Source organism: Aethalodelphis obliquidens, unplaced genomic scaffold (genome assembly GCF_003676395.1).
Source record: "Aethalodelphis obliquidens isolate GAN/ISIS:26980383/991018 unplaced genomic scaffold, ASM367639v1 scaffold19, whole genome shotgun sequence".
NCBI classification, from domain to species: Eukaryota; Metazoa; Chordata; class Mammalia; order Artiodactyla; family Delphinidae; genus Aethalodelphis; species Aethalodelphis obliquidens.
The window spans coordinates 341,641-413,729 of NW_020837963.1; the positions used below are offsets into that span (position 1 = coordinate 341,641).

Here is a 72,089-nt window from a genome sequence, read left to right on the forward strand (position 1 = left end):
TCCCACCTGGAGCCCTGGAGATTGTCTCCAAACTTGTAGCATAATCAGGTCTGTGGAAATACCATAAAAATGTTTTCTTTCAATCACTTGTAATTGGTATTCTTAAAGTGAAGAGAAGAAAGTAAAAGGGATGTGATCTTTTGATTTGCTGCTTTTGTTTGGAAGTGCTCCAAATCACAAGTTAACTACAGGGCAAATTGACATCTTCTTGGTTGAGTTGTAACCTTTCCCTTCTCCATTTCTTTCCAAGGTTTGTAAACACCTCGGAGTCCAGACATTCACATATTTGTCTCAAACCAAACTTCTCATCCTGGAAGCTCTATATAACCTGGCCTCACTTTTACATTTTCCAGCAGTATTCCTCTTTCTTTCCCATTGTAAACCTTTAACTATTTTCTCTAGGATTATTTCTCATTATTCTCTGAATGAGCCATGCTAATGACCACGTTTGCAAAATGAGCTCCTTCTCATTTCCGGGCACTTTTCGTTATGCCCAGTTCTCTCTACCTATCGGAGGCATACTCATCCATCAAGATCCTTCACTAAGGCAGTTTAAAAAATCTCACATGTTGATTCATCCCTTCCTGATAGCACTTGTTTTATCCGAACTGCTCCATATCATATTATTAATGTGCCTGATATTCATTCAATCAGCAAATGTTTAGTAAGTACTATGTGCCACACACTGTTTCTAGGTTTCAGGATTAAACTAGGGAACAAAACAGACAAAAATTCCTACCAGCCAAGGATTTATGAGCTTAGTGGAAAGAAATGAACAATAAAAATATAATAGGTAAAATAGTATATATGAAAAAAACTAAAATATAATATTTTAACTAAGAGGTCAGCAAACTGTAAAGGGCCAGAGAGTACAACTATTCAATTTTGCCCTTGTATTACAAAACAGCTAAGACAATATATAAATGAAAATGAGTGTGTTCCAACAAAACTTGACTTATGAATGGTAAAATTTGAATTTAATAAAAATTTCTCATATTATAAAATAGTCTTGTTTTGATTTAAAAAAAACATTTAATATGTAAAAACTCTTCTCAGCTCATGGATCGTACAAAAACAGAAGGCGGTCAGAATTTGACCTATGGGCATGATTGCTGAACATGGGTTTAGATAATGGTGAGTGCTAAAGAGAAAACAAAATCAGAGAAGTGGGCTAGGGAGTGTTGGCGGTATAAAGTCAGAATGCATTTTTAGAAAGAGTGGCCCAGATAAGGACCCACAGAAAGGTGACATATGAATAAAGAATCAAAGGAAGAGATATAAATTTCACTCAACAATAAGAGACTTAAGAAATAAGATATTTCTTTTATCTTTCTCAGTCTCCGTCTCATTCATTATTCCCACAGGTTCTTCACCTGGGATACATAGACACAACACCTCACCCCGCAGAGAAGCCTGTGTTTAGAAGAGTATTTCACAAAACTATGGTTTTAGTTTTAATCCTGTGTACTTTATTCATGGTTTTAAAAATATTACTCTGAGAAGGGCTCTATAGCTTTACCACACTGACAAAGGAATCTATGGAACAAAACTATTTGAACATCATTAAGGATCGGGTCCTAAGCGACTAGATGGAAGGTTGGAATTGGATTTTGACCTTGGTATTAACTAACTGCCTCTTATTTTCAGGTGACCCTTAGATATCTCCTGCATAAAAGTCCCTTTATATGTTCCTAGATAAATAAATATACTCTAAGGATACTCAGCTCCTCACCTCCAGAATTAGTTCAGAACATTTCCCTTTTGCAGTCTCTAAACCAGCATGCCACCTCCCCAAGAGGTGGCTCTTACCTTCTCTCACTAGCTCTTAGCAATGTCTCCAGCTGGCTCAATAAATCCCTGTCATAATTATTCCAAAATCATTTTCCTTCATCTTCTCTCACCACTGTCAACCTTCCACACATTACTGGTCTGGACTTAACCACAGGCACTCAAAATACATTATTATCTGACCATGTCTGGCAGGTGTTATATACCAGGCATTGCATTACACTCCCAATTGCATTACCTTATTTTGTCCTATCAACAGGCTGTGAGACAGCTAGGTTTTTACTCTTATTGATATTTTACAGTAAGTAAACTGAGGCACAAAATCTTAAGGAGCTTAACCAAGACTGGGATTTTTTTTTTGGAGTATAATTTTTTTACAATGTTGTGTTAGTTTTCTCTGTACAACAAATTCAATACGTATACATATATCCCCTCCATTTTGGACCTCCCTCCCACCCCCACCCATCTAGGTCATCACAGAGCACTGAGCTGAGCTCCCTGGGCTATAAAGCAAGTTCCCACTAGCTATATATTTTACACATGTAATACATATGTACGTATGTATTAATGTATATATGTCAATCCTAATCTCCCTATTCATCCCCCCTTCCCCTTTCCCTTCTGGGTCCACGCATCCATTCTGTATGTCTGTGTCTCTATTCCTGCCCTGCAAAAAGTTTTACCTGTAGCATTTTTCTAGATTCCATATATATGCATTAATATACGATACTGTTTTTTTTTCTTTCTGACTTACTTCACTCTGTATGACGGACTATACCTCCATCCACATCTCTACAAATGATCCAGTTTCATTCCTTTGTATGGCTGAGCAATAATCCATCATATATATGTACCACATCTTCTTTATCTGTTCATCTCTCAATGGACATTTAGGTAGTTTCTATGTCCTGGCTATAGTAAATAGTGTTGCAATGAACATTGGGTACATATATATTTTTGAATTATGGCTTTCTCAGGGCATATGCCAAGAAGTGGGATTGCTGGGTCTTATGGTAGTTCTATTTTCAGTTTTTTAAGGAACCTCCATACTGTTCTCCATAGTGGCTGTATCAATTTACATTCCCATCAACACTGCGGGAGGGTTCCCTTTTCTCTACACCCTCTCCAGCATTAATTGTTTGTAGAATTTTTGATGATGGCCATTCTGACCGGTGTGAGGTGATACCTCATTGTAGTTTTGATTTGCATTTCTATAATAATTAGTGATGTTGAGCATCTTTTCATGTGTTTGTTGGCCCTCTGCATGTCTTCTTTGGAGAAATGTCTATTTAGGTCTTTTGCCCATTTTAGGATTGGGTTTTTTGTTTTTTTGATATTGAGCTGCATGAGCTGTTTGTATATTTTGGAGATTAATCCTTTGTCAGTTGCTTCACTGGCAAATATTTTCTCCCATTCTGAGGATTGTCTTTTTGTCTTGTTTGCAGTTTCCTTTGCTGTGCAAAAGATTTTACATTTAATTGGGTCCCATTTGTTTATTTTTATTTTCCTTATTCCAGGAGGTGAGTCAAAAAAATATCCTGCTGTGATTTATGTCAAAGAGTGTTTTTCCTGTTATCCTCTAAGAGTTTTACAGGCTCTGGCCTTACATTTAGGTCTTCAATTCATTTTGAGAATATTTTTGTATATGGTGTTAGGTAGTGTTCTAATTTCATTTTATTACATGTAGTTGTCCAGTTTTCACACCTGCACTTATTGAAGACGGTCTTTTCTCCATTGTATATTCTTGCCTCCTTTGTTATAGATTAAGTGACCATAGGTGCATGTGTTTATCTCTGGACTTTCTATCCTGTACCACTGATCTATATTTCTGTTTTTGTGCCAGTACTACACTGCCTTGATTACTGTAGCTTTGTAGTGTAATCTGAAGTCAAGGAGCCTGATTCTTCCAGCTCCGTTTTTCTTTCTCAGAATTGCTTTGGCTATTTGGGGTCTTTTTTGTTTCCATACAAATTGCAAATTTTTTTGTTTTAACCTGTGAAAACTGTCATTGGTAATTTGATATGGATTGCATTGAATCTGTAGATTGCTTTGGATAGTATAGTCATTTTCACAATATTGTTTCTTCCAATTCACGAACACAGTACATCTCTCTATCTGTTTGTGTACTCTTTGATTTCTTTCATCAGTGTTTTATGGTTTTCTGCATACAGGTCTTTTGCCTGCTTAGGTAGGTTTATTCTTAGGTATTTTATTCTTTTTGTTACAGTGGTAAATGGGATTGTTTTCTTAATTTCTCTTTCTGACCTTTATTTGTTAGTGTATAGGAATGCAAGAGATTTCTGTGCATTAATTTTGTATCCTACAACTTTACTAAATTCATTAATTAGCTCTAGTTGTTTTCTGGTAGCATCTTTAGGATTTTCTATGTATAGTATCACATCATCTGCAAACAGTGATGGTTTTACTTCTTTTCTAATTTGGATTTCTTTTATTTCTTTTCCTTCTCTGATTGCCATGGCTGGGACTTCCTATTCAAACTATGTTGAATAGTATTGGTGAGAGTGGGCATACTTGTTTTGTTTCTGATCTTAGAGGAAATGCTTAAAGTTTTTAACCATTGAGAAGGATGTTTGCTGTGGGTTTGTCATATTCAGCCTTTATTATATTGAGGTAGGTTCCCTCTATGTCCACTTTCTGGAGAGTTTTTATCATAAATGTATGTTGAATTTTGGCAAAAGATTTCTCTGCATCTATTGAGATGATCATATGTTTTTTTTCTTTAATTTGTTAATATGGTGTATCACATTGATTTATTTGCATATATTGAAGAATCCTTGCCTCCCTGGGATAAATCCCACTTGATCATGGTGTATTATCCTTTTAATGTATTGTTGGATTCTGTTTGCTAGTATTTTGTTGGGGATTTTTGCATCTATATTCATCAGTGATATTGGTCTGTAATTTTCTCTTTTTTAATATATTTTTCTGGTTTTGGTATCAGAGTGCTGTTGGTCTCGTAGAATGATAGAATGAGTTTGGTGGTGTTCCTCCCTCTTTAATTTTTTTGAAGAGTTTGAGAAGGATAGGTGTTAGCTCTTCTCTAAATGTTTGATAGAATTCATCTGTGAAGCAATCTGGTCCTGGACTTTTATTTGTTGGAAGCTTTTAAATCACAGTTTCAATTTCAGTACTTGTGATTATTCTATTCATATTTTCTATTTCTTCCTGGTTCAGTCTTGGAAGGTTTTACCTTCCTAAGAATTTGTCCATTTCTTCCAGGTTGTCAACTTTATTGGCATATAGTTTCTTGTAGTAGTTACTCATGATCCTTTGTATTTCTGTTGTGTCAGATGTTACTTCTCCTTTTTCTGTTTCTGCTTCTGGTGATTTGAGTCTTCTCCCTTTTTATCTTAATTAGTCTTGCTAAAGCTTTATCAATTTTGTTTATCTTCCCAAAAGACCAAAATTATTTTTATTGATCTTTGCTATTGTTTTCTTCATTTTTATTTCATTTATTTCTGCTCTGATCTTTATGATTTCTTTCTTCTACTAACTTTGGGTTTTGTTTCTTCTTCTTTCTCTAGTTGTTTTAGGTATAAGTTTAGGTTGTTTACTTGAGGTTTTTCTTGTTTCGTGAGGTGAGACTGAATTGCTATACACTTCCCTCTTAGAACTGCTTTTTCTGTGTCTCATAGGTTTTGGGTTGTCCTGTTTTCATTGTCATTTTTTTCTATGTATATTTTTTATCTCATCTTTGATTTCTTCAGAGATCTCTTTATTTAGTGTCGAATTGTTTATCCTCTGTGTGTTTGTATTTTTTATAGTTTTTTTCTTGTAACTGATTACTAATCTTATAACATTGTGGTCAGAAAAGATGATTGATACTATTTCATGTTTCTTAAATTTACCGAGGCTTGATTTGTGTTGCAAGATGTGATATATCCTGGAGAATGTTTTGTGTGCACTTGAGAAGAAAGTGTATTTGTCGCTTTGGGGTGGGATGTCCTATAAATGTCAACTAAGTCTATCTGGTCTACTGTGTCATTTAAACTTGCATGTCCTTATTTATTTTCTGTCTGGATTATCTGTCCATTGGTGTAAGTGGGGTGTTAAATCCCCCACTATTATCCTATTACTGTCAATTTCCCCTTTTTTGGCTGTTTGAATTGTCCTATGTATTGAGTTGCTCCTATGTTGGGTGCAGAAATATTTATAATTTTTACATCTTCTTCTGGATTGATCCCTTAATCATGATGTAGTATCCTTCCTTGTCTCTTGTAACAGTCTTTATTTTAAAGTCTATTTTATCTGATATGAGTCTTGCTACTCCAGCTTTCATTTGATTTCCAATTGCATGGAATATCTTTTCCATACCATCACTTTCATTCTATATGTGTCCCTAAATCTGAAGTGGGTCTCTTGTAGACAGCATATACACAGATCTTGGTTTTGTTGAGTGTGAGCCAGAGTGTGTCTTTTGGTTAGAGCATTTAATCTGTTTACATTCAAGGTAATTATCAATATGTATGTTCCTACGACCATTTTCTTAATTTTTTGGGTTTGATTTTGTGTGTCATTTTCTTCTCTTGTGTTTCACCTAAAGAAGTTCCTTTAGCATTTGTTTTAAAACTGGATTCATGGTGGTGTATTCTCTTAGATTTTGTTTGCCTGTAAAGCTTTTGATTTCTCAGTTGAATCTGAATGGGATCCTTGCTGGGTAGAATAAGCTTTCTTGCAGATTTTTCCCATTCATCACTTTAAATATATCCTGTCAATCCCTTCTAGCCTGCAGGGTTTCTGCTGAAAAATCAACTGATAGCCTAATTGGGATTCCTTTGGGTTTTTTTTTTGGCAGTACGTGGGCCTCTCACTGTTGTGACCTCTCCCGTTGCGGAGCACAGGTTCTGGACGCACAGGCTCAGCAGCCATGGCTCATGGGCCCAGCCACTCTGCAGCATGTGGGATTTTCCCAGAATGGAGCACGAACCCGTGTCCCCTGCATCAGCAGGTGGACTCTCAACCACTGTGCCACCAGGGAAGCCCTCCCTTGTATATTATTTATTGCTTTTCCCTTGCTGCTTTTAGTATTTTCTCTTAAAATTTACTTTTTGTTAGTTTGATTAATATGTTTCTCAGTGTTTTTCTCCTTTTTTTTTTTTTTTTTTGTGGTACGCGGACCTCTCACTGTTGTGGCCTCTCCCATTGTGGAGCACAGGCTTCGGACACACAGGCTCTGCGGCCATGGCTCACGGGCTCAGCCACTCCACGGCATGTGGGATCTTCCCGGACCGGGGCACGAACCCGTGTCCCCTGCATCGGCAGGCAGACTCTCAACCCCTGCACCACCAGGGAAGCCCTTTCCTTTTATTTATCCTGTATGGGACTCTCTGCACTTCCTGGACTTGCGTAGATATTTCCTTTTCCATGTTAGAGAGGTTCCAACTCTAATATCTTCATATATTTTCTCAGACCATTTCTCTTTCTCTTCTTTTTCTAGGACCCCTAGAATTCAAATGTAGGTGTTTTCAATGTTATCCCAGAAGTCTCTGAGACTGTCTTCATTTTTTTAAAAATTTTTTTTTCTTTATTCTGCTCCTTGGCTGTTATTTTGACCATTCTATCTTCCAGCTAACTTATCCATTCTTGTTTCATTTATTCTTCTATTGATTTTTTCTAGTGTATTTTTCATTTCAGTTATTATGTTGTTCATCTCAGTTTGTTCTGTAGTTCTTCTAGGTCCTTGTTATGCATTTCTTGTATTTTCTTGATCCTTTCCATTCTATTTCTGAGATTTTGGATCATCTTTATGAACATTACTCTAAATTATTTTTCAGGTAGGTTGCCTATTTCCTCTTCATTTATTTCATCTTGTAAGTTTTTACCTTGCTCGTTTATCTGTGACAATTATTTTTTGTCATCTTATTTTTTTGATGAGTGAGGTTGTGTTCCTGTCTTACTTGTTGTTTGGCCTGAGGCATCCATCACTGGAGTTTGCAGGCAGTTGGATGCAGCTGGGCCTTAGTGCCAAGATGAGGACCTCTGGGAGAGTTCACACCAATTAATATTCTCTGGAGTCTGAGGTTTTCTGCTAGTCCAGTGGTTTGGACTCAATGCTCACACAATTGGAGCTCATGCCTGACCCCTGCTCTGGGAGCCAATACCCCACAAGCCAAGTGGCATGGTAAAAAAAAAAAAAAAAAGCAACAAACAAAAAGGAGCAGAACAATAACAAAGAATAAAAAATAAAATAAAAGAGAAATAAAATATATATTAGAAAAATAAAAATGAAACAACAACAAAGCAAAAGAGAACCACAATAGAAAAAAAAAGAAAAAAGAAGAAGGTGGAAAAAGCCCTGGTGGTGGGCTTGGGTTGTGGTTGGGGAACTTAGGCTCAGGATCTGCATGGCTGGAAGGGGCCCTGGAGGGCAGAGTTTCAAGCCCAGGACCCCAGCAGGTTCACCAGGGCTCAGGCAGGCTGGAGAGATGCTGGCCACATTCCCCTCTAATCCCTGAACCCCTGAAAGCCTCTCCCCTTTCCTGCTGATCCTCTCACCATGAGTGGGGTCCTCTGTACGTGTGAACCCCTCCCCTTCCCCAGCTGCCCTTCCGGGACACTGGTCCCATCCCATCTTCACTTTTTCTGCCCCCTCCCCTCTCCACCGATATCCTATCTGGTCATGCAGGTATTCCTCCCATCCCCTTAGGTGTTGAAGGTCCCCCACTGGTGCCTGGTAAGTGCCCTAGTTGTGAGAAGATGCAAACTCGACATCCTCCTACTCCACCATCTTGACCCCATCCCCAAGACTGGGATTTTAACCAAGATAATTTGGTTAAAGAGTTTATGTGCTTAATAAATTCTCATCATTATATCCAAACCATATAGTTATTCAATAGTTGTATGAAATAATTGTATTTTGCAAAATCAAAGCAACAAAATATTAAAAAGATAATATATAAATGACCAAGTGGGGTTTATTCCAGAAACGTAGAGTGGGTTTATGTTTGAAAATCAACAAGGTAGTTCACAACACTAGCAATCTAAAGAAAAAGAAGGTCACAATCATCTCAATTTATGCAGATAAATCATTTGAAAAAGTTCAGTATCCACTTCTTATAAAAATCTCAGCAAATTAGTAACACAAGGGAACTCCTTCAACCTGATAAAAGATATCTGTGAAAACCTACAGCTAGCATCATACTTAATGGTAAAATTCTGATTGCTTTACCCCATGATCAGAAACAAGACAGGAATGTGTGCTCTCACAGTTCTGTTCAACACTGTATTGGAGGCTCTAGTCAGTGCAATCAGGCAATGAAAAGAAGTAGAATTCCAACTTTTAAAGGAAGAATTAAAATTGTCTTTATTCTAAGATGATGTAAACTTCTATATAGAAAATTGATTGGAATTTCCTCCACCAAAAATCTACTAGTACTGATAACTGATAACACTCATTGTTATTTACTCTGTTCAACTCTTATACACAAATATGAGCTCTATTTGCAATAACCAAAAACCAGAAACAACCCAAATACTTATAAACAGAGGAATGAGAAACAATTTGCAAAATATTCATATAATGGAAAATTACTCAACAATGAATAGGAAGGAACTATTAAAATGCACAACATGGGTGAATCTCAAAATAAATATGTTGAGTGAAAAAGTCAAACAAAAAAAAAGGCATATACTATAACATTTAATTTATATGAGTTTAGAAAATGCATAATAACCTATAGTGACAAACAGCAAGTCGGAGTTTTTTTTTTTGGACAGGAGGATTGGGATGGGCAAGTGGGAGCAATCGCAAAGGGGCATAAGGAAAATTGAGAAGAAATGTGGATTCATTATCTTGATTATGGTGATGGTTTCAAAGATGTATGGATATGTCAAAACTGAATTGTATACTTTAAATATATAGAGTTTACTGTATGCTTACTATAACTTAATAAAGCTGTTTAAAGTTATATCTATATCCATATATATTGTTCTTAGTATTAGTTGAAATTAAATACATTTTATTCATAAAAGCTTGTGACTTGCCATATTCTATGCAATGTCTAGCCCTGTGGTATATCTACATATGTTGGAGTCATTGTCATTACTTAAAAATTGCCTTAATGAAATGCATAAACTCAAAGAAAATTCACCGTCATACCTATAAACACTTGTATCACATAAACTGCCCTTTCTTTCTGAAGTCAACCATGTAATTCCTCAAATAACCAAAAGTGAAATCAAGTGTCCATTCTGTAAAAAAGTAGACTTTAGCTTAAATGTGCAAGGACAATTAACCAAGTCATTAGACTAATATTCAGAATTAGCTTAATTTTTTAAAAAAATTAGTGGAGTATAGCTGCTTTACAATTTTGTATTAGTTTCTAATGTATAGCAAAGTGAATCACCTATATGTATACATATATCCCCTCTTTTTTGGATTTCCTTCTCATTTAGGTCACCACAGAACACTGAGTAAATTTCTCTGTGCTATATAGTAGGTTCTCATTAGTTATCTATTTTATACATAGTATCAGTAGAGTATATATGTCAATCCCAATCTCCCAATTCATCCCACCCACACCTGCCCCCCTTGGTATCCATACATTTGTTCTCTAAGTTTTTGTCTCTATTTCTGCTATGCAAATAATGTTATCTATATCATTTTTCTAGATTCCACATATATGCACTAATATACGACATTTGTTTTCCTCTTTCTGACTTACTTCACTCTGTATGACAGTCTGTCAGTCCATCCACTTATCCACAAATGACCCAGTTTTATTCCTTTTTATGCCCGGATAATACCCCATTCTATATATGTACCATATCTTCTTTATCTATTCCTCTGTTGATGGACATTTAGGTTTCTTCCATGTCCTGGCTATTGTAAATAGTGCTGCAATGAACATTAGGGTGCATGTGTCTTTTTGAATTATGGTTTTCTCTGTGTAAATGTCCAGTAGTGGGATTGCTGGGTCATATGGTAGCACCTATGGATGATCAATCTATGACAAATGAGGTAAGAATATATAATGGAGAAAAGGCAGCCTCTTCAATAAGTGGTGCTGGGAAAACTGGACAGCTACATGTAAAAGAATGAAATTAGAACACTCCCTAGTACCATACACAAAAATAACCTCAAAATGGAATAAAGACCTAAATGTAAGACCAGACACTATAAAACTCTTAGAGGAAAACATAGGCAGAACACGTTTTGACATAAATCACAGCAAGAATGCTTTTTGACCCACCTCCTGGAGTAAGAAAAATAAAAACAAAAATAAACAAATGGGATCTAATTAAACTTAAAAGCTTTTGCACAGCAAAGGAAACCATAAATAAGATGAAAAGGAAACCCTCAGAATGGGAGAAAATGTTGCAAATGAAACAACTGACAAAGGATTAATCTCCAAAGTATACAAACAGCTCATGCAACTCAACATCAAAAATAAATAAATAAATAAATAAGCAACCATGGGGAGAGAGAGCTTCAAGATGATGGAAAAGTAAGACATGGAGATCAACTTCCTCCCCACAAATACATCAGAAATACATCTACACGTGGAGCAACTCCTACAGAACACCTACTGAATGCTGGCAAAAGACCTCAGACATCCCAAAAGGCAAGAAACTCCCCACATACCTGAGTAGGGCAAAAGAAAAAAACAGAGACAAAAGAATAGGGACGGGACCTGCATCAGTGGGAGGGAGCTGTGAAAGAGGAAAGGTTTCCACATGCTAGGAAGCCCCTTTGCAGGAGGAGACTGCAGGTGGCTGAGGGGGGAAGATTCGAAGCCACGGAGAAGAGCACAGCAACAGGGTTGTGGAGGGCAAAGTGGAGAGATTCCCTCACAGAGGATCGATGCCGACCTGCACTCACCAGCCCGAGTGGCTTGTCTGCTCACCTGCCGGGTTGGGTGGGGGATGGAAGCTGAGGCTTGGGCTTCAGTCGGATCCCAGGGAGAGGACTGGGGTTGGCTGAATGAACACAACTTGAACGGGGCTAGTGTGCCACAGCTAGCAGGAAGGGAGTCTGCAAAAATGTTTGGAGCTGCCAAAGAGGCAAGACTCCTTTTCTTGCCTCTTTGTTTTGGGTACATGAGGAGAGGGGATTAAGAGTGCCACTTAAAGGAGGTCCAGAGACGGGAGTGAGCAGCAGCTATTAGCACAGACCACAGAGAGGGGCATGAGATGCTAAGGCTGCTGCTGCAGCCAACAAGAAGCCTGTGTGGAAGCACAGGTCACTATCCACACCTCCCCTCCTGGGAGCCTGTGCAGCATGCCACAGCCAGCGTCCTGTGATCCACAGACAATATCCCCGGCAGAATGCATGGTGCGCCTCAGGCTGGTGCAACATCACGCCAGCCTCTGACACTGCAGGTCGCCCCACATCTGTACCCCTCCCTCCCCACGGCTTGAGAGAGCCGGAGCCCTTGAACCAGCTGCTCCTTTCACCCCGTCCTGTCTGAGCAAAGAACAGATGTCCTCAGGTAACCAAAATGCAGAGGTCAGTTCAAATCCAAAGCTGTATCCCAGGAGCTGTGCCAACAAAGAAGAGAAAGGGAAATCTCTCCCAGCAGCCTAAGGAGCAGTGGATTAAAACTGCACAATCAACTTGATGTACCCTGCATCTGTGGAATACCTGAATAGACAACGAATCATCCCAAATTGAGGAGGTGGACATTGGGAGCAATGATATATTTTTTTTTTCCTTTCTCTCTTTTTGTGAGTGTGTATGTGTATGCTTTTGTGTGTGATTTGGTCTGTATAGATTTGCTTTTACTATTTGTTCTAGGGTTCTCTCTGTCCGTTATTTTATTTATTTTTTTTTACTTAAAAATTTTTTTTCTTAATAATTTTTCTGTAGTTTTTACTTTAATAACTTTATTTTATCTTCTTTCTTTTTTTCCTCCCTTTGATTCTGAGCCTTGGGGAGCCAGGCTCTTGGTGCTCCAGGTAGGCATCAGGGCTGTGCCACTGAGGTGGGAGAGCCAAGTTCAGAACACTGGTCCACAAGAGACCTCCAGCTCCATGTAATATCAAATGGTGAAAATCTCCCAGAGATCTCCACCTCAATGCCAGCTCCACTCAACGACCAGCAAGATACAGTACTGGACACCCTATGCCAAACAACTAGCAAGACAGGAACACAAACCCATCCATTAGCACAGAGGCTGCCTAAAACCATAAAAAGGCCAGACAGCCCAAAATATACCACAAGATGTGTACTTGCCCACCAGAAAGACAAAAGCCAGGCTTATCCACCAGAACACAGGCACTAGTTCCCTCCACAAGTAAGCCTACACAACCCACTGAAACAACATTAGCCACTGTGGATGGACACCAAAATCAATGGGAACTATGAACCTGCAGCCTGTGAAAAGGAGACCCCAAACACAGGAAGTTAAGCAAAATGAGAAGATAGAGAAACACAGAAGATGAAGGAGCAAGGCAAAAACCCACCAGACCTAAAAAATGAAGACGAAATAGGCAGTCTACATGAAAAAGAATTCAGAATAATGATAGCAAAGATGATCGAAAATCTTAGAAACAGAATGGAGAAAATACAAGAAATATCTAACAAGGAACTAGAAGAACTAAAGAGCAAACAAACAGTGATGAACAACACAATAAATGAAATTAAATATTGTCTAGAAGGGATCATTAGAAGAATAACTGAGGAAGAAGAACAGATAAGTGACTTGGAAGATAAAATAGTGAAAATATCTCCTGCAAAGCAGAATAAAGAAAAAGAATGAAAAAATTGAGGACAGTCTCAGAGACCTCTGAGACAATATTAAGTGCAACAACATTTGAATTACAGGGGTCTCAGAAGAAGAAGAGGAAAACAAAGGGACTGAGAAAACATTTGAAGAGATTATAGTCAAAAACTTCCTTAATATGGGAAAGGAAATATTTAATAAAGTCCAGGAAGCACAGAGAGTCCCATACAGCAAAAATCCAAGGAGAAACATGCCAAAATGCATATTAATCAAACTATCAAAAATTAAATACAAAGAAAAAATATTAAAAGCAGCAAGGGAAAAACAACAAATAACACATAAGGGAATCCCCATAAAGTTAACAGCTGATCTTGCAGCAGAAACACTGCAAGCCAGAAGGGAGTGACAGTACATATTTAAAGTGATGAAGGAAAAAAACCTACAACCAAGATTACTCTACCCAGCAAGGATCTCTTTCAGATTTGACAGAGAAATTTAAAAGTTTACAAACAAGCAAAAGCTAAGAGAATTCAGCACCACCAAACCAGCTTTACAACAAATGCTAAAGGAACTTCTCTAGGCAGGAAACACAAAAGAAGGAAAAGACCTACAATAATAAGCGAAAAACAATTAATAAAATGGTAATAGGAACATACATAACAATAATTACTTTAAATATAAACGGATTAAAGGATCCAACCAAAAGACATAGACTGGCTGAATGGATACAAAAACAAGACCCATATGTATGCTGTCTACAAGAGACCCACTTCAGACTTAGGGACACATACAGACTGAAAGTGAGGAGATGGAAAAAGTTATTCCATGCAAATGGAAATCAAAAGAAAGGTGGAGTAGCCATTCTCATACCAGACAAAATAGACTTTAAAACAAAGGCTATTAGAACAGAAAAAGACGGACACTACATAATGATCAAGGGATCAATCCAAGAAGAAGACATAACGATTGTAAATATTTATGCACACAACAAAGCAGCACCTCAATACATAAGGCAAATACTAACAGCCATCAAAGGGGAAGTCAACAGTAACACAATCATAGTAGAGGACTTTAACACCTCACTTTCACCAATAGACCGATCATCCTAAATGAAAATAAGAAAGGAAACAGAAGCTTTAAATGATACATTAAACAAGATGGACTTAACTGATATTTATAAGACATTCCATCCAAAAAAAATAGAATACACATTCTTCTCAAGTGCTCATGGAACATTCTCCAGGATAGATCATATCTTGGGGCATAAGTCAAGCCTTGGTAAATATAAGAAAATTGAAATCATATCAAGTATCTTTTCTGACCACAATGCTATGAGACTAGATATCAATTACAGGAAAAAACCTATAAGAAATACAAACACATGGAGACTAAACAACACACTACTTAATAACAAAGAGATCACTGAAGAAATCAAAGAGGAAATAAAAAAATATCTAGAAACAAATGACAATGAAAACACAACAACCCAAAATCTATGGGATGCAGCAAAAGCATTTCTACGAGGGCAGTTTATAGCAATACAATCCTACCTTAAGAAACAAGAAACATCTCAAGTAAACAACCTAACATTACACCTAAAGCAATTAGAGAAAGAAGAACAAAAAAACCCCAAAAGTTAGCAGGAGGAAAGAAATAATAAAGAACAGAAAAGAAATAAATGAAAAAGCAATGAAGGAAACAGTAACAAAGATCAATAAAACTAAAAGCTGGTTCTTTGAGAAGATAAACAAAATTGATAAACCATTAGCCAGATTCATCAAGAAAGAAAGGGAGAAGAATCAAATCAATAGAATTAGAAATGAAGAAGTAACAACTGACGCCGCAGAAATACAAAGGATCATGAGAGATTACTACAAGCAACTATATGTCAATAAAATGGACAACCTGGAAGAAATGGACAAATTCTTAGAAATGCATAACCTGCTGAAACTGAACCAGCAAGAAATATAAAATATAAACAGACCAAACACAAGCACTGAAGTTGAGACTGTGATTAAAAATCTCCCAACAAATAAAAGCCCCAGACCAGAAGGCTTCACAAGAGAATTCTACCAAACATTTATTGAAGAGCTAACACCTATCCTTCTCAAGCTCTTCCAAAGTATAGCAGAGGGAGGAACACTCCCAAACTCATTCTCCAAGACCATCATCACTCTGATAACAAAACCAGACAAAGATTTCACAAGGAAAGAAAACTACAGGCCAATACCACTGATGAACAGAGATGCAAAAATCCTCAGCAAAATACTAGCAAACAGAATCCAACAGCACACTAAAAGGATCATACATTATGATCAAGTGGGGTTTAACCCAGGAAGGCAAGGATTCTTCAATAAACACAAATAAATCAATGTGATACACCATATTAACAAATTGAAGGAGAAAAAAATATGATCATCTCAATAAATGCAGAGAAAGCTTTTGACAAAATTCAACACTCATTTATGACAAAATCCCTCCAGAATGTAGGCATAGAGGGAACTTTCCTCAACATAATAAAGGCTATATATGACAAACCCACAGAAAACATCATTCTCAATGGTGAAAAATTGAAATCATTTTCACTAAGATCCGGAAAAAGACAAGGTTGTCCAGTCTCACCACTGTTATTCACCATAGTTTTGGAAGTTTTAGCCACCACAATCAGAGAAGAACAAGAAATAAAAGGAATCAAAACTGGAAAAGAAGAAGTAAAGCTGTCACTGTTTGCAGATCATATGATACTATACATAGAGAATCCTAAAGGTGCTACCAGAAATCAACTAGAGGTAATTGATGAATTTGTTAAAGTAGCAGGATACAAAATTAATGCACAGAAATCTCTTGCATTCCTATATACCAATGATGAAAAATCTGAAAATGAAATTAAGAAAACACTCCTATTTACCATTGCAGGAAAAAGAATAAAATATCTAGGAATAAACCTACCTAAGGAAACAAAAGGCCTGTATGCAGAAAATTATGACAGTGATGAAAGAAATTAAAGATGATACAAATGGATGGAGAGATATACCGTGTTCTTGGATTGGAAGAATCAACATTATGAAAATGAATATACTACCCAAAGAAATCTACAGATTCAATGCAATCCCTATCAAACTACCACTGGCATTTTTCACAGAACTAGAACAAAAAACTTCACAGCTTGCATGGAAACAAAAAAGACCCCGAATAGCCAAAGCAATCTTGAGAAAACAAAATGGAGCTGGAGGAATCAGGCTCTGTGACTTCAGAAGTTACCATAATCAAGACAGTATGGTACTGGCACAGAAACGGAAATATAGATCAATGGAACAGAATAGAAAACCCGGAGATAAACCCATGCACATATGGTCACCTTACGTTTGATAAAGGAGGCAAGAATATACAGTGGAGTAAAGAGAACCTCTTCAATAAGTGGTGCTGGGCAAACTGGACAGCTACATGTAAAAGAATGAAATTAGAACACTCCCTAACACCATACACAAAAATAAACTCAAAATGGATTAAAACCTAAATGTAAGTCCAGACACCATCAAACTCTTAGAGGAAAACATAGGCGGAACACTCTAAGACATAAATCACAGCATGATTCTTTTTGACCCACCTCCTAGAGAAATGGAAATAAAACCAAAAATAAACAAATGGGACCTAATGAAACTTCAAAGCTTTTGCACCACAGAGGAAACCATACACAAGACAAAAAGACAACCCTCATAATGGGAGTAAATATTTGCAAATGAAGCAACTGACAAAGGATTAGTCTCCAAAATTTACAAGCAGCTCATGCAGCTCAACATTAAAATAACAAATAACCCAATCTAAAAATGGGCAGAAGACCTAAATAGACATTTCTACAAAGAAGATATACAGATTGCCAACAGACACATGAAAGAATGCTCAACATCATTAATCATTAGAGAAATGTGAATCAAAACTACAATGAGATATCATCTCACACCGGTCAGAATGGCCATCATCAAAAAATCTACAAGCAATAAATGCTGGAGAGGGTGTGGAGGAAAGGGAACCCTCTTGCACTGTTGGTGAGAATGTGAATTGATACAGCCATAATGGAGAACAGTATGGAGATTATTTAAAAATCTAAATATAGAACTACCATACGACCCAGCAATACCACTACTGAGCATATACCTTGATAAAACCATAATTCAAAAAGAGTCATGTACAAAAATATTCATTATCCCTCTATTTACAATGGTCAGGACATAGAAATAACCAATGTGTCCATCAACAGATGAATGGATAAAGAAGATGTGGCACATATATACAATGGAATATTACTCAGCAATAAAAAGGAATGAAATTGAGTTATTTGTAGTGAGGTGGACGGACCTAGAGACTGTCATACAGAGTGAAGTAAGTTAGAAAGAGGAAAACAAATACCATATGCTAAGTTAGAAAGAGAAAAACAAATGCCACATATATATGGAATATAAAAAAAATAAAATGGTCAGAAGAACCTAGGGGCAAGATGGGAATAAAGATGCAGACCTACTAGAGGATGGACTTCAGGGTACAGGGAGGGGGAAGGGTAAGCTGGGACAAAGTGAGAGAGTGGCATGACATGTATACACTACCACATGTAAAATATGTTTCTAGTGAGAAGCAGCCACGTAGCACAGGGAGATCAGCTCGGTGCCTTTTGACCACCTAGACGGGTGGGTTGGGGAGAGTGGGAGGGAGAGAGATGCAAGAGGGAAAAGATATGGGAACATATGTACATGTATAACTGATTCACTTTGTTATAAAGCAGAAACTGACACACCATTGTAAAGCAATTATACCCTTATAAAGATGTTAAAAAAAAAAACAACCTATGGGCAAGATGGGAATAAACGTGCAGACCTACTAGAGAATGGACTTGAGGATATGGGGAGTGGGGAGGGTAAGCTGGGACAATGTGAGAGAGTGACATGGACATGTATACACTAGGAAACGTAAAATAGATAGCTAGTGGGAAACAGCCACATAGCACAGGGAGATCAGCTGGTTGCCTTGTGACCACCTAGAGGGGTGCGATAAGGAGGGTGGGAGAGAGGGAGATGCAAGAGGGAAGATATATGGGGACATATGTATATGTATAACTGGTTCACTTTGTTATAAAGCAGAAACTAACACACCATTGTAAAGCAATTTTACTCCAATAAAGATGTTAAAAAAAAATGAAAAATATGTGGAAAACCTACATAGCCATTTCTCCAAAGAAGCCATAGAGAGGGACAACAAACACATGAAAAGATGCTCAACATCACTAATTATTAGAGAAATTCAAATCAATACTACAATTAATTATAACCTCACACCAATCAGAATGGCCATCATGAAAAAATCTACAAACCTTAAATGCTGGAGAGGGTATGGAGAAAAGGGAAACCTCTTGCACTTTTGGTGGCAATGTAAATTGATACAGCCACTATGAAGAACAGTATAGAGATTCCTCAAAAAACCTAAAAGTACAATTTGCTTAAAAATTGACTCTAACATATTTTTAAAGAGATATATTCTCCAGAGGCAAAGAAAAGGTACGTAGTTTGGTACTATGGGAAGTTGTAATAACCAGCATACCAAATAAATGCTTGATTTACAGCACCAAAATGCCACCTGAAGGCTGGAAAAATCTACTATAAGTTTCAGAACTGTGTAACTTACTTACAGGAATTCATTTCAAAATGACTTTATGTATTCCATGTCACTGGCATAGCCAAAAAAAAATTTTTTTTTCAAGGATGAAAATGATATAATTTAAAAAGTTATAGAATTTCATCTACATACATATTTATATTATAATAAAACAAAATATTAAATTTCCCTCAGCAATCTACTTTTAAGAAAAATGAGTCCAAATTTAATGAAAATTTCCATAATAACCATCATCATAGCTTAGACTTCTAAAACTAGAGGAAACATAGTTCAGCCAGTTTGATTTTCCATTTTAAAGATGAAAAAAATTGAAAAATGCAGTGATGTGCAAAATTGATGTACTGAGATAACAGATAATAAGGACAGAACTAAAACCCAGAGTGCTCACTTCTTTTTCTCTCTCCTAATGATCACAAGCAAAGAGAGAAAACAGTTCTTGAGATTTAAGAACAAAATTCCTGTGTCCCTGAGTTCTTCAAATTATTATTCAATGAACTAAGCTATCTCTTCCATAAATGCACTGGCTCCTACAACCTCCAGTACTGCAGTCTTCTTGCACACTTCATTTGTTAAAAAATATCACGAATATTAAAAATTGACAGTTGCATACTTTGACCTATGTCTGAAGCAAGGTATGTTAGGAACAGTATAGTTCTATGAAGAATAGGAATATAGAGATAATTAAATCCTGGAGAACTTGTCTGCAGAGATTGAGATGCCCTCAGGCATTTGTTAACATCAGGCAAAATCACTAATTGTAGCTATACTATTTTTTGCATGGAAGGGCTTAGGACTAGTCTGGTGTGCTTTTCTATGCCTGAAATTTTATCAGAAAATGTGAAATCTTCAAAGAACTCTACAGGTATCATTTTACTTAAATGGAGTTACTTTCAACAAATCTAAAAAAGGAATGTATTTTCCCTATTAAATCAAATTAATCTCAGAGAGGGAGCAGTGAGAGGTGGCATGAAGCAAGATCTTAATTCCCTGCCTAGGAATTGAACCTTGGTAGCCTGGAAGAAAACCAGGAATCCTAGCCACCAGACCAGCAAGGGCTAGAGGCTAGAAGCTATTTTTCCCTGGCTCTTACCCCAGTGAAAAATGCATTTCTCACAGAGACAAAACTGTAAAAACAGGTAAAAAGTTTATTATTAGAGTCACAGAACAACAAATGGGAGAGCACACAGAGAAACAGTTTGTTTAGTTAAGATAGAAGCAAGGCAGAGATGCACACCTGGAGAGAAAGGGTGTCGGTGTCCTCCCTAATGAGGAGGAGCACAGTAAAGAAGCAGTTAAGTCATTTATATAGGGCAGTTCTTTCAGGTCTTTGTCTTCCTTCTGGCCAATCATCTTGTTTTGTCTCCGTGACTAATTTGTTTCAGTACCTGACCCCTAGGTGCACACACACCTCCTAGCCAAGATGGATCTCAATGAAAAGGCGTCTGGGAGAACCAAGACTCATTATGGCCTGGCATTGTCCCCTGATTTTTGACCCGCAAGGAGCTTCTCTGCGCATGCATAGTATCTCCCTTGCCTCAAGGAAGGGCGGGGGCGGGCGGAAGCGGTGTTCTCTTGATCCTTTACTCAAACAAGGTTTTGCTCCTTTTTGTTCTTGCTATGACTGTTGTCTTAAAGCGTCCACAAGAGACAAAGCTTGGCTATTTACCTTGTCTCTGTCATTGCTTCATTTCAGAGAGCAAACAGAAGGCTGATTTTAAATGTCTAACCTGAAGCCCACCTATCTTCTGTTTCAGGAAATGCAAACAGGAGGCTAGTTGTAAGTGTCTGGCCTGAAGCCCACTTTTTCCTGCCCCATGAAATATAAACAGAAGGCCAGTTGTAAATGTCCTACCTGGAGCCCATCTACCTCCTGCCTCAAAGTTGAATAGTGAGAGTGTTTTTTTCATTACCCTGCTTTATTTTTATTATTTTTATTCATTTCTTTTAACACACACACATTTAAAAAAAATAGAACAATAGGTGAATGTCTGAATTATTACATTCTGTAACAAAATTGGTTTTATTCTTTAATTTGATTCAAAAATCTGAAAGTTAGATAACTGCATATGAACAGTAATCTATTTAATTTGTATGTAACAAGTTTGGGAGAAATGCAGATAAGTTATCTTAAAATAAAAGATGAGGGCTTTGCTGGTGGCGTAGTGGTTAACAACCCACTTATCAATGCAGGGGACATGGGTTCAAGCCCTGGTCTGGCAAGATCCCATATGCCACGGAGCAACTAAGACCAAGCACTACAACTACTGAGCCTGTGCTCTAGAGCCCATGAGCCACAACTACTGAGCCCACATGCCTAGAGCCCATGCTCCATAACAAGAGAAGCCACCACAATAAGAAGCCCCTGCTGCACAATGAAGAGTGGCCCCCACTCGCTGCAACTAGAGAAAGCCCATGCACAGCAACAAAAGACCCAACACAGCCAAAAATAAAAATAAGATAAAATAAATAAAAATAAAAAAATAAAAGATGAAAGAGATTCCGTATTTGAAACATTTGTCACATTAGCTGACACACAGTGTATACTCCTTAAATATTAAAAAACAAATAGAAAGCAAAAACTTTATTTATATACATTAAGGCAGAGTCTTCAGATGCCAATATTTGTGTAGAACTCAATTTTATCCTAAATAAAAATCAAATAAACTCTATAATGTAAGCAGTGCCATGGCAAATTCTTACCATCAATTTTATTGAATTGTATTGCCAAAATTGGGTTGAGACAATAGATATTTTTTGATAGAAAATGTCACATATTATAGACTGATGCTTACATCTTACTTAATGCTAACATCTTAGCTTAAATGCTTAAGGGAAAGCAAACTAAATAGTACATCACAATGGAAAATAGAAAATATTTGAAATAAGTATAATATAAATATAGCACATCAAAACTTGTAGAGTCTAAATAGCATCATTTAGAAATGTTTTACACTTACATTTATAAGGGAGCAAAATTTGATACCCAAAAGTGTATCCTTTTGGCATGAGGATTAGTTTAGGCTGATTAATTTTAAGAAACAGGAGACCTAGGAAGTCTTTTTTTTAATCTCCTCCTTAACTACTTAAAATAATTTTGGTAAAGGGCTTGGTCCAGCAAGAGCACTATCACCACAGATATCTATAAAAAATATGGACTTGGTGTGGTAGGATAATTCAGTGGGGTCTAGAGATCAGACTCTGTTGCTTTGTGTCTTATTGTCTTTGCCTGGCACAGCAAACAATTTGCTTACCAAACATTTGTTATTTCATCTCCATATGAATCGCCTTCCTCTTCTGTGAAGTCCCAAGCCCCTACCCCTTTCTCCTTCTCTCAGATCGTATATAAACTTCAATTTTCTAACTTGTTCTTGAGTCTCATTTTTCTAATGGTACCCCCATGTGCATGTAACAAATTTAATTTATTCCTGTTAATTTGTCTCTTGTCAATTTAATTATTAAGCTAGCCATAACCTAGAAAGGGTAGAGGAAAATTATTTCCTTCTCCAACATACTAAATGGTTTATATTTGAAAAAAAGAAACCAACATTTAATAAGCTAAATATCCAATTTGAGATATTTAAAAGAACAACTGTAAATAAAAGGGATTAAAACAGAGAAAGTAATAAATAAACTGCTATTGAAATTAAAATGGAGAGTCAACAACATCAAAAGCAAACTTTTTTTGAAAAATCTACTGAAATAGATATAATTGACCGACAAAATTTACCAAAAATTTAGAAAAAATGATAATATGAAATAGTGAAACAGAGTTCTTTAAAAATATACAAAAATATAAATTTGAAAATGTAAATTAAGTAGAAAATTTCCTTTTAAATATAACCTATGAAATTTTGGAAAAGTAGAAGTGTAAAACGCATCACAGTCTTATAACCATTAAAGATTTGAATCACTTGTGAAAAGTTAATCAGCATCAATATATAAAAGACTCAAAGTAATTTGCAGATGGTTCTACCTCATAATTATGAAGTAATCCCAATATTATATAAACTCTTCCAGAAAATACAGAGACTGTCTTGTATCTCATGTTCTCAAGAATTAGATGCTTGACTAAATAAAATCAGCAGAACAAACTGTGTAACTAAATTTGTAATATTATTATCCTCCCAGGTAGTCTACAGTGAGAGAATTCCAGGCTGGAACAGGCATCTCATAAAAGAAGGTTGTGCTTCCATGTGCTCCTCAGATTATAACCTGGGCACTAAATCTTCCACCTCTGACTAATACAATCTGGTGTCATTGTCATCCTAAAAACATTTCAGAAATTGATTAGCTTTTGCTAACAGAAAAGATGCCAATACGTAGTGGCTAAAAACAAGTAAAATGTACATCTAAAGGAACTAGAAAAAGAGGAACAAGTAAGCCCAAATGTAGAAGAAGAAAGGAAATAATAAAGATCAGAGCAGAAATAAATAAGAGACTAAAACACAATAGAAAATATTAATAAAACTTAGAGAATTTATTTAGAAATATAAACAAATCAACAAAGCTTTAACCAGATTCATCAAGATAAAAAGAGAGAGGACCAAATAATTACAATCAAAAATGAAAAAGAAGTTATAGCTGATACCAAAAAGGATCATAAGAGACTACTACAAACAATTATGCAACACACTGGACAACCTAGAAGAAATAGGTAAAGTCTTAGAAACATACAATTTTCAAAGACTGAATCATGAAGAAATAGAAAATCTGAATTGACCAATTACTAGTAAGAAAATTAAAACGGTAATAAAAAATCTCCCAACAAACAAAAGCTTAGGACCATACAGCTTCACTGGCAAATTCAAAAAAAAAAAAAAAAGAATCTAAAAATGATTTAATACCTATCCTTCTCAAACTCTTCTTAAAAATTGAAGAGGAGGGAAGCCTAAACATATTTTATGAAGTCAGCATTACTCTGATACCAAAACCAAACAAGAATATCACTAAAAAAGAATATTACAGGACAATATAACTGATGAACATAGATGCAAAAACCCTCAACAAAATATTAGGAAACAGAATCCAAATACAAATTAAAATAATCATATAACACGATCAAGTCAGATTTACTCCTGGGATGTAAGGATGATTCAAAAATATCAAATCAATCAATGTTATACACTATACTAATAAAAATGATGGATACAATTTATATAATCATCTCAATAGATGCAGGAGAAGCATTTGACAAAATTCAACATTCATTTATGATAAAACTCTCAACAAAGTATAGAGGAAATATACATCAACATAATAAAGGCCATATGTAACAAACTCACAGCTAACATCATGCTTAGTGGTATAAAGCTGAAAGCTTTTCCTCCAAGGTGAGGAACAAGACAAAGATGCCTATTCTTGCCACTTTTATTCAACATACTGTTGGAAGTTTTAATCACAGCAAATAGACAAGGAGAAGAGGTAAAAGGCATCCAAATCAAAAATGAAGAAGCAAAACTGTCACTATCTGCAGATGGCATGATACTATATACAGAAAACCCTAAAGACTCTACCGACAAACTGTTAGGACTAATAAATGAACTCAGTAAAGTCTCAGGATACAAAATCAATATACAGAAATCTGTGGTATTTCTATACACTAATAAGAAACTATCAGACAGAAGAACAAGCCAAGTGTCCATTGGTGGATGAATTGGTAAAGAAGAGGTGATGTACCCACACAAAGGAATATTACTCAGCTATAAAAAAGAATGAAATTCTGCCATCTGTCACAAGATGAATGGACCTTGAAGGTTTTATTCTAAGTGAAATAAGTCAGACAGAGAAAGAAAAATACTATATAATATCTCTAATATGTGGAATCTAAAAAAAAAAACTACAAAAACTAACAAACTAAATAAAACAAAAAACAAACTCATAGATACAGAGAGAAGATTAGTGGTTATCAGAGGGAAAGGGAGTTGGGGGTTGAGCAAGATGGGTAAAGTTGGTCAACGAGGTGATGGTGATGGATGGTAACGAGGCTTGTGGCTGTGATCAACTTGTAGGATATACAAATGTCACATTATAATAATGTACACTTGAAACTAATATAATTTTTAAAATGCTTATTACAGGATTCTTGCCTTTGATAATTTTACAATATAATGGGAAAATCAACCTTAACAAACTTAAATATTAAACTCTCATATGTTTGACATATAACTCAGACCTGCTGTATTACTGATTCCTGCTTTCTTAAAAACATGTCATGAAAAAATTTTAAGTTTCTTGTATAGGCCCATTTATCATGTTTGTTTCTAGAAACAAAGAAAATTTTAATATAGTTTACTTCTCATTAAAGAAGAAATATTTAAAGTCTTATTTTTGAATTGATAATAAAGGCTAAAATTTAAAAATGGTTAGGCTTACTGTTTGGCTTGTTGTAGGCAAAAGCAAACACATTTAAAAAAAGGCAAGAAAACAAAGGAAAGTTTCAATAATCTTTAAAATTTCAAATAAGTTTGGAGAGATGTATATACTTCCATTTCCATCAGCCATGACATTATTTCACTGTAGGTTGATGTATGTTTTAATTGATTTGTGATATGAACAACTTCTGCATCTTTGTAAACAACATCTATGTCTTAAATTTACAAAAATGAGTCACATAAATAAATATTTTGTGTCCAAACAAGCAGTATTATCTTTCATGATACTGTGTGTAGACTGCGTGCCTTTTTTGGTTTGAGTCAGCTCAGCTAAAGGGAATGGTCCAGATAGCCTCCCTCTCATGTCAGCTGGCAGGCTGGTTGAGCTGCAGAACCTCAGCTGGGTTTTCTTCTCTCGGCTCTACATAATCTCTTCTCTTGCAGGAAGCTTGCTCTGCTTTGACACATGGTAGTCTCTTGGTTCCAAAAAACAGAAAAAGACTGATAAAGACTTCTTGTGAAAAAATTTTCAACTCTTATTGGCCAAAACAACTTGCAAATCCACTCCAGATTCAGTGTGGGAGGGCACTACCAAAGGGCACTGGTAGGGGGAGAAGAATTTATGTAAAATATTTATACCAGTAGCAAAACAGATAATATTATTGATTTAAGATTTTTAGTAGGGCTGGTGTACTGAATAAAAATCCAATCTCCAGCCAAGAGTGTTCTGTACATAGTCAAAGTTGGGCATGTTGATATTATACCATCTATTTCAATTTAATTCAATCAGTTCACTAACGTTCTCTATGTGCTCTGATACATACAAGAAAAGGTTAAATATGTTTATGGTACTCACTGCACCTGAAATTCAGTTGGGAGAAGACACCACCATTTGAAAAATTAAAAAATCTCATAAGTCATTAATTGTGCAGCCAGCTTAAAGGAAGAGACCACAGATTCAACAAAAACTCACAGGAAGGGAAGCGGTCTTAGGCATTAAGGTGAATGGACAGAAAATACTTGTTTAAAGAGGTGGCACTTGAGCCTGGAAGAATAAGTAGAATTTTTCTAGAGAAGTGAGAAATCAAAGGCTTGCCTGGTGAAAAGATCAAAAAAGTAAAAGTTGTGAAAGTGGGAATGATCTTGTCATGAGCTGGGGATTTTTAGTAAACTGCTCTGACATACAATGAAGAGGTGAGTGGGAGCACAACTGGTTTGTGTTGGGTTATAGAAGACCAGGCTCTCTAGTGTCTGGGAATATCAGCTACACTAGAATTGATGCTATAGGTCAGAACCTAACCACTGCTCCTCTTCCCTAGGTTTTTGTTTAACTATTTTAACCAAGGCATCAAGGAACTAAGAAGCTTGAAGATGTAGGTAGTAACAGAGTTGTGTAAAAGAGTTTACTTCTAATTAGGTGATACTTAGCAGAATCTAAGCTACATGAATTCTTTGCCACATCTCACAGAGTGCTAGATTGTGAGATGATGTATGCAAAACAGATGTTTTACACAAATCATGTTCTATATTGCTATAATACTTCTGCTCCCACATTCTGTGCAGGGATACCCCTCTGTGAAACTTCTCCTGTTTACTGGCTGCTGTTTGGAGAGATGTCCATCTTAGGGCCAATGAGGTATACCTAGAAGGTCATATCAAGGAGAAAAAAAATGTGATGCTTACTCTACAGGGCCCCTTAATTAGGACTATGGTTTGTGAAGTTGACACTCAAAATGGACTCAGGTGTGACAGCAGACAAAACCGTAGGACATGCTCACAACAAAAGTCATTATGGAAGATAATGTCAAAGTTGAGGAGATGATAACCACCTTAAAATGTAGTAAATAGCACAAAGAAGATGAGTAATGAAAATATGCCTTTAGACTTGATAATTAGGAAAGCAGCATGAATTTGTGATAACACAGCTTATGATAGTCATGGAGGACTGTATGTAATAGTGAGGATTTGAATAAAGTATATAAAGTGATTAGTGTTTCCTCAGAAAGAGGTGAGAACATTTTTGATTGGGGAATAGTGTAAGCAAAAATCCTGAGAAATGGATTAGAAAGACTGAAGAGATGGAGAAGATAAAAGAGGTGGTAGAGGAGGAAATAAATTCAAATCTTATAATCAAGTTAGTTAATATTAATAAGTCTTTAGTGAAGAATGAAAATATCTGAATATCAAGAAAGATCATAATTAAGAAATCATGATATTTTTTCTTAAAAATGTATGAAGTTAGTCAAAATGTCCAACTAAGCAGGATAAATATCTATAAAATGTTACTTTCTGTTATAAGCATTTTGTTTCACATCACTGCCCTCTTATGTTCTGATTTTAGTTGAATGAATATTTAGAGATAAATGTCATTTACAATTATTCTAGCCTGCTCTTTTGGCTGCACTCAGAAGCAGACCGCCGTGATGGGCCGCGTGATCCCTGGGCAGAGAAAGGGTGCCGGCTCCGTGTTTCACGTGTGTGTGAACCACCAAAAGGGCATCACGTGTCTGCAAGCTGTGGACTTCGCCGAGTGACACAGCTACATCAAGGACATCGTGAAGGACATCATCCGTTACCCGGGTTGCTGTGTGCCCCTTGCCAAGGTGGTCTTCCAGGATCCGTACAGTTTTAAGAAGCGGATGGAGCTGTTCATTGCTGCCAAGGGCATCCACACTGGCCAGTTCTTGTACTATGGCAAGAACGCCCAGCTCAACATTGGCAATATGCTGCTGGTGGGCACCATGCCCGAAGGCACCATCGTATATTGTCTGGAGGAGAAGCCTGGTGACCGGGGCATGCTGGCCAGAGCCTCTGGGAACTATGCAATTGTCATCTCCCACAACCCTGAGACAAAGAAGACCAGAGTGAAACTGCCCTTGGGCTCCAAGAAGGTCATCTCCTCCATCAACAGAGCTGTTGTCAGTGTGGTGGCTGGAGGTGGCCACGTTGACAAGCCCATTCTGAAGGCGAGCTCTGCCTACCACAAGTATAAGGCAAAGAAGAATTGTTGGCCATGCATATGGGGTGTGGCCATGAACCCTGTTGAGCATCCCTTCAGAGGTGGCAACAACCAGCACATTGGCAAACCCTCTACCATCTGCAGAGATGCCCCTGCTGGCCGGAAAGTGGGTCTCATTTTTGCCTGCTGGACTGGGTGTCTCTGGGGAACCCAGACGGTGCAGGAGAAAGAGAATTAGGGCTGGGGGCTCAATAAAGCTTGTCTTTTTCACACACACGCAAAAATTATTCTAGCCTGTTTTTACTTGTTCTTATGCAGCTTTTGTAAGGAACACCTTTATTCCATTTGAAACTGTCAAACTTTCAGTCATGGAAGCAATTTGAAATCCTAGAATTTGATGATATCATCCCATCAAACCCTCTGTCTTCTCAGAAGAACAAAATCTAACCTTCCCAGAGTAACAAGGCTCAAAACAGTATTCTGAGATATTCTTATTTTCCCATCTCTAAAGCTAACAAACAACACCTTATTGTTCACATAATCAGGAATTGCAGTTTTTTCTTGCTTTATTAAAGCAATTCAACCATCTCAGTTTATTCTTAGTCTCCTCTATAGAAGAAAAAAGTTATTTGGACAAAAATTTAGTGGCCTTTCTCCTCCTTTTCTAGTCCACAGGCATTCAAAATACCTGAATATTTAAAAGTTTGCAACCAAGATGAAGAGGAAACTTGGTATTTTTTTAGCTTCTTTTGTATTTTGCCATTTATTTACAGAATGAATTATTGGACTTAAATTGTCTTCCCCTTTTCCAGCTTTTTTTTTTTTCTTTGTGGTACGTGGGCCTCTCACTGCTGTGGCCTCTCCCATTGCAGAGCACATGCTCCAGATGCACAGGCTCAGCGGCCACGGCTCACGGGCCCAGCCCCTCCGTGGCACGTGGGATCTTCCCGGACCGGGGCACGAACCCGTGTCCCCTGCATCGGCAAGCGGACTCTCAACCACTGCTCCACCAGGGAAGCCCCAGCTTTTTTTTAAACATCTTTATTGGAATATAATTTACTTAAAATGGTGTGTTAGCTTCTGCTGTATAACAAAGTGAAATAGACATACAGATACATATATCCCCCTATCTCCTCCCTCTTGCTTCTCCCTCCCACCCTCCCTATCCCACCCCTCTAGGTGGACACAAAGCACGGAGCTGTTCTCCCTGTGCTATGTGGCTGCTTCCTATCAGCTATTTATTTTACATTTGGTAATGTATATATGTCCATGCCACTCTCTCACTTTGTCCCAGTTTACACTTACCCTTCCCCGTGTCCTCAAGTCCATTCTCTACATCTCCATCTTTATTCCTATCCTGCCCCTAGGTTCTTCAGAAGCATTTTTTTTAATATTCCATATGTATGTGTTAGCATACATATTTGTTTTTCTCTTTCTGACTTAATTCACTCTGTATGACAGTCTCTAGGTCCATCCACCTCACTACAAATAACTCAATTTCATTTCTTTTTATGGCTGAGTAATGTTCCATTGTATATATGTGCCACATCCTCTTTATCCATTCATCTGTTGATGGACACTTACGTTGCTTCCATGTCATGTCTATTGTAATTAGTGCTGCAATGAACATTGTGGTACAGGACTCTTTTTGAATTATGGTTTTCTCAGGGTATATGCCCAGTAGTGGGATTTCTGGGTTGTATGATAGTTCTATTTTTAGTTTTTTAAGGAACCTCCATACTGTTCTCTATAGTGGCTGTACCAATTTACATTCCCACCCACAGTGCAAGAGGGTTCCCTTTTCTCCACACCCTCTCAAGCATTTTTTGTTTGTAGATTTTTTGATGATGGCCATTCTGACCAGTTTGTGGTGATACCTCATTGTAGTTTTGATTTGCATTTCTCTAATGATTAGTGATGTTGAGCATCTTTTCATGTGTTAGTTGGCAATCTGTATATCTTTGGAGAAATGTCTATTTAGGTCTTCTACCCATTTTTGGATTGGGTTTTTTTTTATTGATATTGAGCTGTATGAGCTTCAGCAAATTCAATTTTAATCCAACTTGTAGTGTGACTTCAAAAAAAGCTAAATAAATTTATATAAATTTAGTTTACATTAGAGTAAGTGTAAAAGTGGCTAGAATAAGTGATAAAAAAAGTGTTGCTTTTTTCTACATATGAGTAATAAATTCAATTTTTAGTGCCGTGGTTTATAAGCATAATGGTCATGGAAAATTACAAAGATGTTAAAAGACTGGAAAAGATGCCATAAATGAAATAATGAGGTCAGTGGAGATCAAGATGGCAGATTAGAAGGGTATGGTGCTCACCTTTCCCCACAAATATATTTTAAAAAAATACATCTACGTGTGAAACAATTCTCACAGAATACCTACTGAACACTGGCAGATCTCATATAACAAAAACTGCCAGAAAGATCACAACACAACTGCATAGGATGAAAGAAAGGAAAGGAATTGGGACTGGACTTGTGACCCTGGGAGTAAGCTTGAAAGAGGAAAGGTTCCCTCAACCTGGGAACACCTCTCACTGGCTGCGAGATCAGCTGGGACAGATAGGGAGACTCAGAGGCTCAGAGAAGAGTGCAACAGGTGGCCTGTGGCAGACAGGACAGAGAAACCAGCACAGATCATCCTGGCCTCCTTGCTGCATTCCCCATCTTGAGACATATGCCTGTTGGAGATGCATGCAGCAAGTGGGTGATGAAACTCAGGGGACATACCTGGGGAAAGGATTGAGGTTGGCTGTGCAGAGGGAAACAGAAGGGTGTGGTCTGGGCCATAACTGGGGATATGGGCAGGACAGAGTCCAGGTTTGCCATGGGTGTCCCATTGTCAACACATGCACAAATGTGTGTGTGTGGGGGGGGGGGTTGTGGCCCATCCATAGCAGCCTCATTCTTGGTGTGCTAATAGCAGGTGCACCTCTGCTTCTATGAGATCTGGAAGCATGAAAGCACCTGCTTGTTGCCCAAATGCAGAGGCAGGGTTGAAATCTGAGTTGATTCCCAGCTGCTGTGCAACTTCAATGGATTTACACCCCTGGAAGCTTTTTGACCAAAAAGGCTGCAGTACATCTGAGAGGATTACTGGCATTCCTGTGGCCAGAGCAGGTCTGATATCAGCAGTGGTGGGCTTTGTGGATGCATGGATACAGAGGCAGGGCTGGTGTCTGCACTCCCATAGTGGACCCAGGTGTGCAACCTCTGTGGGTCCAGTGCCAGTCTTTGGCAAATTTGTGATGGTGGTTTTGTGAACACAGTGCCTGAGGGAAATCCAGAGATGTGCCAGTGTTCCCACAGCTGAGGTAGGGTTGAGGGCAGTGCCAACAACAGTGTATTTTGTAAGCATGCACAATGGGTGACAGGTGTCAGAGACTGCACTTCTTGGTGGACAGCCCCTGAAGAGGAATACTCAGTGCCTCCTTTCCTCCAATCCTGGAGTAAGATTGCTCCAGTTCTGCTACTTCACTGTATATAACCTGATTTGGGGGTTTCTATTCCATAAATTTGTGAGCAGAACTTGCTCCCAACAAGGCTGTTACAACCACAGAAGCAAAAAGGAGGACCTGCCCAACACCCAGTGCAAGCTCTGGTAACAATATCACCAATAACACCCCCAGTCAAGGGAAAAACAGTGAACACAACCTGAGGAAAGATGTGGTAGGCATCCATACAAAAACAGCCCCTCCTACCAAAATAGACTCATGCAGCCTACACAGCAACATTCCAACATAAAAAGAACCATTCAAGACAACAATAGATAACTGTTTCTCCTAAATTCATAGAGTCAGAGAAGTATAAATGAAATGAAGAAGCAGAGGAACCCCTCCCAATGAAAATAACAAGAGAATTCCTCTGAAAGAACAAACAATGAAACAGACTTCTCTAGTCTACTAGAACCTGAGTTCAGAAAGGAAGTAATAAAAATGCTGAAGGAATTTTAAAAAAGCTATCGATAGAAATGCAGATCACTGTAACAAGGAACTAGAAACTAAAAAGAGGAGCCAACAAGGTTGTCAACTCAATTGATGAGATAAATACTGCGTTAAAGGCAATAAACAACACACTAAGCAATGTAAAAGAATGAATAAGTGATCTGGAAGACAGAATAATAGAAATCACCCATCAGAACAGCAGACAAAAAGGCAAATAAAACAAAGCAATATACAAGACCTATAGGATAATCTAAAGCATGCCAATCTAAACATAATAGGGATCACAGAAAGAGAAGAAAGAGAAAAAGGGATTAAAAATGTATTTGAAGAAATCATAGCTGAAAACTTCTCAAACTTATCGAAGGAAACAAATATCCAGGCACAGGAAGCACAGAGGGTGCCAAACAAGATGAACACAAACAGACTTATATTAAGACACATTATAATTAAAATGGCAAAAGTTAGAGATAAAGAGAGGATTTTAAAGGCAGCAAGAGGAAAAAAAAAGAGTTAGTTACAAGGGAACCACCAAAAGGCTATCAGCTAATTTCACTACAGATATATTGCAGGCCAGAAGGGAGTCGTGAAATATATTCAACGTCCTGAAAGGGAAAAATCTGCAACCTAGGATTCTCTACACAGCAAGATTACCATTTAGAATAGAAAAAGAGATAAAGATTTTCTCAGATAAGAAAAACTAAAAGAATACAGCAATGCTAAACCTAACCTAAAAGAAATATTAAAAGGTCTTCTTTAAATAGAAAAGAAATAAGAATCTATAGGAAAGAGAAAAATCATAATAGGAAAAAAAATATATCAAAGGATTGAAGATCACTTGAATAAGCCTGTATATATATTTAAAAAATCAAAAGGAAATTGTGGAATAGGTTATAAGTAAAAAGGATAAACATGAAGATGTAAAAGAGGACATCAAAATCATAAAATGTGGGGGTGGGGGTGAAAGAAAATGTAGATTTTTTTTCAGAATGTGTTTGAACTTATATGACTATCAGTCTAAAGCAAGTAGATATAGAACAGGCTAACTTACTTGAAAACCAGGGTAATCACAAATCAAAATCTTACTAGATTCCCCAAAACCAAACAAAAGGGAACTCAAGCATAATACAAAAGGAAACCATCAAACCACAAAAGAAAAACAAAAAGAAAAAGAGGTCCATCACTGAACTGCCCTGGAGCCCGAGGGGACGGTGGCCTGACTGAGGCTGCCGGCTATGGAGGGGCCCCACCAGCTGAAGCCATGACAGTCCTTGGGACCGCGGGTCAGTTCTTTTAACAAGTAACTTAAAGACAACATGGAAAAACAAGGAGGTTTGTGCCCGAGATCATGTTGATGTGAAACCAGGAATGGCCACCTTGTGCCAGAGTGAGTACAACTTGGAGGAGCTTCAAGATACCGGAAGAGTAACATGCGGAGATCACCTTCCTCCCCACAAATACATCAGAAATACATCTACATGTGGAACAACTCCTACAGAACACCTACTGAATGCTGGCATAAGACCTCATACCTCCCAAAAGGCAAGAAACTCCCCAAGAACCTGGGTAGGGTAAAAGAAAAAACAAAAACAAAAGAGACAAAGAATAGGGACGGGACCTGCACCAGTGGGAGGGAGATGTGAAGGAGAAAAGGTTTCCACACGCTAGGAAGATTCCCGCACAGAGGATCAGTGCCGACCAGCACTCACCAGCCCGAGAGGCTTGTCTGCTCACCTGCCGGAACGGGCAGGGGCTGGGGACTGAGGCTTGGGTTTCGGAGGTAGGATTCCCGGGAAAGGACTGGGGTTGGCTGCGTGAACACAGCCTGAAGTGGGCTAGTGCACCACGGCTAGCTGGGAGAAGGTCCAGAAAATAGTCTGGAGCTGTCAAAGACACAAGAGACATTTTCTTGCCTCTTTGTTTCCTGGTGCATGAGGAGAGGAGATTAAGAGTGCTGCTTAAATGAGCTCCAGAGATGGATGTGAGCCGCGGCTATCAGCACAGACCCCACAGACGGGCATGGGATGCTAAGGCTGCTGCGGCAGCCACAAAGAAACCTGTGTGGAAGCACATGTCACTATCCACACCTACTCTCCTGGGAGCCTGTGCAGCCCACCACTACCAGAGTCCCGTGATCCAGGGACAACTTCCCAGGGAGAATGCATGGCATGCCTCAGGCTGGTGCAAGATCAGGACAGCCTCTGCCACTGTAGGCATGCCGTGCATCCGTACCCCTCCCTCCCCCTGGTCTGAGTGAGCCAGAGCATCCAAATCAGCTGCTCCTTTAACCCCATCCTGTATGAGCCAAGAACAGATGCCCTCAGGTGACCTACACACAGAGGGGGGTAAAAATCCAAAGCTGAAATCCAGGAGCTGTGCCAACAAAGAAGAGAAAGGGAAATTTCTCCCAGCATCCTCAGGAGCAGTGGATTAAATCTCCACAATCAACTTGATGTACCATGCCTCTGTGGAATACCTGAATAGACAACAAATTATCCCAGATTAAGGAGGAGGACATTGGGATCAACGATATGTATATATATATTTTTCCCCTTTTTATCTTTTTGTGAGTGTGTATGTGTATGCTTCTGGGTGTGATTTTGTCTGTATAGCTTTACTTTTACCATTTGTCCTGGGGTTCTCTCTGTCTGCTTTCTTTTTGTTTATTATTACTTAAAAATATTTTTTCTTAATAATTATTTTTTATTTTAAAAACTTTATTTTACTTTACTTTACTTTACTTTATTTTATCTTCTTTTTTCTTTCTTTCTTTCTTTCTTTTCCCCATTTTATTCTGAGCCATGTAGAAGACAGGCTCTTGGTGCTCCAGCCAGCCTCAGGGCTATGCCACTGAGGTGGGAGAGCCAAGTTCAGAACATGGGTACACAAGAGACCTCCCAGCTCCACGTAATATCAAATGGCAAAACTCTTCCAGAGATCTCCATCTCAAAGCCAAGACCAAACTCCACTCAATGATCAGCAAGATACAGTGCAGGACACCCTATGCCAAACAGCTAGCAAGACAGGAACACAACCCCATCCATTAGCACAGAGGCTGCCTAAAATCATAATAAGGCCACAGACACCTCAATACACACCACCAGACGTGGACCTGCCCACCAGAAAGACAAGAGCCCGCCTCATCCACCAGAACACAGGCACTAGTCCCCTACACCAGGAAGCCTACATAACCCACTGAACCAACCTTAGCTACCGGGGACAGACACTAAAAACAACAGGAACTACGATCCTGCAGCCTGCAAAAAGGAGACCCCAAACACAGTAACTTAAGCAAAATGAGAAGACATAGAAACACATAAGAGATGAAGGAACAAGGCAAAAACCCATCAGACCTAACAAATGAAGAGGAAATAGACAGTCTACCTGAAAAAGGATTCAGAATAATGATAGTAAAGATGATCCAAAACCTTGGAAATAGAATGGACAAAATTCAAGAAACATTTAACAAGGACATAGAAGAACTAGTGGGCAAACAAACAGTGATGAACAACACAATAAATGAAATTAAAAATTTCCTAGAAGGAATCAATAGCAGAATAACTCAGGCAGAAATACAGATAAGTGACCAGGAAGATAAAATAGTGGAAATAACAACTGCAGAGCCGAATAAAGGAAAAAGAATGAAAAGAATTGAGGACAGCCTCAGAGACCTCTGTGACAACAATAAATGCATGAACATTCGAATTACAGGGGTCCCAGAAGAAGAAGAGAAAAAGAAAAGGACTGAGAAAGTATTTGAAGACATTATAGTTGAAAAATTCCCTAATATGGAAAAGGAAATAGTTAAACAAGTGCAGGAAGCACAGAGAGTCCCATACAGGATAAATCCAAGGAGAAACATACCAATACACATATTAATCAACTATCAAAAATTAAATACAAAGAACAAATATTAAAAGCAGCAGGGGAAAATAAAAACAAGTAACACATAACGGAAAACCCATCAGGTTAACACCTTATCTCTCAGCAGATACTTTGTAAGCCAGAAGGGAGTGACAGGACATATTTAAAGTGATTAAAGAGAAAATCCTACAACCAAGATTACTCTATCCAGCAAGGATCTCATTCAGATTTGATGGAGAAAATAAAAGCTTTACAGACAAGCAAAAGCTAAGAGAACTCAGCACCACCAAACCAGTTTTACAACAAATGCTAAAGGAACATCTCTGGACAGGAAACAAAAGAGAAAGAAAAGACCTACAATATTAAACTAAAAACAATTAAGGAAATGGTATTAGGAACATACATACTGATAATTACCTTAAATGTAAATGGATTAAATGCTCCAACCAAAAGACATAAACTGGTTGAATGGATACAAAAATAAGACCCGTATATATGCGGTCTACAAGGGAACCACTTCAGACCTAGCGACACATACAGATGGTAAGTGAGGGGATGGAAAAAGATATTGCATGCAAATGCAAATCAAAAGAATGCTGGAGTAGCAATTCTCATATCAGACAAAATAGACTTTAAAACAAACACAGTTACAAGAGATAAAAAAGGACACTACATAATGATCAAGGGATCAATCCAAGAAGAAGATTTAACAATTATAAATATTTATGCACACAACATAGGAGCAACCCAATACATAAGGCAAATACTAACAGCCATGAAAGGGGAAATCGACAGTAACACAATCATAGTAGGGAACTTTAACACCCCAGTTTCACCAATGGACAGATAATCCAAAATGAAAATAAATAAGGAAACAGAAGCTTTAAGTTATACATTAAACAAGATGAACTTAATTGATATTTATAGGACATTCCACCCCCAAAACAACAGAATACACATTCTTCTCAAGTGCTCATGGAACAGTCTCCATCATAGATCATATCTTGGGTCACAAAACAAACCTTGGTAAATTTAAGAAAATTGAAATCATATACAGTATCTATTCTGACCACAATGCTATGAGACTAAATATCAATTACAGGAAAAAATTTGTAAGAATACAAACACATGGAGGCTAAACAACACACTACATAACAACCAAGCGATCACTGAAGAAATCAGAAGAAATCAAAAAAATACCTAAAAACAAGTGACAATGAAAGCACAACGACCCAAAACCTATGAGATGCAACAAAAGCAGTTCTAAGGGAGAAGTTTATAGCAATACAAGCCCATCTTAAGAAACAGGAAACATCACGAATAAACAACCTAACCTTGCACCTAAAGCGATTAGAGAAAGAAGAAGAAAAAAACCACAAAGTTAGCAGAAGGAAAGAAATCATAAAAATCAGATCAGAAATAAATGAAAAACAAATGAGGGAAAAGATAGCAAAGATCAATAACACTTAAAGCTGGTTCTTTGAGAAGATAAACCAGGTTGATAAACCATTAGCCAGACTCACCAAGAGAAAAAGGGAGAAGACTCCAATCAATAGAATTAGAAATGAAAAAGGAGAAGTAACAACTGACACTGTAGAAATACAAAAGATCATGAGAGATTACTACAAGCAACTCTATGCCAATAAAATGGACAACTTTGAAGAAATGGACAAATTCTTAGAAATGCGCAACCTTCTGAGACTGAACCAGGAAGAAATAGAAAATACAAAAAGACCAGTCACAAGCACTGTAATTGAAACTGTGATTAAAAATCTTCCAACAAACAAAAGTCCAGGACCAGATGGCTTCAAGGGCAAATTCTATCAAACTTTTAGAGAGGAGCTAACACCTATCCTCTCAAACACTTCCAAAATATAGCAGAAGGAGGAACACTCCCAACTCATTCTACGAGAACACCATCACTTTGATACCCAAACCATACACAGATGTCACAAAGAAAGAACTACAGGCCAATATCACTGATGAATATAGATGCAAAAATCCTCAACAAAATACTAGCAAACAGAATCAAACAGCACATTAAAATGATCATACATCATGATCAAGTGGGGTTTATCCCAGGAATGCAAGGATTCTTCAGTATATGCAAATCAATCAATGTGATACACCATATTAACAAATTGAAGGAGAAAATCCATATGATTATCTCAATAGATGCAGAGAAAGCTTTTGACAATATTCAACACCAATGTATGACAAAAACCCTCTGGAAAGTAGGCAAAGAGTGAAATTTCCTCAACATATTACAGGCCATATATGACAAACCCACAGCCAACATCATCCTCAAAGGTGAAAACCTGAAACCATTTCCACTAAGATCAGGAATAAGACAAGGTTGCCCACTCTCACCACTATTATTCAACATAGTTTTGGAAGTCTTAGCCAACAAAATCAGAGAAGAAAAAGAAATAAAAGGAATCCAAAATGGAAAAGAAGAAGTAAAGTTGTCACTGTTTGCAGATGACATGATAATATACATAGAGAATCCTAAAGATGCTACCAGAAAACTACTATAGCTAATCAATGAATTTGGTAAAATAGCAGGATACAAAATTAATGCACAGAAATCTCTGGCATTCCCAAACACTAATGATGAAAAATCTGAAAGTGAAATTAAGAAAACAGTCCCATTTACCATTGCAACAAGAAGAATAAAATATCTAGGAATAAACCTACCTAAGGAGACAAAAGAACTGTAGGCAGAAAATTGTAAGACACTGATGAAAGAAACTAAAGATGATACAAATAGATGGAGAGATATACCATGTTCTTGGATTGGAAGAATCAACATTGTGAAAATGACTCTACTACCCAAAGCAATCTACAGATTCAATGCAATCCCTATCAAACTACCAGTGGCATTTTTAACAGAACTAGAACAAAATATTTCACAATTTGTATGGAAACACGACAGACCCTGAATAGCAAAATCAATCTTGAGAAAGAAAAATGGAGCTGGAGGAATCAGGGTTCCTGACTTCAGACTATACTACAAAGTGGCAGTTATCAAGACAGTATGGTACTGGCACAAAAACAGACATATAGATCAATGGAACAGGATAGAAAACCAAGAGATAAACCCATGCACATATGGTCACCTTACCTTTGATAAAGGAGGCAAGAATATACATTGGGAAAAAAAAGAGGCCTTCAATAAGTGGTGCTGAGAAAACTGGACAGCTACATTTAAAAGAATGAAATTAGAACACTGCCGAACACCTTACACAAAAATAAGCTCAAAATGGATTAAAGACCTAAATATAAGGCCAGACACCATCAAACTCTTAGAGGAAAATATAGGCAGAACACTCTATGACATAAATCACAGCAAGATCCTTTCTGACCCACCTCCTAGAGAAATGGAAATAGAAACAAAAATAAGCAAATGGGACCTAATGAAACTTAAAAGCTTTTTAACAGCAAAGGAGACCATGAACAAGACAAAAAGACAACCCTCAGAATGGGAGAAAATGTTTGCAAATGAAGCAACAAACAAAGGATTAATCTCCAACTCATAAAAGCAACTCATGTAGCTCAATATCAAAAAAAACAAACAACCTAATACAAAAATGGGCAGAAGACCTAAATAGATATTTCTTCAAAGAAGATACACAGATTGCCAACAGACACATGAAATAATGCTCAACATCATTAATTATTAGAGAAATCCAAATGAAAACTACAATGAGATGTCATTTCACACCAGTCAGAATGGCCATCATCAGAATATCTACAAGCAATAAATGCTGGAGAGGGTGTGGGAAAAGGGAACCCTTTTGCACTGTTGGTGGGAATGTAAATTGGTACAGCCACTATGGAGAACAGTATGGGGGTTCCTTAAAAAAACTAAAAATAGACCTATCATACTACCCAGCCATGCCACTACTAGGCATATACCCTGAGAAAACCACAATTCAAAGGAGTCTTGTACTAAAATATCCATTGCAGTTCCATTTACAATAGACAGGACATGGAAGCAACCTAAGTGTCCATCAACAGATAAATGGATAAAGAAGATATGGCACAAATATACAATGGAATATTACTCGCCATAAAAAGGAACAAAATTGAGTTATTTGTAGTGAGGTGGAAGGACCTAGAGTCTGTCATACAGAGTGAAGTAAGTCAGAAAGAGAAAAACAAATACCATATGCTAACACATATATATGGAGTCTAAAAAAAACAATTGTCATGAAGAACCTAGGGGCAAGATGGGAATAAAAACCCACACCTACTAAAGAATGGACTTGAGGATACGGGGAGGGGGATGTGTAAGCTGGGACAAAGTGAGAGAGTGTCATGGACATATATACACTACCACATGTAAAATATATAGCTAGTTGGAAGCAGCTGCATAGCACAGGGAGATCAGCTCGGTGCTTTGTCACCACGTAGAAGGGTGGGATAGGGAGGGTGGGAGGGAGGGAGATGCAAGAGGGAAGACTTATGAGGACATATGTATATATATATATATAACAGATTCACTTTGTTGTAAAGCAGAAACTGACACACCATTGTAAAGCATTTATACTCTAATAAAGATGTTAAAAAATAAATAAAATAAAAAGAAAGGAACAAGAAGGAATACCAAAATACTGGAACATAATATTTAAAATGACAATAAACACAAACATAAAAATAATTACCTTAAATGTCAAAGGACTAAATGCTCCAATCAAAAGACATAGAGTGACAGATTGGATAATAACACAAGAACCTACAATATGCTGCCTACAGTAGACCCACTTTAGGGTGAAGGACATATATAGATTGAAAGTGACGTGATGGAAAAAGATATTTCATGAAAATGGAAATGACAGGGAAGAGAGGTGGCAGTACTCATATAAGATAAAATCGAATTTTAAATAAAGGCCATAAAGAAAGATAAATACACTATACAATGGTAAAAGGATCAATACAAGAAGAAGATATTATACTTATTAGCAATTGTGCACCTGATATAGGAACAACTAAATACATAAAACAAATATTAACAGACATAAAGTATAAATTGACAGGAATACAATAACAGCAGGAGACTTTAAAATGCCACTGATATCAATGGACAGATCTTCCACACAGAAAATCAAAGCAACAGAGACCCTAAATGACACAATAAAACAATTGGCTTAATTGATATCTATAGGACACTACATCCAAAATACAGAATACATATTCTTTTCAAGTGTGCATGGAACATTCTCTAGTAGAGACAACATAGTAGGACACAAACAAGCCTCAACCAACTTAAGCAGATAGAAATTATTTCAAGCGTATTTTCTGACCACAATGGCATGAAAGTTGAAAGCATCCACAGAAAGAAAAATAAGGCAAAAAAAAAAAAAAAAAAGCCAACAACATGGATAGTAAAAAACATGTTATTAAAAAATTAATAGATCTGGGCTTCCCTGGTGATGCAGTGGTTGAGAGTCTGCCTGCTGATGCAGGGGACATGGGTTCGTCTCCCGGTCTGGAAAGATCCCACATGCCATGAAGCAGCTGGGACTGTGAGCCATGGCCACTGAGCCTGCGCGTCTGGAGCCTGTGCTCTGTAATGGGAGAGGCCACAACAGTGAGAGGCCCGCGTACCACACACACACACAAAATTAATAGGTCAACAATGAAATCAAAGACTAAATTTAAAAATACCTCAAGACAAATGGTAATGAAAGCACAACCATACAATATCTATGATATGCAGCAAAAGCAGTCTCAAGAGGGAAATTCATTGTGATATAAGCCTTCCTCATAAAATAAGAAAAACCTACAACCTAAAAATATTAGAAAAAGAAGAAAAAACAAAACCAAAAGTCAGTAGAAGGAAGGAAATAATAAAGATAGGAAACAAATAAAAAATTTAAAAAACCATAGAAAAAAATCAATAAAACCAAAGCTTGTTTTTGATAGGATAAGCAAGATCAACAAACCTCCAGCAGAGCTCACCAAGAAGAAAAGAGAGGACCCGAATAAACAAATAAGAATTAAAATAAGAAATAACTACTGACACTACAGAAATACAAAACATCATAAGACAATATTATGGACAATTATATGGCAAAAAATTGGACAACCTAGAAGAAATGGACAAGTTTCTAGAAATATACAGTCCACCAAACCTGAATCAAGAAGAAATAGATGTTCATTGAAGCTCTATTTACAATAACCAGGAGATGGAAGCAACGTAAGTGTCCATCAACAGATGAATGGATAAAGAAGATATGGCATATATATGCAGTGGAATATTACTCAGCCATAAAAAGAAATGAAATTGAGTTATTTGTAGTGAGGTGGATGGACTTAGAGTCTGTCATACAGAGTGAATTAAGTCAGAAAGAGAAAAACAAATATGTATGCTAACACATATATATGGAATCTTAAAAAAAAAATGGTTCTGAAGAACATAGGGGCAGGATAGGAATAAAGATGCAGATGTAGAGAATGGACTTGAGGACATGGGGAAGGGGAAGGGTAAGCTGGGATGAAGTGAGAGAGTGGCATGGACATATATACACTACCAAATGTAAAATAAATAACTAATGGGAAGCAGCCACATAGCACAGGGAGATCAGCTCGGTGCTTTGTGTCCACCTAGAGGGGTGAGATAGGGAGGGTGGAGGGAGGGAGATGCAAGAGGGAAGACATATGGAGACATATTTATATGTATAACTGATTCACTTTGTTATAAAGCAGAAACTAACACACCATTGTTAAGCCATTATACTCCAATAAAGATGTTTTTTAAAAAAGAAGCAAGGCAGAGATACACACACACACACATATACACACACACACACACACGCACACACAAAGAAGAAGAAGAAGAAGAAGAAGGAGAAGGAGAAGGAGAAGGAGAAGGAGAAGGAGAAGGAGAAGGAGAAGGAAGAGAAGAAGGAGAAGAAGGAGAAATAGATAATTTGAACAGACTGATCACTAGAAGTGAAAAAGAATCTGTAATAAATAAATAAATAATAAATAAATAAATAAATAAAACTCCCTGCAAACAAAACCCAGGATCAGATGCCTTCACTGGATAATTCTACCAAACATACGAAGAAGAACTTGTACCAATATTTCTCAAACTATTCCAAAAGTTTGAAGGGAAAGGATTACTCCCAAAGTCATTCTATGAAGCCACCATCATCCTGATACCAAAACTATACAAAGGCACTATGAAAAAAGAAAATTATAGGCCAATATTTTGATGAGTATAGATGCAAAAATCTTCAAGAAGATATAAGCAGGTCTTCCCTGGTGGCGCAGTAGTTGAGAGTCCGCCTGCTGATGCAGGGGACACGGGTTCGTGCCCCGGTCCGGGAAGATCCCACATGCCATGGAGTGGCTGGGACCGTGAGCCATGGCCACTGAGCCTGCCCGTCCAGAGCCTGTGCTCCACAACAGGAGAGGCCACAACAGTGAGAGGCCCGTGTACTGCAAAAAAAAAGATAAAAAAAGATATAAGCAAACCAAATCCAACAATACATAAAAAAGACTGTACACCATAATCAAGTTGGATTCATCCAGGGTCAGAAGGATGGTTCAACATATATAAATTAATTCATGTGATACACAGCATCAACAAAAGACAATAAACACATGATCACCTCAATAAATTCAGAAAAATCACTTGATAAAATTCAACATCCATTTATGATAAAAACTCTCACCAATTTGGTATAAAGGGAATGTATCTCAGCATAATAAAAGCCATTTATGATAAACCCACAGCCAACATAATACTTATGGGTGAGAAGCTTTAAGCTTTCTCATTAAAATCTCAAACAAGACAAGGATGTCCACTCTCACCACTTCTATTCAACATAATATAGGAAGTCCTGGCCACAGCAATCAGACAAAATAGCAGGATACAAGAGTAACATACATAAATTTGTTGCATGTCTTTACGCTAAAAGTGAAATATCAGAAAGCGAGTGTAAGAAAAATAAAATCTTTTAAAGTCGCATTTAAAATGCTTAGTAATAAACCTGGCAAATGAGGCAAAAGACTTATATGGTGATGATAAGAAGTATAAAACATTAATAAAGAAAATTGAAGATGATTCAAAGAAATGGAAAGATAACCCATGCTCTTGGATTGGAAGAATTAATATTGTTAAAGAGGCCATACTACCCAAAGCAATCTACAGATTTAATGTGATCCCTATCAAATTACCCATGACATTTTTCACAGAACTAGAATAAATAATCCTAAAATTTATAAGGAACCATAAACTACCTTTTTAAAAAAGACCATAAAAAGTCCAGAACAAAGCAGGAAGCGTAACCCTTCTGGACTTCAGACAATTCTACAAAGCTACTGTAATCAAAACAGTATGGTAGGGACACAAAACCAGATATATGGATTACCTGGACATAATAGAGAGCCCAGAAATAAACTCGCACGCTTATGATCAATTAATTTTGAATAAAGAAGGCAAGAGTATACAAAGACAGTCTCTTCAGCAAGTGGTTTTGGAAAAGTTGGACAGCCGTATGTAAATCAATGAAGGCAGAACATACCTTAATACCATATACAAAAAGAAACTCATAAAGACTTAAAGACTTAGTTATAAGACATGAAAATATAAAACTCCTAAAGGAGAACATAAGCAAAACCTTCTCTGACATCAATCGTACCAATGTTTTCTTATGTCATTCCCCTAAAGCAAACTAAATTAAAGCAAAAATAGAGAAATGTGACTTAATCAAATTTATCAGCTTTTGCACAGCAAATGAAACCAAAAACAAAATGAAAAGACAATGTATGAGATGGGAGAAAATATTTTAAATAATGCTACCAACAAGGGCTTAATTTCCAGAATATATAAACATCCCATATAGTTCATTAACAAAACAAAACAAACAAGCAAAATACCAAGCCAATCAAAAAATGAGCAGAAGACCTAAATAGACATTTCTTCAAGTAAGACATACAGATGGCCAACAGGCAGATGAAGAGATGCTCAACATTGCTAATTACTAGAGAAGTGTAAATGCGAAGTATCGCTCTGTGCCAGTAAGAATGGCCATCATCCAAATGTTCACTAATAATAAATGCTTTAGAGGGTGTGGAGAAAAGGGAACCCTCCTACACTGTTGGTGGGATCATAAATTGGTGTAGCCACTATGAAAAACAGTATGGTGGTTCCTTAAAAAACTAAAAATAGAGTTAACATATGATCCAGCAATCTTCCTCCTGAGCATATATCCAGAGAAAACCATAATTTGAAAAGACACATGCACCCCAATATTCAGAGCAGAACTGTTTACCGTAGCAAGACATGGAAGCAACCTAATTGTCCATTGAAAGATGAATGGATAAAGAAGATATGGTATATATATATATATATATATATATATATATATATATATATATATATACAGTGAATATTACTCAGTCTTAAAAAAAAAGAAATAATGTCATTTTCAGCAACATAAATGGACCTAGAGATTATCATACTAAATGAAGGCAAACAGAGAAAGACAAATATTATATGATACTACTTGTATTTGGAATCTTAAAAAATGATACAAATGAACTTATTTACAAAACAGAAAGAGACTCACAGACATAGAATACAAATTTATACTTACCAAAGGTAATGGTGGGGATGGATAAATTAGGAGCATAGGATTAGCAGATACAACCTAATACACATAAAACAGATATGCAACAAGTATTTACTCTATAGCACAGGGAACTATATTCAATACATTGTAATAAAATATAATGGCAAAGAATTCATATATACATATATATATATTCTTATTAATTGATTGATTGATTTAAATACAACTGAATCACTTTATACCAGAAACGAACACATCATTGTAAACCAACTATACTTCAAGAAAAAATTTTTAGAAAGATACAATGAAAGGAATTAGGGAGCCTAGCCTTAAAAAAAAAATAAGGGAAATAGAAGCTTGAAAATATTTAAAGAAATTTTGTGTGAAAACAGGCAATGGAGAAGTTTAAATGGTAAGAAACAAGGTAGCAGAGTGTAACCACAAAGTGTGAGGTTATCTTTGTACTTAAATTCAAGATTAGAACCTAGACAAGTTTCAATAAATTGCTGTTGAATAAACATTTTTATAAATAAAGAGAAAAAATATTCAGAAGGAAGGAATCCTTAGTTTGTCATCCCTTGGAAGAGAACATGGACTGAGAAATAGACATGTTATAGAGAGCCATTGCTGACTTTTCAGAACATAGTTTTTATGGAGGTGAAATATAAATCAAATTAAAAGATGAGATGGCAATAAAGTTCTTATTTCAAAAAAAAAAGATGAGATGGGATAAATTCTCAGAATTATTTTGAATCCTCAGTTAATATACTTTCAGAGTAAGCATAAGTGGCAAGCACAAGAAACATCAGGACACTGGAGGTAAATTTCTAGAGCAGCAATAGGCAAAATGACAATGATCCCTTAGGCTTCCTGGGCATTCGATTTTAGGATGAGTCTCAGCTCATACTCATCTAGACCCAAGCGAACAATCAACCACCTCTTTGAAAGCCTGGCTGTGAAGGGCATGGTTTCTGAGGAAGCTGATCTCAACTAAACTCAGCAGGTCCTCTGTAGCCTTCTACTTAAGTAGAGGCTACTTCAGGTGGGTTAGGGCAGAAATCTGTTTGGGATGAGAAGCTGGGTCTTATAAACTTATTTGAGGGCAAAAGAGGCCTGTTTGAAAATAAACAGTGTGTTATTCAGGTGGATCGTACGGGGTCAATAAAGTTTATGGGGGGAAAGGGAGCTGACATCCTCTTAATCCACTCCTTCATTCCAAAACTGACCCTATTCTTTATTCTAAACTCACTTACGCTTAGTGTTATTTTGGAAAGAATTTGATAATTTCCACAAAGCTATGAGTTATAGTTTACTAATACCTTGCATATTATTATTTTATTGAAATTTATATTAAATGCAATGTCTTCAAGCAACTGGTTATATTCATCAAATTTTGGGGAATGATTTAAGCCACAGAGAGATATTTTGGCATAGGGATTTTTTCCCAATCTCCAACACATTGTGCCATCTGCTTATTAAGAATCCTGGTGGAATATATATGTCTCTTTCAAGAGAAGCAAAATAAAATCTCATCTTGTGATACAAAATAATTTGATTTGGGAAATACGATTAAGGTTGAAAGAAGAAAAGTCTCTAAACTTCTGTGAAGACATGATGTTTTCCCAAACAAGTAACATAGTTATATTTCCAGGAATTTTATTTCCTGATCTGAAAAATAAATTTTCACTTTGAAATAAAATTTATGACTTTTAACTGATTTAGAAATAAAATCATTTTAACATGAATTTCCTTATCTGTGAGTGTCCTTAAGTGTGGGGAGCCTGACCCCTCAGTATTAGCTCGAAACAGCTGACCTCAGTTTAGCTCGAAACAGCTCCTTGGTGCTGCCAAAAATGTTCAGATAATACTTTGAAAAGGGTCTGTGAGTGAATAAAGTAAATGAGTTTTCCGGTGTCTTCAAAGAATAAACAACTTATTTATTTATTTATTCATTCATTTATTTATGTGCGAAGAAAATTAACCAGATAGTTCTCTGATCCGTACATATATCTTTAGTTCAAAAGAAATCCAGACAGACTACACAAAGCCATCTTTTGAATAAAATTATTAAGAAATCTCTCACATGCATTTTGCTTGTCTCTTTCCTGTGACTCCATCCACCCAAGAAAATTAAGAGAGTACCCCCGACCCATTTCTGTAATTCCCCCCAGAACTCCCCCACACACACACTGTTCCAATTCTGTCAGTGGCCCAAGCTCTAGATTTTTTTCAGCTTAAACTTTTAGTTTTATTTTCCTTCATTTTCACTTAGAAGAAGAAGAATAGTTAAATTGAGATTAATATTTATTTCTTATAATTAACTATTAGAACCCATTAGGCACAAGGATTTATAATTTAAGAAGTAAGTGAGATGATGAAAACTTCAGATACCAAAACAGAATGAAATGTTTGGAGTTGCAGAGATCACCTCTGTGTTCTTAAAATCAAATCTGAGCAGTCATTTGTGTGTCAGGCCCAGTACATACAATAAGAGCTTGAAGAAGGGAGTGGATTTTCACTAGAAGAAACCAAGATGTTTATAGCTTTCTTTTATAAATTGTTTTCATTATTTGACACTGATTTTTAGATTACAGTTACAATGCCTTTTTCTGTTCCTTTCTATGCTATTATTGTGATAGCACGGTGTGACTTGCTTGTTCTACACCCCTGGCATCACTAAAGGATCTAATTCAAGTCAAACCTCACATATAAGTAGAATAGACAATAGCTAAGGACATCAAGAAAATGAGTGCTTCCCAAAATTCCCCTTCCAGTCTCCTTCAATCCTATTTTAGAAAATAAGACTTTTCATTCTACAAGCAAATATTAGACACAACATACTTAAAACACATGGAACTTTCATGAAGACAGTAATGCTCTATCTTAACTTCACAATGACAAAACACTGACCAAATGATTCTGGGAAGAATCAAAGAAGCAAGGAAGTGAAACACAGCAGATTTAACTGAGAGATTAAAGACGCTAAATTTTACCTTCATTAAAATTATACATTTTCAAGGGTAAAAGTTGGGGTCAATACTGATTTTACTTCTGTAAACATTGGATACCAGCTTGCTTCATTCACACATTTTGACTGACATGACTGAACAAATGATATATATTTTTCTTATTGTTAAGTGAACTAAGAAAAATAGCTGACTTATAATATTACTCTTGAGTAAAACAATAATGTAGAAGAAACGTCAGTGTGTTTGGAATTTGGTCCTTGTATATTCAGTCATGTATTCTAATAAAAGTAACTTTAGTCAATTATTATTTATTTCTGATTTCATTATCTCTAAAAAATAGACAATACCCCAGCGCAATGAATGTATTTTCTTCTCTGACAAGATAGCTAAAAACCCAGAAATAGAGATCCTTTGTCCCCCTGTCAGTAAGAGATCAAATATAATGATGCAAGTTTTGAAAAACAATATTTATGCCTTTAAATTTGTGTACTGTGTTTAAGAAGAAAGTCAGATTAGCTGTTTATTAATCACAGCTTAAAGCACTATTGCTGGGGAAGAGCTTATGATTTTTATGAACAATGTAAACCATGAGGGAAAACAGCAATGTGTTACCTTAGATTCAGATTTTATCACATATAGTGACAATTCAATGTACCTGTATTTGCCAGTGAATCAATGTATAGACAGCTAGATGTAAAGACGAATATTAATCATTGAAAATGGGAAATGCCCGAAGGTATTGCAGCAAAAATAGAAATGATACTTTTCTGATAAACAAAGAAAACAAGGGAAGAGTGAACAGGCTAAAGAAGAAACATAACCTGGCCTGAAAGAGTTAATCACTCCTAGTTTTATTTTAACTGTTACTAATCTGTAGTGTCTGTAACTAGATTTGTACTTCACAAAGCTAACCCATCACTCTTTGACACTATGTGAATTACATCCTGCACCCCCTTGTAGCATTTGCATTTCAGAAACAAAAGGTCACAGGTCAACAACCCAGAGACAAATGGACACAATTACCAGGCTGCCTGATGTCAGCTGTGACTGTTTTGCAGTAATGCAGGAAGAAGAATAGAAGACCTTCATTAATTTGAGCCTTATCACCTACCATAGACCACGAGCCCCAGCTATATAACCTCTCTCAATTCTCCAGGGAAGGGGGCACAGTTTGCAGGAGGTGCTAGCCCGCTGTGTTCCCTCCTTGCTTAGCAAAGAAGTAAAGCCATATTTTCTCTTTCCCCCTAAATTCTGTCTCCATATTTCTATTCAGCACCCGTGTACAGAAGCCAAGATTTTGGCAACAGTATTATACCAAATATTTAGTTGTGTCTTCCCAAATATGCTACAATATTGCAAGGTCAAATCTTCTCACTTTGTCAGCTGCCTTCCAAATCGTTACTGCAAAGGACCCCATGTGCTACATAGTTCCTTGTAAAAATCAACTCTTCTCTTCTGGAGATAGATATAAGTCATGGAAGAGCTGGCAAGGTAACAAATACAGTGCAGTTTCCTCATCCCAGCCACTTCTTTCCCCAGCCCCCAAGTACAAACCCACCCTTGCACTTTCCCCTTCACTTAGACAGTGTATCTTTCTAAGATACACTCACCATTCTCTGAATTTTTAAGGATATGGAGCTCAAATATCTTTGGTCGTTTTGGTCCCATGAAATAGAAGACATAGTCAGCTCTCTTTAGCAAGAAATGAGGGAATATATTATTTTTAACAGTAATATGGAAAAAAAAGTCTCAAACAATACTTGGAATAAAAAACTGAAAAGGCATAAAGAACCCAAGTCATTTCTCTCAGTTCATCTGTCTGAATACTGGTTTTCATTAACTGTATACAGAGAAAATAATTCCTATTCCTTAGTCTGTCATGAATGTTCATATACTCCATTTGATGTGAGAAATGGAATTTGAAGTCCAAATAGAACAATTCCAGGGATAGAAACTATGTGGTTGGCATGTGCAGAAGCTAATTTTTAAGACTTCTTTCTTATTATATACCAAATGAATTTTAGTGGTGATCATGAAATAAAATAAATAATATTAATGGAAAGAATTGTGGCCAGTGAAAAACATTTCTATTGATCTATGTGTATATAATCTTGCTGATGAAAGTTAACCAAATGTATATAATATAAAATGAACCAACTGTATATAAAATAAATAAATATTACAGACACCTAAATGGGGAAAAGTAATGAATCAATACTTTTTGAACTACATTAATGTATAGATTTTAGAAGAGATAAAACATTTATACCTATATATTGGTCTCAGTGAAGGATAAGAACATTAGAGTTTCTGGTTTTGAGTCTTAAGTCTTGTAAATATGTCATGACATTGTAGAATTTTTTCTTCTATTCATGTTCAATAGACAGTGAAGCCATATTTGTTACTCTATTTTTGTTCATAGTTGATAAAATCACTTTTTCATTAACTCTAATTTCTAAAATTTATTTTACATGGAACAACAAATACACAAAAAGCTAAGAAAATTCTCAAATGTGTACAAAAGTTTGGCAGAATTCCACAAAAATTTCATTTTACTAAAAATTCCTGAAATTTCAAATCTATTGAATGAATCTTAAAGACTGATCCAAGAGAGCTTGGCCAATTTGGCAGAGTAGAAAGACTCTGAGCTCACCTCCTTTCATAAGTACAACAAAATCACAACTATCTGCAGAACAACCATTGATGAAAAAGAGTGGAACTTACTAGAAAAAGATCTTCTGCAACTAATGACATAAAGAAGGAACCACAATAAGATGGGTAGGAGGAGCAGACTCATGATATAATCAAATACCATACCCTTGGATGGGCAACCCCACAAACTGGAGAACAATTATATTGCAGAGTTTCTCCCACAGGAGTGAGAATTCTGAGCCACACATTGGTCTCCGCAGCCCCATGGGTCCTGCACCAGGAAGGTGATTCCTCAAAATATTTTATTTTGAAATCCAGCAGGGCTTAATTTTGGGAGCGCCACAGGACCAGAGGAAAAATAGTAGAAGAAAAATAGTAAGTCCCCTACATATGAACCTTCAAGTTGAGAACTTTCAAAGATGTGAATATGTGTTCATATGTCCAATCATGCAAGTTAATTCACGTGTCTGGCATACATTGTCACGTGCATGCATCCTCTATAAGTAGTTGTGCTTTTGTGTACTTTACTGTACAGTACTGTATAGAGTAGAGTAGTACAGTATCTTTATTTCAAGGCTAGGATGTCTCCAGAAGCAAGCATAGTAGCAGCAGTGATGTACCTGGTACTGCTAAGAAATGCCAAGCACCAAGAAAGGACAAAGAGAGACAAGAGGAAGAAGAAGTAACTGAAGAACTGAAGAGGTTCATGACACAGGAAGTGACAGTTTTTGAGGCACAGTACCCGAACATAGAACAGTATATGAAGGTTGCTGTAGCCATTCAGAATGCAATCCAGTGCTACTGTGTCATCTATGATGAGAAAAATAGAGCTACTAACTAGATATCACTGGATTGTTTTTTCAAGAGGGTGGATAGAATTGAATCCAGCAAGGAACCAGAACCTGTGCCATCAATGTCAGGTGTAAGTGAAATTGAAGCTTGCCCTCTGTCTCCTTTTGCTGATGATTCTTCAGCTCTACCATCTCCCACCTCCTCTCCCTCCTCCAGTCAGTAGCTCTTCTTGCCTGTTCACTCGATGCCAGCCCCTGTATGCCAGCTGTTGTACTGTACTACTGTACTTTTCAAGGTACTGTACTGTAATATTAAAAATGTTTTCTTTATTTTTTGTGTTTGTTTTTTATGTATTATTTGTGTGTAAAGTATTATAAATCTATTACAGTACAGTACTACATAGCTGATTGTGTTAGTTGGGTACCTAGGCTAACTTTGCTGGACGTAAGAACAAATTGGACTTATGAACATGCTCTTGGAATGGAACTCGTTTATATGTAGGGGAAACTTACTGTAGAGACGTCACCCTTAAATAGCACACACAAAATCTCATGTGCACTTGGACCCAAGGCAAAAGCAGTAATTTTGTAGGACAATGCAACAGACTTACCTGCTGGTCTTAGAGAGTCTTCTGGAGAGGTAGGGGGCAGCTGCAGATCACCCTGGGAACAAAGAAACTAGTGGCTGTCATATTTGAAACAATACTACTGCTTGAACACTGCTGCTGGTGTCTGCCAAACAACTAACTGGGCCGGAACACTTCCCCACCCACAAGCAGACAGGCTACCTAAAGATTTCCTGAGCCTATAGCCACCTCTAGACATGTCCCTTGACACAACCTTGCTCAATTGACAGTTAAGACCCATCTCCACCAACCAGTGGACAGGCACAAGCTCTTCCTTGCAGGAAGCCTGCACTAGACCAGCCTCATCCACCAGGGAGCAGACACTAGATGCAAGAAAAAAACAATCCTGAGTCCTCTAGACCCAGTCCCCCACAGAAGTCCGGACCCTAAACTGGGACAAGTTGGGCCCTGACCCTGTCCACTAGGACAGGAAGCAAGCATCAGGACACCACAGCCTCGATAAACACCTGTGTCAGGAACAGCCATTCCACATCCTCAGGGATCTGAAATGAACTCTGGGATCTCTTGGCCCGGGATCCAGACTCCAGGAACTGACTCGGACTGCCAGTGCCTGTACTAATCGCAGGACCAGGCCTCACCCACCAGTGGGTGGGCAAGAGTCCTGGAGTCTTCAGGACCCTGACTTTGCTCACCAGTGAGCCATCTCTGGTCCCAGGGTCCCTAGGATTCTGTAACCCAATGCCTTGTGGCCAGGGCCTGCTAACCAGCAGCCAGCAGCATCTGCACAAGGCAGGGCCTAGAAAAAAATCAGGATAGGGGCCAAAAAATCTACCAGACTACCCACATAGTGAGCACACCACTACAGAAAGGCACATGCAGCTCTCTTAAGGGGAATCCCTAGATGATATAGCATGGGTGATAAGATAGGTGTGCACTACTGGGACACAAAAACATCTCCTACAGTAGGTGACTTCTCCAAGGTTGGGAAATGTAGCAAACCTACCACATACATAAAAAAACAAATAGCAGAGGAGCTCCAAGACGGCAGAAGAGTAAGATGTGGAGATCACCTTCCTCCCAACAAATATATCAAAAATACATCTACATATGGAAGAACTCCTACAGAATACCAATGAACGCTGGCAGAATATCTCAGACCTACGAAAAGTCAAGAAACTCCCTACGTACCTGGGAAGGGCAAAAGAAAAAACAGACACAAAAGAATAGGGATGGGACCTGCACCAGTGGGAGGGAGCTGTGAAGGAGGAAAGGTTTCCACACACTAGGAAGCCTCTTCGCAGGTGGAGACTGGGTAGCGGAGGGGGAATCTTCAGAGCCACGGAGGAGAGCACAACAACAGGGGTGCGGAGGGTAAAGCAGAGAGATTTCCACACAGAGAGGATCAGAACCGACCAGCACTCACCAGCCCTAGAGGATTGTCTGCTCACCTGCAGGGGCAGGCGGGGGCTGGGAGCTGAGGTTTGGGCTTCAGAGGTCGGATCCGAGGGAAAGGACAGGCGTTGGCTGCGTGAACACAGCCTGAAGGGGCTAGTGCGCCACAGCTAGCTGGGAGGGAGTCCGGGAAAAAGTCTGGAGCTGCTGAAGAGGCAAGAGTTTTTTCTTGCCTCTTTGTTTCCTGGTGCATGAGCAGAGGGGATTAAGAGTACTGCTTAAAGGAGCTCCAGAGACAGGCTACAGCAACGGCTATCAGTGCGGACCCCAGAGACGGGAATGAGACGCTAAGTCTGCTGCTGCAGCCAACAAGAAGCCTGTGTGCAAGCACAGGTCACTATCCACACCTCCCCTCCTGGAAGACTGTGAAGCCCGCCACTGCCAGGGTCCCATTATCCAGGGACAACTTCCCTGGGAGAACAAACGGCGTGCCTCAGGCTGGTGCAACATCACGCCAGCCTCTGCCGCCGCAGGTTCACCACACATCTGTACCCCTCCCTCCCCCTGGCCTGAGTGAGCCAGAGCACCCGTATAATCTGCTCCTTTAACCCCGTCCTGTCTGAGTGAAGAAAAGACGCCCTCAGGTGACCTACATATAGAGGCCAGGCCAAATCAAAAGCTGAATCCCAGGAGCTGTGAGAACAAAGAATAGAAAGGGAAATTTCTCCCAGCATCCTCAGGAGCAGCAGGTTAAACCTCCACAATCAACTTGATGTACCTTGCATCTGTGGAATACCTGAATAGACAACGAATCATCCCAAATTGAGTAGGTGGACTTTGGGAGCAAAAATATATATGTATATTTTTTCCCTTTTTGACTTTTTGTGAGTGTGTGTGTATATATGCTTCTCTGTGTGATTTTCTCTGTATAGATTTGCTTTTACCAATTGTCTAAGGGTTTTGTCTGTCAGGTTTTTAAAATTTTTTTGTATTTTTAGTATAGTTGTTGGCATTTCTCATTGATGGATTTCTTTTTTGGTTTTGTTGCTCTCTTCTTTCTTTCTTTATTATTTAAAAAAATTAATAATTATTTTTATTTTTTTTATTTTAATAACTTTATTTTATTTTACTTTATTTAATTTTATATTATCTTCTTCCTTCTTTCTTTCTTTTTTTTGCTCCCTTTTATTATGAGTTGTGTGGATGACAGGCTCTTGGTGCTCCAGCCAGGTGCCAGGGCTGTGCCTCTGAGGTGGGAGAGCCAACTCCAGGACAGGATTGGTCCACAAAAGACCTCTCAGCTCTATGTAATATCAAATGGCAAAAATCTCCCAGAGATCTTCATGTCAAAGCCTAGACCCAGCTGCACTCAATCACCAGCAAACTACAGTGCTGGACACCCTATGCCAAACAACTAGGAAGAAAGGAACAAAATACCATCCATTAGCAGAGAGGCTGCCTAAAATCATAATAAGGCCACAGACACCCCAAAACACACCACCAGACATGGACGTGTCCACCAGAAAGACAATATCCAGCCTCATCCACCAGAACACAGGCACTAGCCCCTCCACCAGGAAGCCTACACAACCCACTGAACCAACTTTAGCCACTGGGGACAGACACCAAAAACAACGGGAACTATGAACCTGCAGCCTGCTTAAAGGAGACTCCAAACACAGTAAGATAAGCAAAATTAGAAGACAGAAAAACACACAGTGGATGAAGGAGCAAGGTAAAAGCACACCAGACCTAACAAATGAAGAGGAAATATGCAGTCTACCTGAAAAAGAATTCAGAAAAATGATACTAAAAATGATCCAAAATCTTGGAAATAGAATGGAGAAAATATAAGAAACGTTTAAAAAGGACATAGAAGAACTAAACAGCAAACAAACAGAGATGAACAACACAGTAAATGAAATTAAAATTTTTCTAAAAGGGATCAATAGCAGAATAACTTAGGCAAAATGAAGGATTTTATTTTATCTTGCAAGATAAAATAGTGGAAATAACTACTAGAGAGCAGAATAAAGGAAAAAAGAATGAAAAGACTTGAGGACAGTCTCACAGACCTCTGGGAAAACATTAAATGCACCAAATTTCTAATTATAAGGGTCCCAGAAGAAGAAGAGAAAAAGAAAGGGACTCAGAAAGTATTTGAAGAGATTATAGTTGAAACCTTCCCTAATATGGGAAAGGGATAGTTAAGCAAGTCCAGGAAGCACAGAGAATCCCCTACATGACAAATCCAAGGAGAAGCATGCCAAGACACATATTAATCAACCTATCAAAAATTAAATACAAAGAAAAATTATTAAAAGCAGCAAGGGAAAAACAACAAATAACACACAAGGGAATCCCCATAAGGTTAACAGCTGATCTTTCAGCTGAAACGTGGTGAGTCAGAAGGACATAATTTAAAGTGATGAAGGAGAAAAACCTACAGCCAAGATTACTGTAAACAGCAAGGATCTCATTCAGATTTGACAGAGAAATTGAAACCTTTACAGACAAGCAAAAGCAAAGAGAATACAGCACCACCAAACCAGCTTTACAACAAATGCTAAAGGAACTTCTCTAGGCAGGAATCACAAGAGAAGGAAAAGACCTACAATAACAAACACAAAACAATTAAGAAAATAGGAATAGGAACATACATATCGATAATTACCTTGAATGTAAATGGATTAAATGCTCCAACCAAAACACATAGACAGGCTGAATGGATACAAAAACAAGACCCATATATATGCCTTCTACAAGGGACACACTTCAGACCTAGGGATACATACAGACTGAAAGTGAGGGGATGCAAAAAGATATTCCATGCATGGTCTTCCCTGGTGGCGCAGTGGTTGAGAGTCTGCCTGCCAATGAAGGGGACATGGGTTCGTGCCCCGGTCCGCGAAGATCCCGCATGCCGTGGAGCGGCTGGGCCCGTGATCCATGGCTGCTGAGCCTGTGCGTCCAGAGCCTGGGCTCCGCAACGGGAGAGGCCACAGCAGTGAGAGGCCCGCGTACCGCAAAAAAAAAAAAAAAAAAAAGTTATTCCATGCAAATGGAAATCAATAGAAAGCTGGAGTAGCAATTCTCATATCAGAGAAAATAGACTTTAAAATAAAGACAGTTACAAGAGACAAAGAAGGACACTACATAATGATCAAGGGATCAATCTGAGAAGAAGATATAACAATTGCAAATATTTATACACCCAACATAGGAGCACCTCAATACATAAGGCAAATACTAAAAGCAATAGAAGGGGAAAACGAAAGTAACACAATTATAGTAGGGGACTTTAACACCTCACTTGCACCAATGAACAGATCATCCAAAATGAAAATAAATAAGGAAACACAACCTCTAAATGATACATTAAACAAGATGGACTTAATTGATATTTATAGGACATTCCAACCATAAACAACAAAATACACTTTCTTCTCAAGTGATCATGGAACATTCTCCATTATAGATCATATCTTGTGTCACAAATCAAACCCTGGTAAATTTAAGAAAATTGAAACTGTATCAAGTATCATTTCTGACCACAATGCTATGAGACTAGATATCAATTACAGGAAAAAATCTTTATAAAATACAAACACATGGAGGCTAAACAATATATAACTTAATAACCAAGAGATCATTGAAGGAATCAAAGAGGAAATAAAAAAAAAACCTGGAAACAAATGTCAATGAAAACACAACCCAAAACTGTGGGATGCAGCAAAAGCAGTTCTAAGAGGGAAGTTTAGAGCAATAAAATCCTACCTTAAAAAGGAAGAAACATCTCAAATAAACAACCAAACCTTACACCTAAAGCAATGAGAGAAAGAACAAAAAAACCCAAAGCTAGCAGAAGGAAAGAAATCATACAGATCAGATCAGAAATAAATGAAAAAGAAATGAAGGAAATCATAGCAAAGATCAATAAAACTAAAAGCCGGTTCTTTGAGAAGATAAACAAAATTGATAAACCATTAGCCAGACTCATCAAGAAAAGAAGGGAGAAGACTCAAATAAATAGAATTAGAATTGAAAAAGAAGAAGTAACAAGTGACACTTCAGAAATACAAAGGATCATGAGAGATCACTACAAGCAAGTATATGCCAATAAAATGGACAACCTGGAAGACATGGACAAATTTGTAGAAATTCACAACCTTCTGAATCTGAACCAGGAAGAAAGAGAAAATATGAACAGACCAATCACAAGCACTGAAATTGAAACTGTGGTTAAAAATTTCCAACAAACAAAAGCCCAGGACCAGATGGCTTTACAGGTGAATTCTATCAAACATTTAGAGAAGAGTTTACACCTATCCTTCTCAAACTCTTCCAAAATATAGCAGAGGGAGGAACACTCCCAAACTCATTCTCTGAGACCACCATCACCCTGACACCAAAATCAGACAAAGATGTCACAAAGAAATAAAACTACAGGCCAATATCACTGATGAACATAGATGGAAAAATCCTAAACAAAATACTAGCAAACAGAATCCAGCAGCACATTTGAAGGATCATACACCATGATCAAATGGGTTTTATCCCAGGAATGCAAGCATTCTTCAATATATGCAAATCAATCAATGTGATACACCATATTAATAAGTTGAAAGTGGAAAACCATATGATCATCTCAATTGATGCAGAGAAAGCTTTTGACAAAATTTAACACCCATTTATGATAAAAACCCTCCAGAAAGAAAGCATAGAGGGAAATTTCCTAAACATAATACAGGCTATATATGACAAATCACAGCCAACATTGTCCTCAATGGTGAAAAACTGAAACCATTTCTACTAAGATCAGGAAGAAGACAAGGTTGCTCACTCTCACCACTATTATATAACTGGAAAAGAAGAAATAAAGCTGTCACTGTTTGCAGATGATATGATACTATAAATAGAGAATCCTAAAGATGTCACCAGAAAACTACTAGAGCTAATGAATGAATTTGGTAAAGTAATAGGATACAAAATTAATGCACAGAAATCTCTGGCATTCCTATATACTAATGATGAAAAATCTGAGAATGAAATTTCAAAAACACTCCCAATTATCATTGCAACAAAAAGAATAAAATATCTAGGAATAAACCTACCTAAGGAGAGATAAGACCTTTAGACAGAAAATTATAAGAAACTAATTAAAGAAACTAAAAATGATACAAATCGATGGAGAGATATACCATGTTCTTGGATTGGAAGAATCAACATTGTGAAAATGACAATATTACCCAAAGCAATCTACAGATTCAATGCAATCCCTATCAAACTACTACTGGCATTTTTCACAGAAACTAGAGCAAAAAAATTCATAATTTGTATGGAAACACAAAAGACCCCGAATAGCCAAAGCAGTCTTGAGAAAGGAAAATGGAGATGGAGGAATCAGGTTCCCTGTCTGCAGACTATACTACAAAGCTACAGGAATCAAGACAGAATGGTACTGGCACAAAAACAGAAATATAGATCAATGGAACAGGATAGAAAGCCCAGAGATAAACCCACACACATATGGTCACCTTATCTTTGATAAACAAGGCAAGGATATACAGTGGAGAAAAGACAGCATCTTCTATAAGTGGTGCTGGAAAACTGGACAGGTACATGTAAAATAATGAAATTAGAACACTCCCTAAGTCCATACACAAAAATAAACTCAAAGTGGATTAAAGACCTAAATGTAAGGTCAGACACTATCAAACTCTTAGAGCAAAACATAGGCAGAACACTCTATGACATAAATCACAGCAAGATCCTTTTTGACCCATCTCCTACAGAAATGGAAATAAAAATAAACTAATGGGACCTAATGAAACTTAAAAGCTTTTTCACAGCAAATGAAACCATAAACAAGGCGAAAAGACAACCCTCAGAATGTGAGAAAATATTTGCAAATGAAGCAACAAACAAAGGATTAATCTCCAAAATTTACAAATAGCTCATGCAGCTTAATATCAAAAAAACAAACAACCTATTCCAAAGATGGACAGAAGACCTAAATAGTCATTTTTCCAAAGAAGATATACAGATTGCCAACAAACACATGAAAGGATGCTTACCATCTTTAATCATTAGAGAAATGCAAATCAAAACTACAGTGAGATATCATCTCACACTGGTCAGAATGGCCATCATCAAAAAATATACAAACAATAAATGTTGGAGAGGGTGTGGAGAAAAGGGAACACTCTTGCACTGTTGGTGGGAATGTAAATTGATACAGCCACTATGGAGAACAGTATGAAGGTTCCTTAAGAAAGTAAAAATAGAACTATCATATGACCCAGCAATCCCACTACTAGGCATATACCCTGAGAAAATCATAATTCAAAATTATCTTGTACCAAAATGTTCATTGCAGCTCTATTTACAATAACCAGGACATGGAAGTAACCTAAGTGTCCGTCAATAGACGAATGGATTAAGAAGATGTGGCACATATATATAATGGAATATAACTTAGCCATAAAAAGGAATGAAATTGAGTTATTTGTAGTGAGGTGGATGGACCTATAGACTGTCATAGAGAGTGAAGTAAGCCAGAAAGAGATAAACAAATACTGTACGCTAACACATGTATATGGAATCTAAAAAAAAAAAAATTCTCATGAATAACCTTGGGGCAAGACGGGAATAAAGACCCACACCTACTGGAGAATGGACTTGAGGATATGGGGAGGGGAAAGCGTAAGCTGGGACAAAGTGAGAGAGTGGCATGTACATATATACAGTACCAAATGTAAAATAGATAGCTATTGGGAAGCAGCTGCATAGCACAGGGAGGTCAGCTCAGTGCTTTGTGACCAGCTAGATGGGTGGGATAGGGAGGGTGAGAGGGAGGGAGATACAAGAGGGAAGAGATATGGGGACATATTTATATGTATAACTGATTCACTTTGTTTTAAAGCAGAAACTGACACACCATTGTAAAGCAATTATACTCCAATAAAGATGTTTAAGAAAAACAAATACAAATAGTAACTTAGATAAAATGAGTCTGCAGAGAGACAGATTCCAGATGAAGGAAAAAGATAAAACCCCAGAAGAAGAACTAACTGAAATGGAGATAGGCAAGCTACCTGAGAAAAAGTTCAAAGTAATGATCATAAAGATTATCAAAGATCTTGGGAGAAGAATGGATGCACAGAATATGTTAGAGGTTTTTAACAAAAGTTAGAAAACATAAGGAACAACCAAACAGAGATGAACAATATAATAACTGAAATTAAAAATACTCTAGAAGGAATCAACAGGAGACTAAGTCATATAGAGGAATGGATCAGTGAGCTGGAAAACTGAGTACTGGAAATCACTGTCACTGAAAATAAATAGGAAAAAAGAATGAGAAGAAAAGAGGACAGATTAAGAGACCTCTGGCACACATCAAACACAATAATAATCACATTATAGGGGTCCAAGAAGGAGAAGAGAGAGAGATAGAGTCTGAGAAAATATTTGAAGACATAATAGCTGAAAACTTCCATAACCTGCATAAGCAAAAGTGATCCAAGTCCTGGAAGGGGAGAGAGTTCCATACAGGATTAACCCAAAGAGGAACACACCAAGAAGTATTATAATAAAAATGACAAAAGGTAAAGATAAAGAGAGAATACTAAAAGCAGCATGGGATAATTAACAAATAACATACAAGGAAACTCCCATAAAGCTATCAGTTGATTTTTCAGCAGAAACTCTGCAGGCCAGAAGTCTGTGGCATGATATATTTAAAGTGAAGAGAAAGGGAAAACCCTATAAACAAGAGTACTTTACCCAGCAAGGTTCTCCTTCAGATTTGATGGAGAAATCAAAAGATTTAATGACAAGCAAAAGCTAAAAGAGTTCGGCACCACCAAACCAGCTTTACAAAAATTGTTCAAGGAACTTCTCTAGGCAAAAAAAGAAAAGGCCACAAGTAGGAACAAGAAAAGTATAACATAATAAATCTCACTGGTAAAGACAAACATACAGTAAAGGTATGAAATCATTCACACACAGAGTTACTAGCGAAGTAATAGACAAAATTACTAAAATCATCAATATGCATAATAAGCAGTTAAGGGTTACACAAAACAATTATTTGTAAAATATGATATCAAAAAGAATAATCCTGAGAGGAGGAGAGTACAAATGCAGGGTTTTTAAAATGTATTTCAAAAGGCAAGCATACAGTAAAGGTAGGAAATCATCCACACACAAATTTGATATCAAAACCAGCAATCATGAGAAGAGGACAGAACAAATGTAGAAATGTATTTGACACTAAGAGAACAGCAATTTAAAACAGTCTTGCATATATATACACTGCTATATATAAATCTCATGATAACCACAAATCAAAAATCTACAATAGATACACACACAAAAAATAAGAAGTAATCCAAACGCAACACTAATGATAGTCATGAAATCACGAGAGAGAAAAAAAAAAAGGCAAGAAAAAAAACCTACAAAAACAAAATAGCAATAAGAACATACATATCAATAATTACCTTAAATATAAATGGATTAAATAATCTAATCAAAAGATATAGACTGGCTGAGTGGATATAAAAACAAGACACATGTATATGCTGTCTACAAAAGGCCCACTTCAGATCTAGGTACATATATCAACTGAAAGTGAGGAGATGGAAAAAGATATTCCAAGCAAATGAAAATTTAACAAAAAGTTGTAGTAGAAATACTTATATCAGACAAAATAGACTTTAAAATACTGTTACAAGAAATGAAGAAGGACACTACATAATGATCAAGGGATCAATCCAAGAAGATATAACAATTAGAAATATATATGCACCCAACATAGGTGCACCTCAATACTAGCAGACATAAAAGGAGAAATCCACAGTAACACAATAATAGTAGGGGATTTTAACACCCCACTTTCATCAATGGACAGATCACCCAGACAGGAAATCAATAAGAAAGCAAAGGCCTTAAATGACACATTAGACCAAATGAACTTAATTGGTATATATAGAGTATTCCATCTAAAAGCAGTAGAATACACACTTTTTTCTCCAGGAACATTCTCCAGGATAGATCACATGCTAGACCAAAATACATGCCTCAGTAAATTTAAGAAAATTGAAATCATATCAAGCATTTTTTATGACAACCATTCTATGAGACTAGAAATGAACAACAAGAAAAAAAGCTGTAAAAAGTACAAACACACTAAATGTAAAATAGATAGCTAGTGGGAAGCAGCCACATAGCACAGGGAGATCAGCTCAGAGCTTTGTGACCACTTACAGGGGTGGAATAGGGAGGGGGAGAGGGAGACACAAGAGAGAGGAGATATGGGGATATATGTATATGTATAGCTGATTCATTTTGTTATAAAGCAGAAACTAACACACCATTGTGAAACAATTATATTCCAATAAAGATGTTTAAAAAAAATGTACAAACACGTGGAGACTAAACAATATGCTACTAAACAGCCAATGGATCAATGAAGAAATTAAAGAGGAAATAAGAAGGTACCTATAGACAAATGAAAATGAAAACACAACATCCCAAAACTTATGGGATGTAACAAAAGCAGTTCTAAGAGGGTGGTTTATAGCAATACAAGCTTATCTCAAGAAACAAGAAAAATCTCAAACAACCTAACCTTGAAGGAATTAAAAAATGAAAAACAAACAAAACCCAAATAGTAGAAGGAAAGAAATCATAAAGATAAGAGCAGAAATAAATGAAATAGAGACTAAAAAAATAGAAAAAAATCAATGAAACTAAAATCTGGTTCTTTGAAAAGATAAACAAAATTGATAAAACTGTAGTCAGACTCAAAGAAAGAAAGGAAGAGGGCTCAAATAAATGAAATCAGAAATAAAAGTAAAGTGACATCCAACACCATAGAAATACAAAGAATCATAAGACACTACCTCAATTAACAATACACCAATAAAATGGACAACTAGAATAAATAGACAACTTCAAAGAAGGGTACAATCTCCCAAGAAGGAACAAGGAAGAAATATAAAATATAAACAGAAAAATTACCAGTAATGAAAATAAATCAGTAGTATAAAATCTCCCAACAAAGAAAAGTCAAGGATCAGGTGGCTTCACAGGTGAATTCTACCAAATATTTAGAGAAGAGTTAATATCTATCCTTGTGAAACTATTCCAGAAGACTGCAGAGGAAGGAACACTTCCAAACTCATTCTATGAAACAAGAAGCACTCTAATACCAAAACCAGACAAAGATATAAAAAAGAAAAGTACTGGCCAATGTCATGATGAGCATAGATACAAAAATTCTCAACAAAATACTTGAACACTGAATCCAACAATACATTAAAAGGATCATACACCATGATCAAGTGGCATTTATCCCAGGGAGGCAAGGTTTTTTCAGTATCCATGAATCAATCAGTGTGATACACCACATTAACAAACTGAAGAATAAAAACCATATGATCATCTCAATAGATGCAGAAAAAGCTTTTGGTAAAATTTAACATCCATCTGTGATAAAAACTCTTCAGAAAGTGAGTATAGAGGAAACATACCTCAACATAATAAAGGGCATATATGACAAACCCACAGCTAACATCATATTCAATGATGAAAAGATGAAAGCATTCCCTAGGAGATCAGGAAGAAGACAAGGCTGTCCACTCTTGCCACTTTCATTCAACATAGTTTTGGAAGTCTTAGCCACAGCAATCAGAGAAGAAAAAGGAATAAAAGGAATCCAAATTGGAGAGGCAGAATTAAAAATGTCACTGTTTGCAGATGACATAATATTTTACATAGAAAATCCTTAAGAAGCCAACAGAAAACTACTAGAGTTCATCAGTAAACTGGTAAATTGGCAGGATACAAAATTAATACATAGAAATCTCTTGCAGTTCTATACACTAACAATGAGATATCATAAAGAGAAATTAGAAAACAATCCCATTTATGATTCCATCAAAAAGAATAAAAAACCTAGGAATAAACCCATCTATGGAGGCAAAAACCTGTACTACAAAAACTGTAAGACACTGATGAAAGAAATGGAAGACAACACAAACAGATGGAAAGATATACCATGTTCTTGTATTGGAAGAATCAATGTTGTTAAAATGACCATACTACCCCAGGCATCTACAGATTCACTGCAATACCTATCAAAATACCAAAGGCTTTTTTATTCTCAGAACCAGAGCAAATAATTTTAAATGGGAACAAAAAAGTGACCCCACATATCCAAAACAATCTTGATAAAGAACAGATCTGGAGGGACTCATGCCCCCCTGACTTCAGACTATACTACAAAGCTACAGTAATCAAAACATTATGATGCTTGCACAAAAAGAGACACATAGATTAATGGAACAGGGTAGAAAGCCCAGAAATAAACACATGCACTTATGCTCCATTAATCTATGACAATGGAGGCAAGAATATACAATGGAGAAAATACAGTCTCTTCAATACTTTGTGCTGTGAAAACAAGACAGCTACATGTAAAAGAATGGAATTAGAATATTCTCTAACAGCATACACAAAAATAAACTCAAAATGGATTAAAGACTTAAATGTAAGACTGGATAGTATACAACTCCTAGTGGAAAACATAGGGAGAACACTCTTTGAAATAAATCATAGCAATATTTTTTTTGGATCTGTCTCCTAAAATGAAGGAAATAAAAGCAAAAATAAACAAATGGAACCTAATTAAACTTAAAAGTTTTTGCACAGCAAAAGAAACCATTGACAAATTGAAAAGACAACCCTCTGATTGGGAGGAAATATTTGCAAGTAATATGACCAATAAGGGATAAATGTCCAACATATATAAACAGCTCATACAACTCAACATAAAAAAAAAAAAAAACTGGGCTTCCCTGGTGGCGCAGTGGTTGAGAGTCTGCCTGCCGATGTAGGGGACACGGTTTCATGCCCCGGTCTGGGAGGATCCCACGTGCCACAGAGTGGCTGGGCCTGTGGGCCATGGCCACTGGGCCTGCACGTCTGGAGCCTGTGCTTCACGGCGGGGGAGGCCACAGCACTGAGAGGCCCACGTACCACAAAAAAAAAAAAGCACAAAAAAACAAAACAAAAAAAACCCCCAAAACCCAATTACAATATGGTCAGAAAAACCGTATAGACATTTTTCCAAAGAGGAAAGGCAGATGGCCAACAGGCACATGAAAATATGTTTCAGCATCAATAATCATCAGAGAATTGCAAGTCAAAATCACAATGAGATTGTGGTTTTATCACCTCACTCCTGCCAGAATGGCTATCATCAAAAAAGAACACAAATAACAAATATTGGTGAGGTTATGGAGAAAAGGGAACCCTTGTACACTGTTTTTGGGTATGTAGGTTAGTGCAGCCACTTTGGAAAATACTATAGAGGTTTCTCAAAATACTAAAAATAGAACTACTGTATGACCCAACAATTCAATTCCCGGGTACCTATGTGAAAAAATACAAACACTAATTCAAAAAGATACATGCACCCAATGTTCATAGCAGCATTATTTACAATTGCCAAGATGTGCAACCTACGTGTCCATCAACAGATGAATGGATAAAGTAGATGCAGTACATATATACGATGGAATGCTACTTAACCATAGAAAAGAATGAGATTTTGCCATATTCAGTGACATGGATGGACTTGGAGGCTATTATGCTAAGTGAAATAGCAAACAGAAAAAGACAAATACTGTATGATATCACTTATACGTGGAGTCTAAAAAAATTACAACAAACTAGTGAATATAACAAAAAAAGAAATAGACAAAGATATAGAGAACACACTAGTGGTTACCAGTGTTGTCGGGCAATATAGGAGTGGGGAAGTGGGAGACACAAACTATTACTGGATGTAAGATAGGCTCAAGTATGTATTGTACAACACAGGGAATATAGCCATTATTTTGTAATAACTGTAAAGGAAAAGTAAACTTTAAAAATTGCATAAAAAACTTAAAAATTAAAAATCTAATGGAGAGTGATCTGACTGACTTTTAGATGTCTCTGTAAGCAGTTTAAACAGATAACATCTCCAAGTAGTCACTTAGACAACTTGAAGTAACTGAAGTTCTGATTCTTCATTTTTATTATCACTGTGGTACCACTGTGGGTCACAGTCATGAATTGTAGGTGAAGGGAGTTGGAACAATTTTGAACTCCTAAAAACATATTTAGAAACAAATGAATGTAACCAAATCTACTTGTTTTGAAGGCCACTGTTAAAGAGAGAATTAAAAAAAATAAATTCCCCTTAATATTCAATATTAATTAAAGATAAGAAATAACAAATGGGCTAAATTAAAAGCTCATATATATTATTATAACTCAGTAACCACTGCACAAAGTTTAAACCTCAGAATAACAAATTATTTGGGGAGAAGAAGAGAATTTTGTTACTGAAAATGTTCTAATTTCTGGCTTATGATGATCAAAAAATGTAAAGTAATTACAGTCTTTTTCTTATTTCTAAAAGCAAAGCACCCCTATTTCCTGCACTGTTGGGGAATCTTCTCCCACCACCTTGACCTTTTTTTCTTTTCCTGACTGGATGTTATCCATTGGTGACAAAGTCATTTACTATTAAGACAAATGTGTCTCTTGGGATGTCCATTCCCAAGTGAAAGAATAGTTAAAAGAAAAATCCTGATCTGGGTAGGTGCATCACAGTAGTTGATAGTTTACATTCAGGAATAATGTACTAGACTTTCTATGTGTAAGGGATTTCTCTATGGTTCAAGTCTTCTGTCTTTGTGTTTAATTAACTCTTTGTGATTTTCTCCAAAATAAACATATACATCTTTTGTTGATTTATACTTAGTTACCTTATATTGTTAATTAGGAGTTTTTATCTGTAAAAAAGAAGATAATTTCTACACTCTAATAAGTCCATTCATGTCTCTGTGTTGGCTTTCAGTCCACAAACATGCTGACCTATTTTATTGTTTTTTATACTTCCTCTCGGATCATTAATATTGAATATATTAATATTGAATATATTAATGATCTCTCGGATCATTAATATTGAATATAAATTCAATGCATATTTCTTATTGAATTGATTAGAACAGCCAGTAGAGTGTGACTTAGAGGCAAAACTAATGGGCCTCCCTTTATTGTCCCAATTTAATGGAAATATTTAAAGAGTGTCACCATAAGTATAATGAATGCTATTGGTAAAGATTTTTAAAAATATTACAATATTTTCTCTCTATTCCCTGTTACTTGAGATGTTTTTAATCATAAATGGGTTATGAATTTTTCAAATGTTTTAAAATATCTCTTACAATGACCATGTTTCTTTCCTTCTTTTAATCTATGGAAAGTAAGATAAAAAATTTTTCTGTCAATGAATTCCTAAGATATATTACTTAACTATGATGTATTTTCCATTATACAAAAGTACATTCCTAGAATTTCCTTTAGGAATGTTACATCTATGTTAATAGGTAATATTTACCTATAGTTTTCTTTTATTACACAAACATTTTGTTTGTTTTACAATCAAGTTATACACTCGTGATAAATTATTTGGATGTATGTCCCTCCTTGTTTAACTCTCTGAGAGAGGGATTGTCTTTGCCTTGAAGCTGGGTTCAAACTCATTGGCAAAACTATCTTTTCCAGTTGTAGTTTGCCTTCTTTTTAAAGGAAAATATCTTATTTTTACAGGTCCAACTACATAAATATCCATGGTTGTATTAAGAGTTTCTATTTCTACTCAAATCAATATTGGTAATTATTATTATTTTGTTAGACAATAAATTATCTCATGTAAGTTTTCAAATTCATCATAAAGATTTTATTTTACTATCATACTTTAAAAATATTCTATTCTTTTTGTTTTATATCTATTTATTAATTCTTAATACTGTTTATTTATACTTTTGACAAAAAGTACAAATGATTCATCCTGGTAGAAGTATATACATTTATTTTTTTTAATTTACAAAGAAACTGCTTGTAATTTTGGTGCTTCTTTGTATTATTTCTGGCTTTAAATTTCATGAATTCCTACATATCTTTAGTATTATATTTTTCATACCCAGTTTAATTATATCATGTCATTTTTCCAGCTTCTTGAAGTCAATGCATAGCTCATTTAAAGCTATGCATTTACTTTTAAATGACTTTAGCTGCAACCCAAGTACTTTCATTTTCATTTGTTTCTATTTATTTGGAATTTCCATTTTGATATGCTTTTTAACCCATAAGTTACTTAGTAATGTTTTTGTAAGTTTGTAAACCTCAATTGTCAGTTTCAAATTTAATTGATTTACAATAATGTGCTATATATGAGCTATCAATTATTTGATATAGCTTGAGACTTCCTTTGAAATCTATTATGTAATCAATTTATGTAAAGTGGCCACATGTAAACATATATTAAGTTGTTAATTGTGATAATCAATTCTTCTATTTCCTTGCTAAATTTTTGTATAAGCAAGAATTCATAGCTTACAATAAAAATGAATTTAAAAATATTTGAAGTTGATAATGGATTTACTAAACTATTGTAAAATAATCCTGAGAATTTTGCCTTATGTATTTGAAGGTTTCTTGTCAGCTTACATTATTTTCTTTGTACATTTTCTCATTCATTAATGTAATGATGATATATTTATTATAAGGAATTCTAATTTAAGGTATCTTTTGTATGTTATTAAAATTTTTGCATCAACATTCTTAGGTCAATGTTTCATAGATTAGTTTTCTGTCTCCCTTGATTTTCATCATTTTTATGTAGTTTTTTTCAAACTAAATCATTTGGGAGGGTTAAATAATTTCTTTACATTTACTGTTATTATTGATATATATTTAATTTATTTTTACTGGAGTATGATTTGTTTTTTATTTGTTTTCCTTTGCTTCAACTTTAAAAAATTTTTTCTACTGTCCTATGTCTGCATGAAATTTTCATCATATTCTACTCTCTTAAGTCTCTTTTGGTTTAAGAATTATAGGTTATATTTCTAGTTAGTTAGGCAGGTCTCTTAATTATTTAGCACAAAATGTTTAACATATATTTTTAAATAATATACTTCTAAAAATTTAAATTCCTTGTCCTTGACCAGCACAAGGAGCTTAAACATGTTTCACCTAACCATCAAAAACCTCCCTCCTTACCTTTTTATTGCTAGCTGTAGCTTTAGTTTTACATTTCTTATGCATAGTTAATTATTATTAATTTTTAGAGTCACAGTTAAATGTCTACATAATTGATTTACTAATTCTTTGCTTTTGTTTTGTCCCATAACATTCCAAAGTTATTATTTTTTTTTTATTGAAGTGAATACTTCAGTAATTGTTTATGCAAAGGATGTGAGAATGGTAAGCTTTGTTTTCCCAATGTATCTGATTATGTCTTTATTTTCCCTCATTCTTTTTTTTTTTTTTTTTTTGCATCTTTACTGGACTATAATTGTTTTACAATGGTGTGTTAGTTTCTGATTTATAACAAAGTGAATCAGTTATACATATACATATGTTCCCATATCTCTTCTCTCTTGCGTCTCCCTCCCTCCGACACTCCCTATCCCACCCATCTAGCTGGTCATCAAACACTGAGCTGATCTCCCTGTGTTATGCGGCTGCTTCCCACTAGCTATTTATTTTACGTTTGGTAGTGTATGTACGTCCATGCCACTCTCTCATTTTGTCACAGCTTACCCTTCCCCCTCCCCATATCCTCAAGTCCATTGTCTAGTAGGTCTGTGTCTTTATTCCCGTCTTACCCCTAGGTTCTTCGTGACATTATTTTTTTTTTCTTAGATTTTATATATATGTGTTAGCATACGGTATTTGTCTTTCTCTGACTTACTTTACCCTGTATGACAGACTCTAGGTCCATCCAACTCACTACAGATAACTCAATTTCGTTTCTTTTTATGGCTGAGTAATATTCCATTGTATATATGTGCCACATCTTCTTTATCCATTCATCCGATGATGGACACTTAGGTTGTTTCCATCTCCTGGATATTGTAAATATGGCTGAAATGAACATTTTGGTACATGACTCTTTTTGAATTACGGTTTTCTCAGGGTATATGCCCAGTAGTGGGACTGCTGGGTCATATGGTAGTTCTATTTGTAGTTTTTAAGGAACCTTCATACTGTTCTCCATAGTGGCTGTACCAATTTACATTCCCACCAGCAGTGCAAGAGTGTACCCTTTTCTCCACACCCTCTCCAGCATATATTGTTTCTAGACTTTTTGATGATGGCCACTCTGACCGGTGTGAGATGATATCTCAATGTAGTTTTGATTTGCATTCCTCTAATGATTAATGATGTTGAGCATTTTTTCATGTGTTTGTTGGCAATCTGTATATCTTCTTTGGAGAAATGTCTATTTAGGTCTTCTGCCCATTTTTGGATTGGGTTTTTTGGTTTTTTCTTATTGAGATGCATGAGCTAATTGTAAACTTTGGAGATTAATCCTTTGTCAGTTGCTTCATTTGCAAATATTTTCTGCCATTCTGAAGGTTGTCTTTTGGTCTTCTCTATGGTTTCCTTTGCTGTGAAAAAGCATTGAAGTTTCATTAGGTCCCATTTGTTTATTTTTGTTTTTATTTTCATTTCTCTAGGAGGTGGGTCAAAACGGATCTTGCTGTGATTTATGTCATAGAATGTTCTGCCTATGTTTTCCTCTAAGAGTTTGAAAGTTTCCAGCCTTACATTTAGGTCTTTAATCCATTTTGAGCTTATTTTTGTTTATGGTGTTAGGGAGTGTTATAATCTCTTACATATACCAGCCCTGTTTTCTCAGCACCACTTATTGAAGAGGCTGTCTTTTCTCCACTGTATATTCTTGCCTCCT

At 36.7% G+C, this 72,089-nt stretch overlaps 1 pseudogene; it reads left to right on the forward strand.

Moving 5' to 3' along the window:
• The first annotated feature begins 27,930 nt into the window (after positions 1–27,930).
• On the forward strand, positions 27,931–28,704 carry LOC113626878 (60S ribosomal protein L8 pseudogene; annotated as a pseudogene).
• Positions 28,705–72,089: the final 43,385 nt, after the last annotated feature.